Source organism: Ranitomeya imitator, chromosome 8, assembly GCF_032444005.1.
Source record: "Ranitomeya imitator isolate aRanImi1 chromosome 8, aRanImi1.pri, whole genome shotgun sequence".
Classification (NCBI taxonomy): Eukaryota; Metazoa; Chordata; class Amphibia; order Anura; family Dendrobatidae; genus Ranitomeya; species Ranitomeya imitator.
In genome coordinates, this window is record NC_091289.1 from 179,716,255 (window position 1) to 179,767,493 (window position 51,239).

Genomic DNA, 51,239 nt, shown 5'->3' on the forward strand with positions numbered 1-51,239 from the left:
CAGCAGACAGTATCACACAGGATAAGATTAGATACATAGCTCAGCAGTCAGTATCACACAGGACTAGATACACGACTCAGCAGACAGTATCACACAGGATAGGAATAGATACACAGCTCAGCAGACAGTATCAGATGTTGCAGGCTTAGATACATCAGCTCACTGTTCCTGGGGTGTTATACGGTGATTAGTGAGGAGCAGATATAACCTCACATCAGTAGACGCTCTGCAGTTGGAGCATGCTCAGTACCGTCTGCCCACACTTCTTCTGGCTTCCTTGCCCACAGGAAGTAAACCTGTGTGTGACTTCCTGTTTATGACCTTTGCACTGCAGCAGTTCCGTAAAGCAGGCGGTGGAGGTGAGTGTCAGTGTCAGTGCGGTGTTGCTTGTAGCTGTAATGTGTGGGCCCCTCCAGGTCCTGAGTACACAGCACACAGTCTGTCTCCGGTCTGCAGGGCGCATGTCTCGGGGCCATTCAGGGGTCTCAGTATCTGGTCCTGGGCTGGGGAATGAGGCCATCTATAATGACAGAGCGGCGACCAGTGCCCAGCCCCCCACAGTCCAGGCTCATTTCCCAATAATCAGCAAGTCGAAACTATTGAGCTCAGCGGGCGACATTTCTAGGTGCCTAAACGTCATTATTGTCGGCAGCACATTGTACACGTGCTGCCGAGAACAGTGGCAGCCTATGCGCATTGAGCGCTCTTTTACCGTTCCGTCATTCTGCCGATCGGCCAATGTGTTCATTTAATGGCGTCATCATCAATCTGATAATATAAGGGGTTCTCCACATCTGGGGACACTGCCATACTTTTTTTTTTTTAAAAGCATATTTTGGGCTAGAAATCATTTTTTGCCATTAGTGCAAAACTGATGACACCTATTTGCCTCCGTGCTGCACTGTACACCGCTGCCTGCAGAATGAGTTATCTGAGAACCTGTCAGTGAGCTTCCTCCGGCCGCAGACATTCAGCACAGTGATGGCAATGAGTTATCTGAGAACCTGTCAGTGAGCTTCCTCCGGCCGCAGACATTCAGCACAGTGATGGCAATGAGTTATCTGAGAACCTGTCAGTGAGCTTCCTCCGGCCGCAGACATTCAGCACAGTGATGGCAATGAGTTATCTGAGAACCTGTCAGTGAGCTTCCTCCGGCCGCAGACATTCAGCACAGTGATGGCAATGAGTTATCTGAGAACCTGTCAGTGAGCTTCCTCCGGCCGCAGACATTCAGCACAGTGATGGCAATGAGTTATCTGAGAACCTGTCAGTGAGCTTCCTCCGGCCGCAGACATTCAGCACAGTGATGGGAATGAGTTATCTGAGAACCTGTCAGTGAGCTTCCTCAGGCCGCAGACATTCAGCACAGTGATGGCAATGAGTTATCTGAGAACCTGTCAGTGAGCTTCCTCCGGCCGCAGACATTCAGCACAGTGATGACAATGAGTTATCTGAGAATCTGTCAGTGAGCTTCCTCAGGCCGCAGACATTCAGCACAGTGATGGCAATGAGTTATCTGAGAATCTGTCAGTGAGCTTCCTCAGGCCGCAGACATTCAGCACAGTGATGGGCACTGACACAACTCATCTGCTCGGGACAGGAGCTGTAATCAGCCTTCTGCTCCGCCGGGAACTACAAGACACAGGCTACTTCCAGTCTGCACTTCTTTGGAGAAGGCGCACGCAGGGGATGTGGCGCGGTGCAGTGATGCGGTCGCGTCATCAAGCATTCACTGCGGCACTTCATGAGGCATAGAAGAGGAGACTGTGGACTGGAGCCTGGATTAGGTGAATAGAAGCTGCTTTTTTAATTATATTACTTGTCCATAGAATGAGGGTCTCTGCTCGGTGGGCAGCAAAGTATAGGGGAAACTGTGATGGTCATACTGTTTGGGAGTGCTGTTTGTGGGCCATATTATATGGGGTGCTCTGGGGGTCATCATAGTATGCATGGGGGACAATGGTGGGCATACTATTTATGGGGGGGTCATCATACTATACACAGTACCTTGTGAAAGTATTCGGCCCCCTGGAACTTTTCAACCTTTTCCCACATATCATGCTTCAAACATAAAAACACCAAATGTAAGTTTTTGGTGAAGAAGCAACAAGTGGAACACAATTGTGAAGTTGAACAAAATTTATTGGTTATTTTAAATTTTTGCGGAAATTCAAAAACTGAAAAGTGGGGCGTGCAATATTATTCAGCCCCTTTAACTTAATACTTTGTTGCGCCACCTTTTGCTGCGATTACAAGTCGCTTGTCTCTATCAGTTTTATACATCGAGAGACTGAAATTCTCGCCCGTTCTTCCTTGGCAAACAGCTCGAGCTCAGTGAGGTTTGATGGAGATCGTTTGTGAACAGCAGTTTTCATCTCTTTCCACAGATTCTCGATTGGATTGAGGTCTGGACTCTGACTTGGCCATTCTAACACCTGGATACGTTTCTTTGTGAACCATTCCATTGTGGATTTTGCTTTATGTTTGGGATCATTGTCTTTTTGGAAGATAAATCTCCGTCCCAGTCTCAGGTCTTTTGCAGACTCCAACAGGTTTTCTTCAAGAATGGTCCTGTATTTGGCTCCATCCATCTTCCCATCAATTTTAACCATCTTCCCTGTCCCTGCTGAAGAAAAGCAGGCCCAAACCATGATGCTGCCACCACCATGTTTGACAGTGGGGATGGTGTGTTCAGGGTGATGAGCTGTGTTGCCTTTACCCCAAACATATTGCTTGGCATTGTTGCCAAAAAGTTTGATTTTGGTTTCATCTGACCAGAGCACCTTCTTCCACATGTTTGGTGTCTCCCAGGTGGCTTGTTGCAAACTTTAAACAACACTTTTTATGGATATCTTTGAGAATTGGCTTTCTTCTCCCCACTCTTTCATAAAGGCCAGATCTGTGCAGTGTACGACTGATTGTTGTCCTATGGACAGACTGTCCCACCTCAGCTGTAGATCTCTGCAGTTCATCCAGAGTGATCATGGGCCTCTTGGCTGCATCTCTGATCAGTCTTCTCCTTGTTTGAGATGAAAGTTTAGAGGGACGGCCGGGTCTTGGTAGATTTGCAGTGGTATGACACTCCTTCCATTTCAATATGATCGCTTGCACAGTGCTCCTTGGGATGTTTAAAGTTTTGGAAATCATTTTGTATCTAAATCCAGCTTTAAACTTCTCCACAACAGTATCACAGACCTGCCTGTTGTGTTTCTTGGTCTTCATGATGCTCTCTGTGCTTCACACAGAACCCTGAGACTATCACAGAGCAGGTGCATTTATACGGAGACTTGATTACACACAGGTGGATTATATTTATCACCATTAGGCATTTAGGACAACATTGGATCATTCAGAGATCCACAATGAACTTCTGGAGTGAGTTTGCTGCACTGAAAGTAAAGGGGACGAATAATATTGCACGCCCCACTTTTCAGTTTTTGAATTTCCACAAAAATTTAAAATGACCAATAAATTTCGGTCCACTTAATTGTGTTTACTTGTTGTTGATTCTTCACCAAAAATTTACATTTGGTATCTTTACCATGATATGTGGGAAAAGGGGTGTGAAGGTAGGGAAATAAATCAAAATAGAGCAGGATAGGGAATTACCACACATACAAACGAAGCAAGTCACTAATAACTCCTCCAACACTCCTTCTCATAAGAACTCCTCTCCCTCCATTAGCCATGCAGCAAATGCTAGCTCTGACAAAGATTTGTAACAGAGCCCAGATTATAAAGGGAAAAGGAGTAGGTAATGAGCTCAGCTGTGAGCACAGATATTTCCAACATGGCTGATTAACCCCTATTCTGCCAGAAGGAATAAACACACTTAAAATGAAGGAGAAGTGCTTCATCTGATCACTGGAGTAGGAGCAGACGCTGCGGTCTTCTGGCTCCACATTGTCGCAGTAACCCCTTGACAGTATTTCTCGTATGACTGATGCAAAAACCATCAGACATATCCCTATATTATAATGGAGGTCTGTTTATTTTCGGTTGGGGTATCAGCCACATGCTGGACACCTTTATTGAAACCAAATCGGCCCCTCTATTAGTTTCCATAACTATCCTTGGGTTTGACATTTAAAATATAGGACTTCAGGGATGAATATTGCTATTTTTTCCACTGAATTGTGCAAATGGTCTGCAAAAATGTGTATAACTTTGAATTTACATTCTATGTTAAAAGAAAAAAAGGTGTTTGGTACCCCGTGTTTAGCCGGTTGAACCATGCCTCTTTTTTGTGCATATATTTGTGTTTCTCCAGAAACTTTGTTATACCGTGCCTGAGGAAGGGACCTAAGAAGTCCCGAAAGCTGCTCTGTAACATCCATTAAAAGGTATAACTACAAGATTATCTTGTTTTTCACACTGAGAGCATTATTACTCTGTTAAGTCACATCCCTGAAGTACACCGCTTTTTACTTTTGCGGATGTTTTTGTGAAGAAGTGGACGTGTTCACCAGAGCTTGTTACCTAACCCATCAGAGGGGGAGGAAGCAGGTGCATTAAGGGTCCGGTTACCTTAGGGTACCGTCACACAGTGGCATTTTGATCGCTACGACGGCACGATTCGTGACGTTCCAGCGATCTCGCTGTGTCTGACACGCTCCTGCGATCAGGGACCCCGCTGAGAATCGTACGTCGTAGCAGATCGTTTGAAACTTTCTTTCGTCGTCTAGTGTCCCGCTGTGGCGGCATGATCGCATGGTGTAACAAAGGTGTGCACGATATTGTATACGATGTGCGCATAGTAACCAACGGCTTCTACATCGCACATGCGTCATGAAATTATCGCTCCAGCGTCGTACATTGCAAAGTGTGACAGCAGTCTACAACGCTGGAGCGATATTGTTACGATGCTGGAGCGTCACGGATCGTGCCGTCGTAGCGATCAAAATGCCACTGTGTGACGGTACCCTTAGTCTCTGACCCATTCCTCAGCTTTGGGGTGGGGGAAGGGCGCCAATGGTTTTATCTACCTAGGGCACCAAAATACCTTGTCCCGACCCTGCACAAACACAAAGTTGCAGAGAATCAAAATGCCTGTAAAAAGCCAAACTCTGCAACATTTGAAACCCTATTGCAAAAATTATTTTTAGCTTGAAAAATATGCATTAAGTAAAAAAAAAAATTGTTAGGCAATCCCTGCATGTGTTGAGGCTGTCAAACATATTTTTCGAGCATGCCGAAGACACTCTGCTAGCACCCGGGCATGCTCAGATAACACCTCATCCCATTACGTTCGCTCAACACTAAGGCTAAGTACCATTTCCGTTGCGCCATTCGTCCTATCTTTATGACGAATACTAGTAACATCACTTATAGTCCTTTCTGATACAGAGGCGCACATAACCATCCTCGTTTTTTTATAAATTATTAGATCGCCTGAGGCGGCCATCCAGAGGGAATTGGTTTTATAGGACATAAAAGTATGCAGTAATTGTGGGAATGCTGAAAGCATCTTGCATGTCTCGTATATAACAATATAATAATACCCACCGAACACTTAGTGTCCCTTTCTACCTGAGGTTGAATAGAGCATTGGTTTGTATTGCACAAATGATAATATGGAAAAACAATCTATAATCTACTTCCCCTAATAGGGTGCATGTTCAAACATGCCGGAACGCCCAGTCATATCGAATTTACCCACATTTTGACTAAGGACATAATCCAAAACGCAAAACCACATATCAGGAATTTCTTTAAATAAAACATGTTTACGATAGATGTTCATTAAGACCTTAGGGGGATAGAGATTGGAGGGTATCCTAAAATACCCGGATTTGTGGTCACTCCAGCTTTTAATTTTGTCTTTTCTTCATTGTCAGGTGTCGGATCTGCACAATGCTGCGTCTGGGTGGAAAGTGTTGGCCATCGGTCCAGCAGGTACAATGAACTCAGCGTTCATCGAAATAAAAACACACTGAGAGGGATATAACCAAAGAGGAGGCGCTGCCGTTACTCACAAGCTTTAATAATAAGATCACCTTTTAGGATTTTCTTTGACTGATATTTCCTTCAGTGTAGGTCCAGGACAGGGGAGAAGTTTTATGCTGTTACTATGATTAGACCCAGTACTAGACTAATACATTGTTACGTATCATCAGCTGTGTCAGTAAGAATAGGTCATGATTAGTGTTGAGCGAACGTAATGGGATAAGGTGTTATCTGAGCATGCTCGGGTGCTAGCAGAGTGTCTTCGGCATGCTCAAAAAATGTTTGGCAGCCGCAACACATGCAGGGATTGCCTAACAAATAGTTAATCCTGACATGTGTTGCGGCTGTCGAACAGCCCCGAGATATGCAGCTGCGGCGACTTGAACATAGTATTCCAGCACGCCAAAGACACTCGGTTAACACCCGAGTAGAAGAGCAGCGCTGATATCGTCGTGTCCCGTGCACAATTGGCAGGTATCACACACGTCCTTCGGTGCTGTAATTCTGATACTGAAAGTTTGTTGTTTTTTTTTTTGTTTTTTTTTTATAGTTTTGTAAAATGTCTGGACCAGGCTGCAGACAAACATCGCACGCGTCCATTACCTGGCGGTCGTTTAGGATCCTAGCCTCGCCTAATGCCGCCCTCCACACTCTGCAGCGCTCGGCTCCTCTCCACTGCTGTGGATTACACACCTCCAGCTCGCTCCACAAGAGAAGACAAAACGCCCAAGAAGAGGAGTTCGACCAGATGATGAAGAATTACAAGGACGAGCTGAGAAAGACGCCAAGGTCGGCTGTGTACCTGAGCGTGGCTGGACTGGTCCCGGTGGTAGTTGCTCCTCTCACCATGAATTTTGGGGGTTATTATTACCCAGAAATGGCGTTCCTTCAGCTCGCCAGTGCCAGCTGCCTGTTATCGTTTTATGGTGGAATTCGTTGGGGTATTTCGGTTCCTGAAAACAGCCCATTCCGGCCAGACTCACTGAACTTCATACTCGGCGCGTTTCTTCCGTTTGTTGCATGGACAGCTTTGGTAGTGTCAGATGATATTATCGTAGCAGCAGTGACAGTGATTGGTGGATTGGTCGTGGGGGCATTGGGAGGGTTCGGGATGCTTCCTCCTTTTCCATTTTGGCTTAGTTTTCTGAGAAATATTTGTTTCCTGTTGACCTTCTCCTGTATTCTGGCCACTATGTGGTTCTTCGCCATCTACCCAGAAAAATCACTGAAAAATCAAAGTCAAAAATAAAAACTGAGTATCTGCGGTTGATCTTTATACCAGAAGTTTTATCACCGATCAGACACTGAGAACAAAACTACAAGTAGCAACAAAGGTTAAATCCATGTTGGTTTACTCATGGTGTAGTGCCCCTGCGTTATATCTCATCGTTCCCCCGCACCAAGGGTCTTGTTGGGGGATCATGATATACATCCTCCGCACTGGTGACTGTACCCTACAGCAGATTCTGAGACCACCCCGGGGGTTCTGAGCACTAGACCCTCATCACTGCTTTGCAAAGTCCCAATTTGTAGATAATCCAGGATGTGATGAATGAATGACCTCAGACTGAGACATTGTAAAAAGTGCTTTATTATAACAAATTCAATATTCAGCAGATGCCCGCTCTGCAAAACATATTGACATAAAGTGAAAGGTTTTCAGCAACGGACCTGAAGTAGGTGAGATGATCATTTTTTTTTGTCCTGCAGAAGTGATGCCTGCTATTCCAGATCCCTTAAAAAGGAACCCGTCACCAGTTTTGGCCGATAAGAGATACAGTCATCACCTTTCAGGGCTGATATACAGCATTCTATTGCAGGAGGGCAGCATTGCAAGAAGAGCGACCCCCCCCTCAGACCAGACCGCCCCGCAGGTGAGTATAATAAAAGGTCTTTTTCGTCTCTTACAGGTCGGGTTGGGGGCACATAGACAGCATTATAGAATGCCGTATATCAGCCCTGAAAGGCGGCTGCATCTCATATCGGCCAAAACTGGTGACAGGTTCCCATTAATCAGCAGTTCACTTTTAGCTGTGCAGGGGAAAAATTCTAAAAGTTTATTGCTCCCAGATATCAGCCATTTCAGGCTAAGAAAGTAGAGATAATCCCGGTGTCACTCATCCCGGTGATGAACCCTGCACTCTCCTATGGATGAAATTGCTGATAACAGGGAGCAATAGATTGCTTGTATGATGGATAAAAACAACCGTTTCTCATCTATCTGTACTGCTGAGAATCATCAATACGTGTGACAGACCTGAGACGCTCTTCTTATAACACACTCCGGCACTGGAATAACCTCCAGAGACATTTACATCCCATAACTTCATCCCATCCCTCATACCAGAAGGAGGCGGCAACCTCCTTCCAAAACGCGTTGTATGAATAAACACCCTAGTAACTTAATTCACTGGCAGCGCCGGGGTCTACCGCTCCTTTGTTCCTTCATATTTAGATCCCTATGTAACTGATATAAACCAGTGCTCATATAACGCTCTGCACTACTAGTACCAGCGGACCCTTGTGTCCAGCAGCCTTTCATTACTTTTCCCATAGCCTATGTTGGTGACTGCCCCAAACTGGCAACAGGTTCTAGTGGGTCATAGAGCTGGCAAAACCCCCAAACCACTGAAAGAGTCCATGGATGCCACTCAGACACTGCTCCCAACTATTGGTCACTTGACTGACATAAGAAGAACCTTCTTACCCCCACCAGACCCTCAGCACCCGATGTACCTAGCTCCATCATCAGACCCTCAGCACCCAGTGTGCCAGACAGCACCATCACACCCTCAACACCAGTGTACCAGGCTGCACCATCACATCCACAGCACCCGCTGTACCACACAGCACAATCAGACCCTCAGCATCCGGTGTACCTAGCTCAACCATCACACCCTAAGCACCCAGTGTACCAGGCTGCACCATCACATCCACAGCACCCGCTGTACCAGGCAGCACAATCAGACCCTCAGCATCCAGTGTACCTAGCTCAACCATCACACCCTAAGCACCCGGTGTACCAGGCTGCACCATCACACCCTCAGCACCCGGTGTACCAGGCTGCACCATCACATCCACAGCACCCGCTGTACCAGGCAGCACAATCAGACCCTCAGCATCCGGTGTACTTAGCTCAGCTCAACCATCACACCCTCAGCACCCAGTGTACCAGGCTGCACCATCACATCCACAGCACCCGCTGTACCAGGCAGTACAATCAGACCCTCAGCATCCGGTGTACCTAGCTCAACCATCACACCCTAAGCACCCAGTGTACCAGGCTGCACCATCACATCCACAGCACCCGCTGTACCAGGCAGCACAATCAGACCCTCAGCATCCAGTGTACCTAGCTCAACCATCACACCCTAAGCACCCGGTGTACCAGGCTGCACCATCACACCCTCAGCACCCGGTGTACCACGCTGCACCATCACATCCACAGCACCCGCTGTACCACGCAGCACAATCAGACCCTCCGCATCCGGTGTACCTAGCTCAACCATCACACCCTAAGCACCCAGTGTACCAGGCTGCACCATCACATCCACAGCACCCACTGTACCAGGCAGCACAATCAGACCCTCAGCATCCGGTGTACTTAGCTCAGCTCAACCATCACACCCTCAGCACCCGGTGTACCAGGCTGCACCATCACATCCACAGCACCCGCTGTACCACGCAGCACAATCAGACCCTCCGCATCCGGTGTACCTAGCTCAACCATCACACCCTAAGCACCCAGTGTACCAGGCTGCACCATCACATCCACAGCACCCACTGTACCAGGCAGCACAATCAGACCCTCAGCATCCGGTGTACTTAGCTCAGCTCAACCATCACACCCTCAGCACCCAGTGTACCAGGCTGCACCATCACATCCACAGCACCCGCTGTACCAGGCAGTACAATCAGACCCTCAGCATCCGGTGTACCTAGCTCAACCATCACACCCTCAGCACCTGGTGTACCTAGCTCAACCATCACACCCTCAGCACCCGGTGTACCTAGCTGCATGATCACACCCTCAGCTCCCGGTGTACCCAGCTGCACCATGACACCCGATGTACCAGGCTGCACCATCACACCCTCAGCTCCTGATGTACCCAGCTGCACCATCATACCCTCTGCACCCGGTGTACCCAGCTGCACCATGACACCCGATGTACCAGGCTGCACCATCACACCCTCAGCACCCGGTGTACCGCCAGACACGCTGCACCATCAGCCAGCACTGCAGTATTTGGGTCAGAGGACGGCCAGGCTCCCCTCACAGCGGCTCGTTATCATGCTGCCAATCTCCGTCCAGGAGTCTGTATGTGGGTTATAGACCTCTACAGAGTCAGAAGTCACAGGGGCTGAATGATTCTGCATGCTGGATCTTCCCCCGGTGGCGTACAGGAGCCCATTCACGCTGACCACAGAGACGCCCGCTCTGGGGACCCTCATTGGTGCCACATCCACCCACTTATCCTGCAAAGAAAAGAAGGAATGAAAAAGTTAGAAAAACTCTTCTGGCAGCTCAAGTCTTTATTATGTCCTGACAGTTTGTTACAATGTATCAGTGCAGGTTAAATGTATCAGTCCACAGTGGATGGATTACACGGACTACAACTGTAACAAGCCCTCAGCTATGAAGTTTTCAGCCTGCAGGTAAAATTTGACATTCATTGATAGCAAGCAGAAATCTTGAAAATAGTAACATTTCTGAGAATAAAATCTATTAATTGTAAAGTTTTGTCTAAACACAAGACCCCTCCACCGTCCTCTCATTATTATTATTATTATTATTATTATTATTATTATTATTATTATTATTACCTCCACAAAAGAAAACTTCTCCACCGTGTTTAAAAAATCCTGAGTCTCGTTCCAGCCGCCCACCGCATACAAGCAGTCGTTTAAAAAGGCTACGCCCAGGTACGCCCTGCGGGTCCCCATACGGGGGAGCGACATCCAGCGCTTGGTAATGGGATCAAATACTTCAGCTGAAGAAAGTTCTATCCCCTCCTGACCAATTCCACCGACCACATAGATCATCCCTAAAAAAGAATAAAACTCCAGCATCACAAAAGAATAGTGAGTGCAGCTCTGGGGTAGAATATAGGATGTAATGTAACTCATGATCAGTACAGGATATGTAATGTATGTACACAGTGACTGCACCAGCAGAATAGTGAGTGCAGCTCTGGAGTATAATACAGGATGTAACTCAGGATCAGGAATGTAATGTATGTACACAGTGACTGCACCAGCAGAATAGTGAGTGCAGCTCTGGGGTATAATACAGGATGTAACTCAGGATCAGTAATGTATGTACACAGTGGCTGCACCAGCAGAATAGTGAGTGCAGCTCTGGAGTATAATACAGGATGTAACTCAGGATCAGTAATGTATGTACACAGTGACTGCACCAGCAGAATAGTGAGTGCAGCTCTGGAGTATAATACAGGATGTAACTCAGGATCAGTAATGTATGTACACAGTGACTGCACCAGCAGAATAGTGAGTGCAGCTCTGGAGTATAATACAGGATGTAACTCAGGATCAGGAATGTAATGTATGTACACAGTGACTGCACCAGCAGAATAGTGAGTGCAGTTCTGGAGTATAATACAGGATGTAACTCAGGATCAGTAATGTAATGTATGTACACAGCGACTGCACCAGCAGAATAGTGAGTGCAGCTCTGGAGTATAATACAGGATGTAACTCAGGATCAGGAATGTAATGTATGTACACAGTGACTGCACCAGCAGAATAGTGAGTGCAGCTCTGGGGTATAATACAGGATGTAACTCAGGATCAGGAATGTATAGTGACTTAGGTTTGTTTCTATACATATATAAAGTTGTTCATTTGGTTCTGTGTTAGGTAGACCATCTCTCTATGAGGCTGGGGTCACATGGAGCTTTTGTCTCATACCCATCATCCAGACAGTTGATGCATTCTGAATGCATAGTCATCCCAATAATTGGCCACATGAGGGCGCTATTACATTACACTATGCCATCTGATGTATCAGAGCTGTTATATGGGCACTAGAAATGACAAATTTCTTTGAGGACTAAATATTAAAAGAAAAAAAAAAGTGCACTGCTCACCTTGGCTCTCGCAGCAAGCAAAATTATATCTCGGCACAGACATCTGTCCCACCACCTGCCAGGCATTGTCCTCTGGTGAAAATCGCTCAATATCATTTCCAATCTCTGCTCCAACCCAGCCGCCTGTGGTGACAAATGAGGATAATTCTGCTCTCTACTCTCGGTCTGCGACACAGATACAAGTCTCAGTCATCAATCATAGGAGCGGCGCTCACCCATTGCGTAGATTGCGCCGTGGCAGGAACACACTCCCAGACTGCAACGTGGCTGGTTCATGGAGGGAACCGCTGTCCACTGCTTAGTCACAGGGTCGTAGCACTCCACACAGTCGAAGATCATGGAGTCCTTTTCCCCTGCAGACAAGTTTTACAAACTGCAAACATTAAAAGCATTTTATACAAACTGCCTGATCCATATTGGGGGATCAGGAGACCCCTGTATACATCAGATGGGGGGACGATCCTCTCCAGGTTTGGGTGTCTGAAATCTTATGTGTATGTCGGCCTTTAGACCAAATAAATCCCTTTCCTGTCATCAGATGCTCATTCCTCGGTCTCCTTCATACGTCCTTGAAGCACAGACTGCTCTGACTGCAGTATCCAGAGGGGCCGGTGGGACCCCTGACCGGACCTGAGCAATGGGCCTCATAAAGTGCTGCACACACCGATGAGAGGAGCATTGGTACGATGGAAGTGCATAGACGGCGGCTTTACATTTAGGGTATGTGCACACGTTGCAGATTTCCTGCAAATCTACAGCGTTTTTTTCCGCGCAGAAATGATGCAGATCCGCAAGTGATTTACAGTACAATGTAAATCATTGGCAAAAAAAAAAATGCTGTGATGATGGTGAGGAAAAATCTGCATGGAAGATGCAGAAGATTCAAAAAAGGACCATGTCAATTCTTTGTGCAGAACTGCTGCGTTTCTGCACCCATTCCATAATAGAAATCTGCAGGGGTAAAAAAAGGAAGAAATCCGCACAAAAATCTGCAACGTGTGCACATACCAAAAAAAGGTGCAGATTCTGACCTGCGTTTTCTGCAAAGAAATACAGAATCTGCACAGAAAATTCCACAGTCAAATCTGCAACGTGTGCACATAGCCTTACATGTGATGGAACGGAACGTGTGATATTTGGGGGGTCTCACCTCCAACTACGTAGATCTTCCCGTCCAGGACGGCGGCGCTCATCCCGCTCCGTGCCTGGTGCAGGGAGGACACCGTACTCCAGTACTGACTGAACGTATCAAACCTCTCCACGCAGCTCAGCGCTCTGCTGTCACTCCACCGTCCACCCTGCAGACGGATGTATCCTCCTGTATGGAGGGAGGTCTGTGTGTCAGGAGGGGGAGCTTGGCATAACCCCGTCGCACACCTTTCGGGATAGCCTTACCTATTGCATAGAGGAATTTGCGCGCTTTCCTGCGAGGCCGAACACGTGAGGTCTGGAGGAAGTTGCAGAGCTTCTTATCTTTAGGGGACAGGCTGGGTTCAAAGTATTCCCTTAGAAGTGTATGCAGCGCCACCCGCAGGCTGAAGTCTGTTACTTCTGTAACAAGGAGAGAAAGGCTATGAGATGTCCCGATCAGTGGTGCAGTAAACGGCGACAGCTCTGATCACTGGCGGACACAGACGGTAAAGGGCCCCTGTGCAAGAATAATATATGGGCCCTTTGCAGCCCAAGAGCTCCTAAAAATGCAAAACTGCACGTGCTGTGGAGGTAGAAATGGGCCCTCTTACCTCTTGGGCCCCTGTGCAGGCTGCACCAATGATATGTCCGCCCCTGGTTCTTACCTTCGATATTCTTCTGAAGACGTTGTGGAGGGAGCAGTGAGAAGCGCACGGGCTCCAGCACCTCGACGACATGTCTCTTCCGAGTCGCAGTGTCTTTCTGAAGCCAAGACATTGCGGCAGAGAATACCTGATGCTCCTCTTCGATGCACAGCTCTTCACTGCGCAGGAGACGGATCAGCTGCTCCTTTGTCAGCATCAGAAATTCGTCCCCCTGCTGCGCCGCCGGGAAATGAGCGTGGATGTAGCTTTCGGTGAATTCTAACAACGGCTGACAGGCCAGCTGCTCGGAGAACTGGAAGAAGCCAATGCAATTGCCCGGCTCTATCTGCTCCTTTAAGAAATCGCAGCACAGCGCCACCACGTGGTTCAGCTGCAACATGTCGGCCGCTGTCATCAATTCCTGCACGTTCTCCGAGCTGATGAGGACCGAGCCTGGGACAGAAAACAGAAAATATCACAGGGAATATAAGTCCCTTTCTGTTTCTGGGAAAGATGGATGACCCCCCCCCCCCCCCAATATGGCTGCAAATCCATCTCCCAGGGAACTACCCCACCTCATACATTCCTGCCTAATTATGGGCTCACATAAGGGAAGAAGGAACTTTCAGAATAACCGTATTGCTTCTCACCCAGATTTCCTAGATGTTCTTTGCTCCCCTATTACTACATAATTAGGAAGTTTGCCTTTTCAGGAGCCTAGAAAAGCGCCAATAACCCTTGCGAGAGCTATAATGACGTTTTTGCTTTTATTCAACTTTACCACCTATGGATATGACTAGAAAAACCTGAATACGTTTTTTTTTTTTTTTTAAAACATGATGAGACGTTACTGATGTAGCAGAACTGACTTTGTATTTCTACTATTTCTTCTGTAAATTGCAATATTTCACCTGCAGCTTTATGAAAACCACAGACGCCGCAGCGCATGAGGCAAACTTTGCCAGCAATGCCAGATGGCCAGTCCGGCCCTGAGTCTAAGTGTATAGTAAATCTCCCCCGCACACTCAGCTCTGCTACATCTGTAAATATAAAAGTCATTCCGACTGCAGGCACAAGAGATGGGGAGATAATTATCGCATCCACTTACCAGTGTAGATAAAATCCAGCAGCAGCTGAAAGATGTCGGCTTCCACCTCCTGAATCCGGACCACATCGCCGGCCGACTCCTTCATGCCACCTGACAGCAGAGCTGCAAAGTAAGGACTGCTGGCGGCCAGCACCAGTTTATGCACCCCGAAAACCACCTGGCCGATGTGGACGTGCAGGTCGCAGAACTCCAGCTGTTGCCTCATCTTATTCATCTGCTGCAGAACCAGCTGTGCGTGCTCTCCTACTGAGTGCAAGGAGGCGGCCATGCTCGTGGTGGACGCCAGCGCCATGATTGCAACAGAAAATAAGCTGGAAAAACAAAAAGGATCACAGAACGGGGGTTGAGTACATATTCAAGTGGGACAAATCTAATATGATGTTTTTAGCCTTAAAGAGAACAGCATGAAGTACGGCAGAGACCCTGATTCCAGTCATGTGTCACTTACTATTGCTGTTTTAAAAGCAGGAGAGTATCACTACAGGACTTGGTGTCTGGTGCCTCCAGGACAACTTATTCTGGGTAACCCACCCACCAATGACTGGCAGTTTTCTGCCTATGCACAGTGTACATAGGAATCTGCCAATCAGTGGTGTGGACAGGGTTATACACAGCTCGGCATTCTGAGCACTGCTACATCTATAACAGAAAAAAATAGTGATTGTATCAAAATGACGGCATGCAGACCAATAAGTGACACATCGCTGGAATCGGGGTCTTTGCCCCTACATCATGCTGCTCTCAGATTATGTAACAAAAACCTGGTGATAAACCCTAGCTCTTGTCCCAAAGAACTGAATGCTGCAGAAATGTTTGCCGGCCAAGAAAAGTCGTGGCAAAAAGCAACTTTCTGCTCTTGACATGTTGGATCAATAACAGGCGAGTGACGTCGACTAACGTAAGGGCTTATTCAGACATCGGTTTTTCTCGTACATGGTTCTATCAGCGTTTTTCCAGGATAGAGCACCCCATTATAGTGTATGGGGCTGTTCAGATGTCCGTGGATTTTTATGGACAATGATAAACTCTAAATTACTGAGAAATGTCAGTTTGCAGAGTGCAAGAGAAGGGGGCGACCTGCGACCGCCAGGACCCAAAAACCCAACCTGGGGGATGTCAGTACCCGGCCATGTCAGCCCTGTAAGGATTACCAGGGGCCACCACCAGCTCCAAAGCAGGAGAACTGTGCATTATGAGGACTTCTAGGACTGTAATGGGCCCGTATAGTGTTCATATACAGGGGTCTCTCCTGTCTGTGTCCCAGGTGTGAGGGGCACAGCTGTAACACTGTATCCCTGCTGAGGGGTCGCACTGGGCTACAATGTACCGGGGGGGTGAGGAGGCAGCACCGTCTGCACAGCCGCACTCACTTACCTGCTCTCCAGCTTTGTTGTGATGACGTCATGCCGTTTACGTTCTCTCTGAGATCCGGCCAGTGCGGGCGGCCATGTTGGAGGTGGCGGGAGGAATTCCGGTAGAGCCGGGGTCCACATGTGCGGTCTGTGGTGCTGTCAGGGTGCTCTGTAAGGCGTGTACGGACTCTGACTACTGCAGTGCTCGGGGCGGCCATTCCCTACCGTATAGAGAGGGGATAACAAATGCTGATAATATACTCAGTGCCGCATGCAGCCATGGCCTCGGCGCTCTTCACCTCTGAAATCCTCTGTGCTGCTCTGAGAGCCTGCTGCTTCCACTGTGTAATTATCAGTTACTGCTAAGCTCAGCACATCTCCTGAAATCCTCTGTGCTGCTGTCAGTGACTACCTATATGGTCACAGCATTTCTCTCCTGTAATCCTCTGTGCTGCTGTAAGACCCTGCTCCCTCCACTATGTGAGTGTTCGTCTCACATCTGATCGGATCAGTGTTGTGGTGTAGGCTCTGGCAGCGGAGAGATGACGAGTGCCGGATTCAGCAGTGATGGGGCCGATGTCATCCAGCGGGAGCTGATCCCTCCAGACCCTGATGATCCTGTGATCGCCGACGAATCGCTGGAGGAGACCTATGACATTCTCCGAACCATTGATTTCATCAAGGAAAAAGCAGCAAAAAAGGTGTGACCACTCTGCCCCGCGTCCCCCGTCCCCCTGCCCCGCGTCCCCCTGCCCCGCGTCCCCCGTCCCCCTGCCCCGCGTCCCTCTGCCCCGCGTCCCTCTGCCCCGCGTCCCTCTGCCCCGCGTCCCTCTGCCCCGCGTCCCTCTGCCCCGCGTCCCTCTGCCCCGCGTCCCTCTGCCCCGCGTCCCTCTGCCCCGCGTCCCTCTGCCCCGCGTCCCTCTGCCCCGCGTCCCCCGTCCCTCTGCCCCCCGTCCCTCTGCCCCGCGTCCCCCTGCCCCGCGTCCCCCTGCCCCGCGTCCCCCTGCCCCGCGTCCCCCCGTCCCCCCGTCCCTCTGCCCCGCGTCCCCCCGTCCCTCTGCCCCGCGTCCCCCCGTCCCTCTGCCCCGCGTCCCTCTGCCCCGCGCCCCTCTGCCCCGCGCCCCCCTGCCCCGCGCCCCCCTGCCCCGCGCCCCCCTGCCCCGCGCCCCTCTGCCCCGCGCCCCCCTGCCCCGCGCCCCTCTGCCCCGCGCCCCTCTGCCCCGCGCCCCTCTGCCCCGCGCCCCTCTGCCCCGCGCCCCTCTGCCCCGCGCCCCTCTGCCCCGCGCCCCTCTGCCCCGCGCCCCTCTGCCCCGCGCCCCTCTGCCCCGCGCCCCTCTGCCCCGCGCCCCTCTGCCCCGCGCCCCTCTGCCCCGCGCCCCTCTGCCCCGCGTCCCCCCGTCCCTCTGCCCCCCGTCCCTCTGCCCCGCGTCCCTCTGCCCCCCGTCCCTCTGCCCCGCGTCCCTCTGCCCCGCGTCCCCCGTCCCTCTGCCCCCCGTCCCTCTGCCCCGCGTCCCCCTGCCCCGCGTCCCCCTGCCCCGCGTCCCCCCGTCCCGCGTCCCCCCGTCCCTCTGCCCCGCGTCCCCCCGTCCCTCTGCCCCGCGTCCCTCTGCCCCGCGTCCCTCTGCCCCGCGCCCCTCTGCCCCGCGCCCCCCTGCCCCGCGCCCCTCTGCCCCGCGCCCCCCTGCCCCGCGCCCCTCTGCCCCGCGCCCCTCTGCCCCGCGCCCCTCTGCCCCGCGCCCCTCTGCCCCGCGCCCCTCTGCCCCGCGCCCCTCTGCCCCGCGCCCCTCTGCCCCGCGCCCCTCTGCCCCGCGTCCCCCCGTCCCTCTGCCCCCCGTCCCTCTGCCCCCCGTCCCTCTGCCCCCCGTCCCTCTGCCCCCCGTCCCTCTGCCCCCCGTCCCTCTGCCCCCCGTCCCTCTGCCCCGCGTCCCTCTGCCCCGCGTCCCCCCGTCCCTCTGCCCCGCGTCCCTCTGCCCCGCGTCCCTCTGCCCCGCGTCCCTCTGCCCCGCGTCCCCCGTCCCTCTGCCCCCCGTCCCTCTGCCCCGCGTCCCTCTGCCCCGCGTCCCTCTGCCCCGCGTCCCTCTGCCCCGCGTCCCTCTGCCCCGCGTCCCTCTGCCCCGCGTCCCTCTGCCCCGCGTCCCTCTGCCCCCCGTCCCTCTGCCCCCCGTCCCCCCGTCCCGCTGCCCCCCGTCCCTCTGCCCCGCGTCCCTCTGCCCCGCGCCCCTCTGCCCCCCGTCCCTCTGCCCCGCGTCCCTCTGCCCCGCGCCCCTCTGCCCCGCGCCCCTCTGCCCCGCGCCCCTCTGCCCCGCGCCCCTCTTCCCTCTGCCCCACACCCCCCTGCCCTGCTTCACAGCACTGATCTCTCTCCTCCTATCCTGGATCTGACTTTACACTGATACGTTGTAAAACCCCCTCAGCTGTTGACTTTATATCGCCTAGAGGTGAGAATTAAAAAAAAAAAGAAAAAAAGTTTATTAGAAAGTTGCAGAACTTTTTTTTGTACAAGGATTATGTTTCAGTCTGTATCGGCTAATTCCATCCTCCTGTCTCCCAGGTGGCCCTGCAGTTCCCCGATGATCTCCTCGGCTGCTCCGTCACTATTGCCAAAAAACTGGAGGACGCTACCGGAGCCAAAATCTACATCTTGGGGGACACGTCTTATGGCAGGTGAGGGGCGTCAAGTCTTATGCAAGGGTGGTATGAGGTCACTTTTTAACTATCATGTCCACCTTTTCATCTCCCATAGGGATAACACCCAGCTTTCCTAAAGTCCTGATTGTAAGGTTGTAGTCAGATGTCGTCTCTGGTTCATTCATTCAGGACGGCTGATTAACCCCTTCCCACCCCGTGTTATAATAGTACATCAATGTCTGTGCCAGAAGCGCATAAACTGGTAATGATGAAGTGATTGCTACGTCAAGTCCCCTAGGGGATGTGTCCAAAAACAAAAAAAAAAGCAATGCAGCTCAATAAAGTGCAATTAAATAAAATTCTCAGATTAGATAAATAAATATTACTTTACATTTCAAAAAAACAAAACGTTTCCTACCTCTGCCACTGTAACCGGCGAGCGTTAAAGTAAAGTCATCATTTCTATCGCACAGAACAGAGGGGACAAAATGCAATGGTGCAATTACTTTTTTCCATCCTCCCACCATAGAAAAATAAACGCAGAGCAAAATTGTAGCAACAAAACTACAATAAACACCATGAAAACTTGTCCTGCAAATAAACGGTTGTATGGTCAGAGAATTTAGCTCTACATCTTTAAATAATAGAAAATGGGCCATTTCTGAAGGGGTTAAAGCCCCCACGGGATCTGTCCCCCTGGACCCGGGCCGTACTGCGGTCGGTCTCGTATTCCTCCTATTAATGCTTTCTTCCATTAGCTGCTGTGTGGACGAGGTGGCGGCGGAGCACGTCGGAGCTGAGGCTTTGGTACACTATGGTCGGGCCTGTCTGAGCCCGTGTCGGCGGCTTCCTGTCTTCTATGTGTTTGGCCGTAAGGCTGTGAACGTGGATCTCTGTTCTGAGGCTTTTCGGGATCTGTTCCCTGCACGAGACGCTCCGGTCGTGGTTTTCGGAGATGTCGTCTACGATCACATTCTAGGTATGTGCATGCTGCAACCTCCACCTGCATCAGCCATAATAAGAATTTAAAAGACTAAATATACTTTGTTTTTATTTTTTATTTTTCCCAGCATGGAAAGTTATGAAACTTTGCAAATCACTTTATTAGATTTTGTCTTTATTCTTGTAAAAAAAAAAAAAAAAACCCTTGCAAGTGGAGATCAAAATTCATCTTTTCCCCTAGTCTATCGCTCTGTCTTCAGCTGAGGCAAATATACTGGGGAAAAGCGGGGGATCAGACAAAATCCCCCAATAAAGTAATTGACAAAGTTTTATAACTTTCCATCCTGGACAAAGTTTTGAAACTTTGTTTATGACCCTTGTATGTGCTGATGCTCTACCGCTGTCCGCCTGCAGGTGTCGCTCTTGTTAATGCTTCTATACTTTCCTCATTGATGTCACCTTGCCAGGAAAGCGACTTATAAATGTTGCTGATCATGGAGCTTTTGGTAAAGAATAAGTGGCCTGGTCCATTACTCTCCCTCTTTTGTCCGCAGGGGAGCTGGAGACACGTTTTGCAGCCGTTTATCCACGGGTCGTCTTTTGTAAAGTGTCTTGGCTGGAAGAGGCGCCCTCTGGTGGTGAGGTCTGTAAGTTTGGCAGGAGGTTCTGTCCTGACCCCGGACTGTGGCCGGACGGCTACAGCGTCTTCTACGTGGGAGGAGAAGGTGCGACGCTCAGTAATCTCCTGCTGACCTGGCCACGTTGCTCCTTCTTCAGTTTCAACCCAGTGACCAACGAGTCCAGGAGGGAAGGAGTCCACGTCAACCGGGCGCTCATGAAGCGCTTCTACCTGATAGAGAAGGCACGGGACGCCCAGGTGGTGGGGATCCTGGTGGGCACCCTGGGGGTCTCTGACTACCTGTCGGCTCTGTCTCACCTGAAGAGCATCATCCATCGGGCCGGTAAGAAGAGCTACATGCTGTCTATGGGGAAGCTGAACCCCGCCAAGCTGGCCAACTTCCCGGAGGTGGACATCTTCGTGCTGGTGGCCTGTCCCGAAAACTCACTTTTGGACTCTTCGGATTTCTACCGGCCAATCGTCACCCCGGATGAGATGGAGGTGGCCTGTAACCCGGCGCGGGAATGGGGCGGCCGCTGCATCACCGACTTCCGGGAATTACTTCCAGGTAAGTAGAGGGACAATGAAGGACGTGGACAATGGCGGTAGGAAGGAGTCACAGATCGTGGATGTGTTCCAGTGGAGCAGAGCTGCAGTGCAAAGCACAAGGGAGGTAAATAAGCTGAGGTTTATCTTACACTCGTGTGTCTTTTCCTGTGTGATTTGGCATAGGTGGTCCAGCTCATGTGGAGTTTCCAGAGATTGACCCTGAAGACGCAGAACGGGCAGATGTTTCTCTGATTACGGGGGAGATGAGATCTCTTCGATTCTCATCTGCGGTGGCGCAAGCATCAGAAGAGGCAGAACGTGCGAGCCTCGTACCCCGGAACAGTAACACCGCAGTGGCAGAGCTGGGACCTGCAGGTAACGGGCGGCCATCATTGTCATCTGACCCAAGCACAAAACTGCTATTAGCAGAGTGTCCTGTGACGCCCCCTACAGCCCCACGGGGAATTTACACGTTATTGCCCGCAGTTTAATTTTTTTTACTGTACTCTTGTCAGTCATGCCCAGAGCTGCACTCACAATTCTTCAGTTTCATTTTTTACTATGCTCTAGTCTCGCCCAGATCTTAACTTGTTCTCCTAACATATACTTTAGTCACACCCAGAGCTGCACTCACAATTCTGCAGTTTCATTTTTTACTATGCTCTAGTCTCGCCCAGATCTGCGCGTGTTCTCCTATCATATACTTTAGTCACATCCAGAGCTGCACTCACAATTCTGCAGTTTCATATTTTTTACTATGCTCTAGTCTCGCCCAGATCTGCGCGTGTTCTCCTATCATATACTTTAGTCACATCCAGAGCTGCACTCACAATTCTGCAGTTTCATTTTTTACTATGCTCTAGTCTCGCCCAGATCTGCGCGTGTTCTCCTATCATATACTTTAGTCACATCCAGAGCTGCACTCACAATTCTGCAGTTTCATTTTTTACTATGTTCTAGTCTCGCCCAGATCTGCACTTGTTCTCCTATCATATACTTTAGTCACACCCAGAGCTGCACTCACAATTCTGCAGTTTCATTTTTTACTATGCTCTAGTCTCGCCCAGATCTTAACTTGTTCTCCTATCATATACTTTAGTCATATCCAGAACTGCACTCACAATTCTGCAGTTTCATTTTTTACTATGTTCTAGTCTCGCCCAGATCTGCGCGTGTTCTCCTATCATATACTTTAGTCACACCCAGAGCTGCACTCACAATACTACAGTTTCATTTTTTTACCATGCTCTAGTCTCGCCCAGATCTGCACTTGTTCTTCTATCATATACTTTAGTCACATCCAGAGCTGCACTCACAATTCTGGAATTTCATTATATATTATACACTAGTCACAGACAGACCTGCACTTACAATGCTATGGTTTTACTATGTCGTATTCTCTAGTTACATCCAGTGCTGCATCCACAGTTTTGCAATTTCTTTTTTGCTCTTACTCCGGCTCTTTCCTTCATTCCTTCCTTTCTTCCTCAGCGTCCTTCCTGTCCTCCCGGAGTTGGCAGGGACTGGACAAGGCTCTGGGAGAGACGCCAGTTGTAAAAGCCACGGAGGGACGTAGAGGGATCGCGATAGCCTATGAGGATGAAGTAAACGGCTGATGTCAGGGGTCTCCGGTGACCAGTGCCCTTCCGCTGTGACGGAGGCTCCTCGATGCTTATCCTCCACGGCGTCTCCCTGCAGTAAATGGCGCTGTCCCCGATCCTGCGCTGCGCCGGACGCTCGTGTCACCCATGCGGGGGGCGGTCGCTGGTCTCGCTGCCTCCTGACTGTCGGGACCTCAGTGATGGACGATGAGGATCTGCTCGCTCTGCTGCAGACACTACAGAACCATCATCTCCCGGTGAGCGGCTCCTAGCTGTCCATATCTCCTCGTTGCTCCGGGCCGCTGGTTCCCGCTGAACGCTGCGCCGGGTTCATCATTGCTTTTAGCAACCGATCCAACAAAAAAATGGAGTTTCTGACCAATTACAGGACCATTTCCATAGATAAAATGTAATCTATGAATATAAAAAAAAGTTGTACAAAGTTTTATTTTGCATTTTTTAAAGCTATCTGCTTGGAGTCGGGGACTAAGGGGCATTTTTGTTTATGTCCTGGACACCAGTCATTGTGCAACTAAGCCGGTACTGTTTATCATTGCTGCACCTTTAAGGAGCAGAAGTGCAGGGTAAAGCATGGAGGATAGACCTGAGATTCTAATGAGACAGGTGTGGATTTCAGACTATGCAGCTAAGCTGGCGTTATTGATGTTAGCCCAGACGGAGATAAAATAGTTAAAGGGACTCACCGGGGAAGATATGTTATCACCTGTCCATAGGATAGGTGATAGCTTGGGAGATCGGTGCCAGCGCCAGGCAGTCCAATAGGGAATGATTGCAGCAGCCGTCCATTGTAATGGGGAGAAAGTGCCCTGTTCTGCTGATCGGTGCCGATCCCAGCAGTCCCATAGGTAATTACTTATCTGCATCCCTTTAAGGATTAAAAGGGGCATTTGCCTTAAATAACAGCAGAGCTCATTCACTTTTTCTTACATAATTAGAGAAGGATAAATATTTTGTAGAATTGGAAATTCGTCTACCGCACACCATTGGGGTGACTGCTTTCCTGCCATTTGCTACATGGCCACTAGATGGCGACTTTATTGCAGGATTGTTTATGAAGTCTTCAAGCTGAACTGGATCTGGCGCTGGTACCGGAGGGCAGAATTCAGTACCAGGCAGAGAATGTGAGCAGCAGGAGCCAGCTGTTGGCTGCGCTGTCCTGGCACAGCCGTACGATGTGATACCAGGCCTGTGAATAATGGCCGGTACTGCGATTAGTGTGCAGAGAAGACGTTAGAGCTGCAGCCGCCGGGAAGGGGGGGACCAGTCAACAATGTTATTTAGCAGCGATTTCTGCAGATAAATTGATGTAGGAAAATGAAAGATAATTTATCATGATGTTTAAAATCATTGGCAATCTGGCACGGAGGCTGTGCTCCGGGAGCCGCGCGTCCTGGGGGGGTGGAGGGCGCATTCACAGCGTCCAGGCAGAGCACAAGGTAATTTTTTTTCCCATCTGATGATTTACGAGATGTTTTGGTCTTGACCTTAGTTTATTTTTTTAATTTTTTTTTTATGTTCTATACAGCGAAAGTAAATGGAAGGAAAATATAATTAGTGGCACCTCCACGCCGCGGCCAATCATCTGCCGGCTCCGGATCATTCTGAGCAGAACGGTTCTTAGGCTTCTGCTGATTCTACTTGGAATCTTGTCTGGTTTTTATAAACATTTCTAGTGGAAAAGTTGTCAATTCCTTATACTTCATAAAACATCTGCTTGCTGTCATTGAATGGGAGGCTTTTTTTTTTTAACACACTCGTAAACATGAAAACCCACCTGCCGGGAACATTATGAGAGATGCTTTAACAAGCCATGCAGCTGGGCAGGTTTACCGTCTCTGGTTTTAAATAAAGTTTCACTGACAGCAAGCAGAGATCTTAAATTGTGGAAAATTCATAGCAGCATTGGTGAAGGTGATCCCATCTCCGTGCCAGCCTTACTGCCATATAATATGTGCATCTCCTGGTCCCTGAGGGTTAGTGGTGCCTTTCTGAAGCCCCGGGGAGTTAATGGTGCCTCTCTGAAGCCCTGGGGGGTTAGTGGTGCCTCTCTGAAGCACCGGGGGGTTAGTGGTCTCTCTCTGAAGCCCTGGGGGGTTAGTGGTCTCTCTCTGAAGCCCTGGGGGGTTAGTGGTGCCTCTCTGAAGCCCTGATGGTTAGTGGTGCCTCTCTGAAGCCCTGGGGGGTTAGTGGTGCCTCTCTGAAGCCCTGGGGGGTTAGTGGTGCCTCTCTGAAGCATCGGGGGGTTAGTGGTCTCTCTCTGAAGCCCTGGGGGGTTAGTGGTCTCTCTCTGAAGCCCTGGGGGGTTAGTGGTCTCTCTCTGAAGCACCGGAGGGTTAGTGGTCTCTCTCTGAATCCCTCAGGGGGTTAGTGGTCTCTCTCTGAAGCCCTGGGGGGTTAGTGGTCTCTCTCTGAAGCCCTGGGGGGTTAGTGGTCTCCCTCTGAAGCACCGGAGGGTTAGTGGTCTCTCTCTGAATCCCTCAGGGGGTTAGTGGTGCCTCTCTGAATCCCTGGGGGGTTAGTGGTGCCTCTCTGAATCCCTGGGGGGTTAGTGGTGCCTCTCTGAATCCCTGGGGGGTTAGTGGTGCCTCTCTGAATCCCTGGGGGGTTAGTGGTGCCTCTCTGAATCCCTCAGGGGGTTAGTGGTGCCTCTCTGAAGCCCTGGGGGGTTAGTGGAGCCTCTCTTAAGCCCTGGGGGGTTAGTGGTGGCTCTCTTAAGCCCTGGGGGGTTAGTGGTCTCTCTCTGAAGCCCTGGGGGGTTAGTGGTCTCTCTCAAGCCCTGGGGGGGTGAGTGGTGCCTCTCTGAAGCCCTGGGGGTGGGTGAGTGGTGCCTCTCTGAAGCCCTGGGGGGGGTGAGTGGTGCCTCTCTGAAGCCCTGGGGGGGGTGAGTGGTGCCTCTCTGAAGCCCTGGGGGGGTGAGTGATGCCTCTCTGAAGCCCTGGGGGGTTAGTGGTCTCTCTCTGAAGCCCTGGGGGGTTAGTGGTCTCTCTCTGAAGCCCTGGGGGGTTAGTGGTCTCTCTGAAGCCCTGGGGGGTTAGTGGTCTCTCTCAAGCACTGGGGGGGTGAGTGGTGCCTCTCTGAAGCCCTGGGGGGTTAGTGGTCTCTCTCTGAAGCCCTGGGGGGTTAGTGGTCTCTCTCTGAAGCCCTGGGGGGTTAGTGGTCTCTCTCTGAAGCCCTGGGGGGTTAGTGGTCTCTCTCAAGCACTGGGGGGTTAGTGGTGCCTCTCTGAAGCACTGGAGGGGTGAGTGGTGCCTCTCTGAAGCCCTCGGGGGTTAGTGTTGTGTTGCCTTATTTGTGGTTATGGAGGCATGGCTGCCCGGGTGGTGAGTGGCAGTAATGAACCTGTACTTGATAATGTTCTTTCTCGCTGTAATCAGCAATCTTACATTTCCAGGCACAATATGTATTTTAATGAGTTTAATTAGGTATTTTTTGCGGCTCCAGGGGCTTTCAGCGCGCTCCTCTCATCACCATGTCCGTGCCGACGCTTCGCTTTGTGCCGGTCATTATATAACCTGATTAAATTCAAATAGAAAGTGAAAAACAACTTGAAAGGAACTAAAAATCTCTGACAAACCTTCCTTCCATCCGGCTGAAGTGTAATAATACAGCCGCAGCATAACCAGCACCGCAATGTCATGTACCAGATGTACGGCCCAAAAGAAGCCACATGGGGGCGCTATAAGGTTCAAGGGCAAACACGGCTGTAAAGGAGGGGTTCCAGATTCCTCCCTCAGACTGTAGTAATAATCCTGGTGGGCGCCATAGGTTAGAATTGGAATAAATAAGACTGGTTTCCTCCTGAAACAGCGCCATCCCGGTCCATAGGTTCTGTCTGGTATTGCAGCTTACATCCATGGAAGTGAATGAGGGTGAGCTACAATATCACATACAACTTGTGGACTACGGTGGTGCTGTTTTCTGTGTTTTTATCATCCTGGGCAACCCCATTATCTCCTAATATTCCTGAGGGTTTACATTCTTTAACCATTTCATTATATATATTCAGTGCAGATACAAAGCTCCTGATCCAATGCGTAGACAATGACAAGATAAGATTCTCATCTCCTAATCTCGTTCACACAACGCCCTGTATACAGGGAGCTCCCCCTAGTGGTGACTGCAGACAGGATCTTATGTATCTCTGTATACAGGGAGCTCCCCCTAGTGGTGGCTGCAGACAGGATTTTATGTATCTCTGTATACAGGGAGCTCCCCCTAGTGGTGACTGCAGACAGGATCTTATCATGTATCTCTGTATACAGGGAGCTCCCCCTAGTGGTGGCTGCAGACAGGATCTTATCATGTATCTCTGTATACAGGGAGCTCCCCCTAGTGGTGGCTGCAGACAGGATCTTATGTATCTCTGTATACAGGGAGCTCCACCTAGTGGTGACTGCAGACAGGATCTTATCATGTATCTCTGTATACAGGGAGCTCCCCCTAGTGGTGGCTGCAGACAGGATCTTATCATGTATCTCTGTATACAGGGAGCTCCCCCTAGTGGTGGCTGCAGACAGGATCTTATCATGTATCTCTATATACAGGGAGCTCCCCCTAGTGGTGACTGCAGACAGGATCTTATCATGTATCTCTGTATACAGGGAGCTCCCCCTAGTGGTGGCTGCAGACAGGATCTTATCATGTATCTCTGTATACAGGGAGCTCCCCCTAGTGGTGGCTGCAGACAGGATCTTATCATGTATCTCTGTATACAGGGAGCTCCCTCTAATGGTGGCTGCAGACAGGATCTTATGTATCTCTGTATACAGGGAGCTCCCCCTAGTGGTGGCTGCAGACAGGATCTTATCATGTATCTCTGTATACAGGGAGCTCCCCCTAGTGGTGGCTGCAGACAGGATCTTATCATGTATCTCTGTATACAGGGAGCTCCCCCTAGTGGTGGCTGCAGACAGGATCTTATGATGTTTCTCTGTATACAGGGAGCTCCCCCTAGTGGTGGCTGCAGACAGGATCTTATCATGTATCTCTGTATACAGGGAGCTCCCCCTAGTGGTGGCTGCAGACAGGATCTTATCATGTATCTCTGTATACAGGGAGCTCCCCCTAGTGGTGGCTGCAGACAGGATCTTATCATGTATCTCTGTATACAGGGAGCTCCCCCTAGTGGTGGCTGCAGACAGGATCTTATCATGTATCTCTGTATACAGGAAGCTCCCCCTAGTGGTGGCTGCAGACAGGATCTTATCATGTATCTCTGTATACAGGGAGCTCCCCCTAGTGGTGGCTGCAGACAGGATCTTATCATGTATCTCTGTATACAGGGAGCTCCCCCTAGTGGTGACTGCAGACAGGATCTTATCATGTATCTCTGTATACAGGGAGCTCCCCCTAGTGGTGACTGCAGACAGGATCTTATCATGTATCTCTGTATACAGGGAGCTCCCCCTAGTGGTGGCTGCAGACAGGATCTTATCATGTATCTCTGTATACAGGGAGCTCCCCCTAGTGGTGGCTGCAGACAGGATCTTATCATGTATCTCTGTATACAGGGAGCTCCCCCTAGTGGTGGCTGCAGACAGGATCTTATCATGTATCTCTGTATACAGGGAGCTCCCCCTAGTGGTGACTGCAGACAGAATGTTATCATGTTTCTCTGTATACAGGGAGCTCCCCCTAGTGGTGACTGCAGACAGGATCTTATCATGTATCTCTGTATACAGGGAGCTCCCCCTAGTGGTGGCTGCAGACAGGATCTTATCATGTATCTCTGTATACAGGGAGCTCCCCCTAGTGGTGGCTGCAGACAGGATCTTATCATGTATCTCTGTATACAGGGAGCTCCCCCTAGTGGTGGCTGCAGACAGGATCTTATCATGTATCTCTGTATACAGGGAGCTCCCCCTAGTGGTGGCTGCAGACAGGATCTTATCATGTATCTCTGTATACAGGGAGCTCCCCCTAGTGGTGGCTGCAGACAGGATCTTATCATGTATCTCTGTATACAGGGAGCTCCCCCTAGTGGTGGCTGCAGATAGAATTCTGTCTGCAGCTGCCGAAAAAAGGGCTCTTTGTATAGGAAAATACATGACAAGATTCTGTCTGTCTACAATGCAGTCATCACTGAAGCAATTTTTCTCCATAGAGATACGTAAGATTCTATTGGAAATCCTTGCTCCACTATCCATGGGACCGGGGTTTGATGTGTTGCTTGTATGTATTTATGTGCTTCGGTTTGAGGTGAGGAAGGTTGGATGATGAGGACATCGTGCGGATCGGCTGGGTCTGAAGATTTGCTTTGTTCTCCGCTCTCACAGTTTCGTACTTCACCGATTCTATTGACTTTTCTTCCTTTCATCCTCTTCATCTCTCCTCCTTTTACTTCCTTCCTTCCCTCCAGTCCTCTTGAGCATCTCTCAGACTCCGTCACTAATAATGTGAGGAGCTTTCAGAGCTACGAGAGGTATTTTATCGAGAATTCCACCAACTAAGTCCTTGGCTGCGTCATCCGCCGGGGCCCGGGCCGCCTGGACCCGAAGTATCGCAGCCATTGGGGACTTCTCACCTTCAATAAGCAAATAAATAGCGATTCTGTGGTCGTGTAATAATGGAACGGGGCGATATCTACATTCTGGCTCTTTGTGATATTCCCCTTCGGTGGTGACAGGTATAATGCCTCCTCATAGTCACATTGTGCAATGGGGAAACAGCAAAGTTACAAATTCCTCTTCCCCCTCTTGTCTACGATCCACGGAGACTGAAAAGCATCTGTTATCAGAAACGTGGCCGCTCCCTACAGCCGTGTTCACACATAACATTAGTGCTGCATTTTTTTCTACTGCTTTTTATCTGCACCATAATATGTAATAACAATCTTCTCTGATTATTGTGTTTTATATATTTTTCCCCTTTATTTGATTAGTTTTTGCTGAAGATTTGTAGCAGCTTGTTTTATGTTTTTTTTTTGTTTGTTTGGTTTTTTGGTACAGAAAAGCACTTAAAAATACAACCGCATTTTTTTGCAGCTGCGTTTTTTTTGCAAGGATTATTTCCAGGCTCCATATAGAAGCCTATAGGGGAAAAATATACCCAAAAAAACGCACAGTTCACCTTGTAAGCAGGAGTTTTCTTAAACTCCCATCCTCTTGAACTCACAACCGCCGTCATCGCCGGTTTCCAGCGAGGCTCCACTCCTCTTCCAGATGACATGACTTTGGATCAGGCTCGACGGATAACACAAGGCTTGGTGCAGTGTGGATCGGAAGTCGCTTTCCATAGAATGTCATTGTGAGAGCAACTTCTGATCCCTGTATGATCCGGCTAATCCGATTTGAAATCGGGTGATCCATAAGAGGAGCGGAGCGACGCGGGAAGACGGCAATAGGTAACAGGTAAATATTAATGCACCTACTACCAGATACGTACATAAAGAAGGATTATTGGATACATTTTACTCACTTGTCCTACTTTACTACAGTCATCCTGAAATGGCAGATAACAGGGAGTAATAGATTATACTCTCCGGTGGTATAGTCAGCCTCTCCCCAGTCTTGTATGGCAATGATTGCATTTATCTGCGTAGAATTAGGGGGCAGACGGCAGACTTGGTGCCCCTGCTTCCCCCTGTATTGCTGACAAATACAACTTTCACACTCCTTATCTATGAACTGTTCCAATATTTATGGCCACAGCTGTTTATCCCTCTCCCATAATGACAGTCCTGCTTCACATCACTTGTCTTATCTATTGCCTTATTCCTCTGTCCTCCTGTGTATAAATATGTGACTCTTCAGAATTTGTGTTAGTCTTTGCCTGATGAAGAGACCTGTGTAGTCTCGAAAGCTGCAATTTGTTACCATCTTTTCAGTTGGCCATTAAAAGGTATCAACCACTGAGGACTCTCAATTCTAAATATTTTTCTATCTACTGGATAATACGGTACAACGATCTATAACTTTTGTGTATTGGTTCAGCACTGTGGACAGCTCCAGGCCCTCTATATTCTTCATACTATGCTATATTGTTACTACAGGGGGTGTCCAGGACTTTTGCATTAAGAGAGGTCATCAATATCGGACCGGATGCAGCAACTATACAGTTAACGGATCTGTGCTGTGCAGCTCCGCAGCCGGCACTGAGAACAATGATTGGCGGGTTTGCCGGGTGTCGCACCTCCACCGATCAGATATTTATTACCTATCCCAAGGACAGGCCATCAGTGTAAACGTCCTGGACAATCCCTTGAAGGTTTAATACATTGAGCCCCAAATTCAGGCTTTGCCTCCAGGTTTCCCGACACCTGCGTCATCTGCATCATCTGCCGCACCGCCGGCAGCCATTACGTTCAGTATCGCGTCCTGTCATTTCTATCTCTCCTTTGTCAGGTATGGGCAGTAATTGTATGTACAGAGGGGCAGGTTCTGATCCGCTGTTACTTGTTCCCCAGCATTTTGTGTCCATTACGGCGCACGCAGTACCAGTGACTGCTCATTACATTATTACACTGGCACAAAGGCTTCATCTGCTGCCTGCAGCGCCCGTCCCCGGAGCTGAAAGCCTCCATCACAGAAAAAGGAATATTCTATTTTCACAAAGCAAGCGAACCCGGAAAATGGCTGCGAAACTTCCCCCACACTTTAGGCGAGAATGTTACAAAACCATAGAGGGTGCACCCAGATCTTGTACCTTAGGGGAACCAAAGGCACCTGTGACATAGCGGGTGGGGGTCTGCTACAGATTGGAACCTGTCGAGCTGTACAATCAGTCCGGTCTGCGGGCAGCACGGCGTAGAGAAGGAGAAGCTGAGCGGAACGATATATGGGTGTGTGGGAAAGGATTCCATAGCACTTGCATCTTAATCATTGAGATCTCTGCTGCTTCTATGTATGAGTCCAGTGGGCGGGATGAGCCCAGGATGGGGGACATAAAGCAACATGCGGGATATATGTGTGGCACAAAAAAACGAAGAAAGAAAACAGCACCGCTGAGATGCACTCACCCCTCGTGTGTGAAGCTTGTCAGAAGAGCCGAGACTCCAACCTTTAAAGTAGTCGGTCCTATAAGGGTGCTGCATCCAGAGAGTATCAGTATCGCCAATTCAAGAGAAGAAGATGGAGCGCACACCTTGGTCCGGACGGAGAAAGTAAACTTTATTGGAACATCTTACAGAAAAAAGCGGGCGGGAGAAAACGTGTTGGGAAATGAAGGACTACAGCTGTTTCACGCAGCAGGCGCTTCTACAGGTCCTAATGACGGACGGAAATGGGGAGGAGGGATTTAACCCCTTAGTGACAGAGCCAATTTGGTACTTAATGACCAGGCCAATTTTTGCAATTCTGACCACTGTCACTTTATGAGGTTATAACTCTGGAACGCTTCAACGGATCCCGCTGATTCTGAGATTGTTTTTTCGTGACATATTGTACTTCATGTTAGTGGTAACATTTCTTCGATATTACTTGCGATTATTTATGAAAAAAACGGAAATATGGCGAAAATTTTTAAAATTTTGCAATTTTCAAACTTTGTATTTTTATGCCCTTAAATCAGAGAGATATGTCATGAAAAATAGTTAATAAATAACATTTCCCACATGTCTACTTTACATCAGCACAATTTTGGAAACAAAATTTTTTTTTGTTAGGGAGTTATAAGGGTTAAAAGTTGACCAGCAATTTCTCATTTTTACAACACCATTTTTTTTTAGGGACCACATCACATTTGAAGACATTTTGAGAGGTCTATATGATAGAAAATAATGAAGTGTGACACCATTCTAAAAACTACACCCCTCAAGGTTCTCAAAACCACATTCAAGAAGTTTATTAACCCTTTACGTGCTTCACAGGAACTGAAACAATGTGGAAGGAAAAAATGAACATTTAACTTTTTTTTGCAAACATCTTAATTCAGAACCATTTTTTTTATTTTCACAAGTGTAAAAACAGAAATGTAACCATAAATTTTGTTATGCAATTTCTCCTGAATACGCCAATACCCCATATGTGGGGGTAAACCACTGTTAGGGCGCACCGCAGAACTTAGAAGTGAAGGAGCGCCGTTTGACTTTTTCAATGCAGAATTGGCTGGAATTGAGATCGGACGCCATGTCACATTTAGAGAGCCCCTGATGTACCTAAACAGTGGAAACTCCCCACAAGTGACACCATTTTGGAAACTAGACCCCTTAAGGAACTTATCTAGAATGTGTGGTGAGCACTTTGAACCCCCAAGTGCTTCACAGAAGTTTATAACGTAGAGCCGTGAAAATAAAAAATCGCTTTTGTTTACACAAAAATGATCTTTTTGCCCACAAATTCTTATTTTCACAAGGGTAACAGGAGAAATTAGACCACAAAAGTTGTTGTGCAATTTCTCCTGAGTACGCTGATACCCAATATGTGGGGGTAAACAACTGTTAGGGCGCACCGCAGAGCTTGGAAGAGAAGGAGTGCCGTTTTACTTTTTCAATGTAGAATTGGCTGGAATTGAGATTGGACGCCATGTCGCGTTTGGAGAGCCCCTGATGTGCCTAAACAGTGGAAACCCCCCACAAGTGACACCATTTTAGAAACTAGACCCCTTAAGGAACTTATCTAGATGTGTGGCGAGCACTTTGAACCCCCATGTGCTTCACAGAAGTTTATAACGTAGAGCCGTGAAAAAAAAAAATTGCATTTTTTCTACAAAAATGATCTTTTTGCCCACAAATTTTTATTTTCACAAGGGTAACAGGAGAAATTAGACAACAAAAGTTGTTGTGCAATTTCTCCTGAGTACGTCGATACCCAATATGTGGGGGTAAACCACTGTTTGGGCGCACCGCAGAGCTTGGAAGATAAAGAGTGCCGTTTTACTTTTTCAATGTAGAATTGGCTGGAATTGAGATCGGACGCCATGTCGCGTTTGGAGAGCCCCTGATGTGCCTAAACAGTAGAAATCCCCCACAAGTGACCCCATTTTGGAAACTAGACCCCCCATGGAACTTATCTAGATGTGTGGTGAGAACCTTGAATGCCCAAGTGCTTCACAGAAGTTTATAATGCAGAGCCGTGAAAATAAAAAATATTTTTTTTTTCCACAAAAAAGATTTTTTAGCCACCAAATTTTTATTTTCACAAGGGTAACAAGAGAAACTGGACCCCAAAAGTTGTTGTCCAATTTGTCCTGAGTATGCTGGTACCCCATATGTGGGGGTAAACCACTGTTTGGGCGCACGGCAGAGCTTGGAAGGAAGGAGCGCCGTTTTGGAATGCAGACTTTGATAGAATGGTCTGCGGGTATTATGTTGCGTTTGCAGAGCCCCTGATGTACCTAACCAGTAGAAACCCTCCACAAGTGACCCCATTTTGGAAACTAGACCCCCCAAGGAACTTATCTAGATGTGTGGTGAGAACTTTGAATGCCCAAGTGCTTCACAGAAGTTTAGAATGCAGAGTCGTGAAAATAAAAAATATTTTTTTTTCCACAAAAAAGATATTGTAGCCCCCAAGTTTTTATTTTCACAAGGGTAACAGGAGAAATTGGACTGCAATAGTTGTTGTCCAATTTATCCCGAGTACGCTGATGCGCCATATGTGGCGGTAAACCACTGTTTGGGCGCACGGCAGAGCTCGGAAGGGAAGGAGCGCCTTTTTGGAATGCAGACTTTGATAGAATGGTCTGTGGGCATTATGTTGCGATTGCAGAGCCCCTGATGTACCTAAACTGTAGTAACCCCCCACAAGTGACCCCATTTTGGAAACTAGACCCCCCAAGGAACTTATCTAGATGTGTGGTGAGAACTTTGAATGCCCAAGTGCTTCACAGAAGTTTAGAATGCAGAGTCGTGAAAATAAAAAATATTTTTTTTTTCACAAAAAAGATTTTGTAGCCCCCAAGTTTTTATTTTCACAAGGGTAACAAGAGAAATTGGACCCCAGAAGTTGTTGTCCAATTTATCCCGAGTACGCTGATGCCCCATATGTGGGGGTAACCCACTGTTTGGGCGCACGGCAGAGCTCAGAAGGGAGGGAGCACCATTTGACTTTTTGAGCGCAAAATTGGCTGTCGTGTTTGGAGACCCCCTGATGTACCTAAACAGTGGAAACCCCCCAATTCTAGCTCCAACCCCTAACCCTAATCCCAACCTGATCCATAATCCTAATCACTAACCCTAACCATAATCACAACCCTTACCCCAAAACAACCCTAATGTCAACCCTAACCATAACCCTAATCAAAACCCTAAATCCAACACACCCCTAATCCTAATCTCAACCCTAACCTCAAACCTAACCCTAATCCCAATACACCCCTAATCACAACCCTAACCTTAACCCTAATCCCAAACCTAACCCTAATCCCAAGCGTAACCCTAATGCCAACCCTAACCCTAATACCAACCCTAATCCAAACCCTAAACCTAATCCCAGCTCTAACCCTAACTTTAGCCCCAACCCTAGCCCTAACTTTAGCCCCAACCCTAACCCTAGCCCTAAGGCTACTCTCACACTTGCGTCGTTTGGCATTCCATCGCAATCCGTCGTTTTGGACAAGAAACGGATCCTGCAAATGTGCCCGCAGGATGCGTTTTTTGCCCATAGACTTGTATTGCCGACGGATCGTGACGGATGGCCACACGACGCGTCCGTCGTGCACTGGATCAGTTGTGTTTTGGCGGAGCGTCGGCACAAAAAAACGTTCAATGAAACGTTTTTTTGTACGTCGCATCCGCCATTTCTGACCGCGCATGCGTGGCCGTAACTCCGCCCCCTCCTCCCCAGGACATAGATTGGGCAGCGGATGTGTTGAAAAACTACAGCTGCTGCCCACGTTGTGCACAATTTTCACAACGTGCGTCGGTATGTCGGGCCGACGCATTGCAACGGCCCCGTACCGACGTAAGTGTGAAAGAAGCCTAACCCTAAGTTTAGCCCCAACCCTAACCCTAAATTTAGCCCCAACCCTAGCCCTACCCCTAACCTAACCCTACCCCTAACCTAACCCTACCCCTAACCCTACCCCTAACCTAACCCTACCCCTAACCCTACCCCTAACCCTACCCCTAACCCTACCCCTAACCCTAACCTAACCCTACCCCTACCCCTAACCTAACCCTACCCCTAACCTAACCCTACCCCTAACCTAACCCTACCCCTAACCTAACCCTACCCCTAACCCTACCCCTAACCCTACCCCTAACCTAACCCTACCCCTAACCTAACCCTAACCTAACCCTACCCCTAACCTAACCCTACCCCTAACCCTAACCCTACCCCTAATTTTAGCCCCAACTGCTGTTCTCCTGCCGGCCGGCAGATGGAGACAGATGGCGGGCGCACTGGGCATGCGTCCGCCATGTTCTGCTGCCGGCGGCCAGGAGGAGCAGCAAGAGGATCCAGGGACCTAGGTGAGTATGCTAGGGTCCCCGAATCCCCCTATTTCTCTGTCCTCTGATGTGCGATCACATCAGAGGACAGAGAATTACTTTACTTTTTTTTTTCTTTTTTTTTTTTTGCGGTCGCCGGTAAACAGTTAATTACCGGCGATCGCAAAACAGGGGTCGGTAATACCGACCCCGATCGTGCTCTTTGGGGTCTCGGCTACCCCCGGCAGCCGAGACCCCAAAGATTCTCCCGGTGCCGGCCGGCGGGCGCACTGCGCATGCGCCCGCCATTTTGATCGGGGGAGCTAGGTGAGTATTGGGGGGCCTCCTGGGACCCCTTTTCTCTGTCCTCCGATGTGCGATCACATCGGAGGACAGAGAAATTAAAAAGAGATGGTTTTTTTTTTTTTTTTGCGATCGCCGGTAAACGGTTAATTACCGGCGATCGCAAATGCGGGGTGGGTTAAAAACCCCCCGAATCATGTTCTCTGGGGTCTCGGCTACCCCCGGCAGCCGAGACCCCGGAGAAAATCGGCCTCTGGGGGGCGCTATGGACTTTTTCCACAGCGCCGTTAATTAACGGCGCTGTGGTTTAAGTACCCTTAGCGGCCGCCGTTAAAAGGCGTATCGGCGGTCGCTAAGGGGTTAAAGTCTTACCCAAGTGAAGTTACCTCCCCCCATTTTCCGTGCACAATGAGTGATACAATACAAATGTTAAAAAAACAACACTATAAAGAGTACTTGTTACACAATAAAAACAATGCTTTAAAAACGACGTGATATGTGCTTAATGAAATCATAATAAGCAAAAGCAGGAGAGAAGGCACAAAAACTTAACACAACACAAATTTCAAGAAAACTGACATGTCGATACGTTCATTTAGCCCCATTGGACCAGTGGCGTTAGTACGCATTATCCAACGGGCTTCACATCTTAGAAGGAGTTGATGCAAATTCCCACCTTGTGGCGGTGGATGCGCCCGTGCAATGCCAGCAAATCGTAGTGTATTGGTGTTACCTGCATGACTTAGTCTGACGTGGTTAACATGCGGGATATATGTGTTTATACCAGGATGGGGCCCTGGTAAGGGACATATATACCCGGATGGGGGATATATATACCAAGATGGGGGACATATATACTAGGATGGGGGCCAAGATAAAGGACATATATACCAGGATGGGGGATATATACCAGGATGGGGCCCTGGATAAGGGACATATATACCAGGATGGGGAACATATATACCAGGATGGCGTATATATACACTAGGATGGGGCCCTGGATAAGGGATATGTATACCAGGATGGGGCCCTGGATAAGGGACATACATACTAGGATGGGGGATATATACACTAGGAAGGGGCCCTGGATAAGGGATATGTATACCAGGATGGGGCCCTGGATAAGGGACATACATACCAGGATGGCGTATATATACACTAGGATGGGGCCCTGGATAAGGGACATATATACCTGGATGGGGGATATATACACTAGGAAGGGGCCCTGGATAAGGGATATGTATACCAGGATGGGGCCCTGGATAAGGGACATATATACCTGGATGGGGGATATATACACTAGGAAGGGGCCCTGGATAAGGGACATATATACCTATATACCAGGATGGGGGACATATATACACTAGGAAGGGGCCCAGGATGAGGGGCATATATACCAGGATGGGGGATATACGCTAGGATGGGGCCATTTATATTGCGATATCAGACTGCAGTGCACGGACTGGCCGGCGGCTCTCCCGACATAAAGCTGTGGTGTAAATAGAGTCTGATGGGCCCGGTGTAAGATTTGGGCCGTATTTCTCTGCAGCTGTCTGGTTCAGGTAGGGAGAGCCGCCGGCCAGTCCGCGCACTACGGTCCGATCTCGCTCCGATTTATACGTCCGTGTGACTGCGCCCTTACAGGGACGGCAGCTTTCATCCTCAGGGTGTAGCTTTGCTCCCGCTATTAACTAGTAAAGTGCACAATATTCCGTCATCTTCCCCCTATTGCCCGGGGGATGGGCAGAAAAACAAGATTTTGAGAACATTTAATAGAAAGTATCGTCTTCTTTTCTGCGCAGCTCTGGGGAGCCGTTATGTGAAAACACTCTGTGAAATGTCACCCCGGCTCATTATCACATCAAGCCTGGCGCACTCCGCTGGGGCAGGTGCGCGCCGCCATCACTAAATATGTATGCTGCAGGAATCGTGCGCCGCTCATGGCTTAGTGTTCACAGCTCTGCCTGCACAATAATGGGGCACAGACATCGGGGGCTGCAGCTAATCCCTTCACCCTGCCTCAGTCGTGCTCCCCACCTGCTGCCTCCTGTCTTTATGACATATTGTTGTTTCTCTGTCTACATTCATCATGATCAGCATCCTCTCCCTCCCCCAATATCACATCATGTGCAGGTTCTGTTTTCAGTCCTACCACGTACTCCTCATTTCAAGCCAATTTCTTGTGTCTTTCTACCTTTCCACTGTGTTCTTCCAAAGCTTCCTAGTACATGAATAAAATACCATATCTGCAGTGAAGACTGACACATATGAGCTTAGAATTTGGCTCTGTGCCCCTCTTGCATCTTTTGTGTAAGGGGATGATCTGTACCCAGAGCCATCATTCTGCGCTTGCGTCAGCCCTGGCAGGATATAATCGGATCCTTGATTCCTTCTTCCAGCTTTTCACCGTTTGCTTATCTTTAATATTGCATAAAAATGTAATCAGACTCCAGCAGAGCAATAATATCACATTTCAAGATGCATTTAATGATCAGAGAGCAAGTAGTAGTGAGTAATGGGCAGGGGACGCCTGTAACAGCAAACCCCATCCATGGCGCAGAAGCGATTCTACTAACAATGTGGAACAAAAACTCGTAGGGGTCAGATGTAGCATCAGCTAATACACTAGGAGATGATGGGGAGAGGGGTGATGCCCCCATCACTGACCTCTGACCCCATTATGACCCTCCGCTCCATTACAGGGGAGATTCCGCAGACCTAGGAGCCATCACCGTCAATCACACCTTAAAATGGATCAGTCTGCCTCCCCTCTGTGCCTGGGTATTCAGAACAGTTCTGCAGATTAGTTTTTAATTCTTCTCGTTTGCTGTTTCTCCTTTGTTGCTCCAGTTATTCAGATTATTTTCTAATATTTCTTTTGTGCTGTTTCTCCATTCTTCCTCCAGTTCTTCAGATTATTTACTAAACTTATCCTGTGTTTTTCCTCCCTTCCTTCTCGAGTTCTGCAGATTTACAAACACTTCTCTTGTGCTTTTTCTCCAGTTCTGTAGATTATTTACTAATGCTTCTCTTGGGCCTTTCCTCCATTCCTCCTCCAGTTCTGCAGATACTAAGGCTGTGTGCACACGTTGCTGATTTTTCACGTTTTTTCTTTTTTTTTCGGGATAAAAATGCTATAAAACCACAAAAAAACCATACAATATGCATCCCATCATTTAGAATGAATGCCACAATTTTTGTGCACACGATGCGTTTTTTTCCACGGAAAAAACACATCGCGGTAAAACGCAGCATGTTCATTAATTTTTTTTATTTTTTTTTTTGCGGATTTCCCACTATAAAATGCATTGGGAAATGTCCGGAAAAAACGCGGTAAAAATGCACCAAAAACGCGCAAAAAACGCATGCAGATTTCTTGCGGAAAATTTCAGGTTTTTCTCAGGAATTTTCTGCAAGAAATGCTGAACGTGTGCACATAGCCTAATTCTTCTCTTGTGCTTTTCCTCCAGTTCTGCAGCTTATTTGCTAATGTTTCTCTTTTCCTCCATTATTCCTCCAGTTCTGCAGATTTACTAATTCTTATCTTGTGCTTTTCCTCCATGGTTGCTCCAGTTCTGCAGAATATTTACTTCTCTTGTGCTTTTCCTCTAGTTCTGCAGATTTACCAATACTTATCTTGAGCTGTTTCTCCAGTTCTGCAGCGTATTTATTAATACTTCTCTTGTGCCTTTCCTCCAGTTCTGCAGCTTATTTACTAATACTTCTCTTGTGCTTTTTCTCCAGTTCTGCAGCTTATTTATTAATACTTCTCTTGTGCTTTTTCTCCAGTTCTGCAGCGTATTTATTAATACTTATCTTGTGCTTTTCCTCCAGTTCTGCAGCGTATTTATTAATACTTCTCTTGTGCTTTTTCTCCAGTTCTGCAGCGTATTTATTAATACTTATCTTGAGCTGTTTCTCCAGTTCTGCAGCGTATTTATTAATACTTCTCTTGTGCTTTTCCTCCAGTTCTGCAGCTTATTTACTAATACTTCTCTTGTGTTTTTCCTCCAGTTCTGCAGATTTACCAATACTTATCTTGAGCTGTTTCTCAAGTTCTGCAGCGTATTTATTAATACTTCTCTTGTGCCTTTCCTCCAGTTCTGCAGCTTATTTACTAATACTTCTCTTGTGCTTTTCCTCCAGTTCTGCAGCTTATTTATTAATACTTCTCTTGTGCTTTTTCTCCAGTTCTGCAGCGTATTTATTAATACTTCTCTTGTGCCTTTCCTCCAGTTCTGCAGCTTATTTACTAATACTTCTCTTGTGCTTTTTCTCCAGTTCTGCAGCTTATTTATTAATACTTCTCTTGTGCTTTTTCTCCAGTTCTGCAGCTTATTTATTAATACTTCTCTTGTGTTTTTCCTCCAGTTCTGCAGCGTATTTATTAATACTTCTCTTGTGCCTTTCCTCCAGTTCTGCAGCTTATTTATTAATACTTCTCTTGTGCTTTTTCTCCAGTTCTGCAGCGTATTTATTAATACTTCTCTTGTGTTTTTCCTCCAGTTCTGCAGCTTATTTACTAATACTTCTCTTGTGCTTTTTCTCCAGTTCTGCAGCTTATTTATTAATACTTCTCTTGTGTTTTTCCTCCAGTTCTGCAGCTTATTTATTAATACTTCTCTTGTGCTTTTCCTCCAGTTCTGCAGCTTATTTACTAATACTTCTATTGTCCTGTTCCCGTAGTTCTGCAGATACTAATATTTCCATTGTGCTGTTCCTCCATTGTGCCTCTTGGACAGTTAAAATACTGTAATTCAACACCTAAGATTTCTCATTGCACTGATTAGATGCTGTCATTGTATAAGTAGACATCAAAGCTGTAAAAAAAAATATTCATAAACTTTCAGGAGGAATAGCAGAGGGACTAATCCTTAAGGGTCTGTGTCCACGGGACGGATTACATCCGGATTAGCTGCGGATTGAACGCTGCGTACAGCCGCAACGTTCAACCTGCAGCATCCAGATGTTCCAGCATAGCGGAGGGGATTTTATTAAATCCCGTCTCCACTATGCGTGCAAACACGAATCCTGTGGCCCTGCGTTTACGGACATGCGGCGCGTCTTTTTAGAACGCAGCATGTCTGTTTACCTTGCGGCGACGCTCCATCACCGCAAGGTAAATCACAGGGTCCTATGTTTGAGGTGCGGCAATTCCGGATGTGTGCAATGAACACATCTGGAATCACCGCAGGAACAGAAGGGGGCGGCGCTTTGGGCGGAGCGGGTTTTCCGTGGACACATGCCCTTATTCTGGAGTCTACAATAAACAAAAAACACAATAAATAAGACACACGAGGCTGAACACAAACTCACCCATAATTATTGCCAGCAATTCCTCGCCCCAATAACGTGCCGATCACATGACCCGCATTTTCCTGCCCCAGGGATTTTGCAGCCTTAGCGCTGGCACTTTAATTAACCCTGGCAGTGAAGCCTGAAATAAGACATAGGATTCGCAGATCATCCCACGAGGACGCAGCAACTGCAAGAAATCCAGAGATGCCACATTGGCGGAGCAAGGGTTCACGGCTGCAGATTAGCAATGGAGCATTAACCTCTTTCCATGCTTTATAAATATTGGCATTGATAATATCACCCTGTATGGAGGTAAGAGCTATCAGCCCGGAGTCCACGGCAGGACACGGATTTATAAAAGGATGTTACGACACTGATATATTGTCAAGAGCCATCGACTGTGAGCAGGCAGAAAACGGTTCATCAAAATTATACATTTTGTCCATCTTTAGACACTTTTACACTCCCTGACAATTCTTGGATCGCTCTCTTTAGACTATTTTTTTCTGCTGCACTGGCGCTTTTGTTGGGTGGGTGATAAAGGTGTTGTGACAGGGTCACTGGCACGCTATAAGAGGGGAGATATATGTCACTGCCAGTAATGGCGTCAGTGATGTGAAACCAGAGTATTTTCCTCCAGCACACTACTTGTTCAAGCTAAAGTTGCATACATGGGCTGGTTTCATGTGGCTGGAGTAGAGAGGCAGTCTGTGTGTTTTGGATTGCAGAGGAAAGACCCCAAACAGTGGCTCCAGGTGGAGCTGAAGACACATGGTCGTCCGAGTGGCCAAATCCCTCAGACATATGGACTTTGCTTTATGTTATCTTTTTGTTTTGCCATTATGCCAGAAAGGCCAAGAATATAACTACTATAATAATTCCGCTATGTACAAGAATATAACTACTATAATACTCCTCCCTATGTACAAGAATATAACTATTATAATACTGCTCCTATGTACAAGAATATAACTACTATAATACTGCTCCTATGTACAAGAATATAACTACTATAATACTGTCCCCTATGTACAAGAATATAACTACTATAATACTGCCCCTATGTACAAGAACATAATTACTATAATACTGCTCCATGTACAAGAATATAACTACTATAATACTGCTCCTATGTACAAGAATATAACTACTATAATACTGCCCCTATGTACAAGAACATAATTACTATAAAACTGCTCCATGTACAAGAATATAACTACTATAATACTGCCCCTATGTACAAGAATATAACTACTATAATACTGCTCCCTATGTACAAGAATATAACTATTATAATACTGCTCCTATGTACAAGAATATAACTACTATAATACTGCTCCTATGTACAAGAATATAACTACTATAATACTGTCCCCTATGTACAAGAATATAACTACTATAATACTGCCCCTATGTACAAGAACATAATTACTATAATACTGCTCCATGTACAAGAATATAGCTACTATAATACTGCTCCTATGTACAAGAATATAACTACTATAATACTGCTCCTATGTACAAGAACATAACTACTATAATACTGCTCCTATGTACAAGAATATAGCTACTATAATACTCCTATGTACAAGAATATAACTACTATAATACTGCTCCTATGTACAAGAACATAACTACTATAATACTGCTCCTATGTACAAGAATATAGCTACTATAATACTCCTATGTACAAGAACATAACTACTATAATACTGCTCCTATGTACAAGAATATAGCTACTATAATACTCCTATGTACAAGAATATAACTACTATAATACTGCCCTCTATGTACAAGAATATAACTACTATAATACTGCTCCTATGTACAAGAACATAATTACTATAATACTGCTCCATGTACAAGAATATAGCTACTATAATACTGCTCCTATGTACAAGAATATAGCTACTATAATACTGCTCCTATGTACAAGAATATAACTACTATAATACTGCTCCTATGTACAAGAACATAACTACTATAATACTGCTCCTATGTACAAGAATATAGCTACTATAATACTGCTCCTATGTACAAGAATATAACTACTATAATACTGCTCCATATGTACAAGAATATAACTACTAGAATACTGCTCCATATGCACAAAAATATAACTACTATAATACTGCTCCATATGTACAAGAATATAACTACTATAATACTGCTCCTATGTACAAGAACATAACTACTATAATACTGCTCCTATGTACAAGAATATAGCTACTATAATACTCCTATGTACAAGAATATAACTACTATAATACTGCTCCTATGTACAAGAATATAGCTACTATAATACTGCTCCTATGTACAAGAATATAACTACTATAATACTGCTCCATATGTACAAGAATATAACTACTATAATACTGCCCTCTATGTACAAGAATATAACTACTATAATACTGCTCCTATGTACAAGAACATAATTACTATAATACTGCTCCATGTACAAGAATATAGCTACTATAATACTGCTCCTATGTACAAGAATATAACTACTATAATACTGCTCCTATGTACAAGAACATAACTACTATAATACTGCTCCTATGTACAAGAATATAGCTACTATAATACTGCTCCTATGTACAAGAATATAACTACTATAATACTGCTCCTATGTACAAGAATATAGCTACTATAATACTGCTCCTATGTACAAGAACATAACTACTATAATACTGCTCCTATGTACAAGAATATAGCTACTATAATACTCCTATGTACAAGAATATAACTACTATAATACTGCTCCTATGTACAAGAACATAACTACTATAATACTGCTCCTATGTACAAGAATATAGCTACTATAATACTCCTATGTACAAGAATATAACTACTATAATACTGCTCCTATGTACAAGAACATAACTACTATAATACTGCTCCTATGTACAAGAATATAACTACTATAATACTGCCCTCTATGTACAAGAATATAACTACTATAATACTGCTCCTATGTACAAGAATATAACTACTATAATACTGCTCCTATGTACAAGAATATAGCTACTATAATACTCCTATGTACAAGAATATAACTACTATAATACTGCTCCTATGTACAAGAACATAACTACTATAATACTGCTCCTATGTACAAGAATATAACTACTATAATACTGCCCTCTATGTACAAGAATATAACTACTATAATACTGCTCCTATGTACAAGAACATAATTACTATAATACTGCTCCATGTACAAGAATATAGCTACTATAATACTGCTCCTATGTACAAGAATATAACTACTATAATACTGCTCCTATGTACAAGAACATAACTACTATAATACTGCTCCTATGTACAAGAATATAGCTACTATAATACTGCTCCTATGTACAAGAATATAACTACTATAATACTGCTCCTATGTACAAGAATATAGCTACTATAATACTGCTCCTATGTACAAGAACATAACTACTATAATACTGCTCCTATGTACAAGAATATAGCTACTATAATACTCCTATGTACAAGAATATAACTACTATAATACTGCTCCTATGTACAAGAACATAACTACTATAATACTGCTCCTATGTACAAGAATATAGCTACTATAATACTCCTATGTACAAGAATATAACTACTATAATACTGCTCCTATGTACAAGAACATAACTACTATAATACTGCTCCTATGTACAAGAATATAACTACTATAATACTGCCCTCTATGTACAAGAATATAACTACTATAATACTGCTCCTATGTACAAGAATATAACTACTATAATACTGCCCCTATGTACAAGAATATAACTACTATAATACTGCCCCCTATGTACAAGAATATAACTACTATAATACTGCTCCTATGTACAAGAATATAACTACTATAATACTGCTCCATATGTACAAGAATATAACTACTATAATACTGCCCTCTATGTACAAGAATATAACTACTATAATACTGCTCCATATGTACAAAAATATAACTACTATAATACTGCTCCATATGTACAAGAATATAACTACTATAATACTGCTCCATATGCACAAGAATATAACTACTATAATACTGCCTCCTATGTACAAGAATATAACTACTATAATACTGCCCTCTATGTACAAGAATATAACTACTATAATACTGCTCCTATGTACAAAAATATAACTACTATAATACTGCTCCATATGTACAAGAATATAACTACTATAATACTGCCCTCTATGTACAAGAATATAACTACTAGAATACTGCTCCATATGTACAAGAATATAACTACTATAATACTGCCCCTATGTACAAAAATATAACTACTATAATACTGTCCCCTATGTACAAGAATATAACTACTATAATACTGCTCCATATGTACAAAAATATAACTACTATAATACTGCTCCATATGTACAAGAATATAACTACTATAATACTGCTCCATATGTACAAGAATATAACTACTGTAATACTGCTCCATATGTACAAAAATATAACTACTATAATACTGCTCCATATGTACAAGAATATAACTACTATAATACTGCCCCCTATGTACAAGAATATAACTACTATAATACTCCTCCATATGTACAAGAATATAACTACTATAATACTGCTCCATATGTACAAGAATATAACTACTATAATACTGCCCTCTATGTACAAGAATATAACTACTATAATACTGCTCCATATGTACAAAAATATAACTACTATAATACTGCTCCATATGTACAAGAATATAACTACTATAATACTGCTCCTATGTACAAGAATATAACTACTATAATACTGCTCCTATGTACAAGAATATAACTACTATAATACTGCCCCTATGTACAAGAATATAACTACTATAATACTCCTCCATATGTACAAGAATATAACTACTATAATACTGCTCCATATGTACAAGAATATAACTACTATAATGCTGCCCTCTATGTACAAGAATATAACTACTATAATACTGCTCCTATGTACAAGAATATAACTACTGTAATACTGCTCCCTATGTACAAGAATATAACTACTGTAATACTGCCCCCTATGTACAAGAATATAACTACTATAATACTGCCCCCTATGTACAAGAATATAACTACTATAATACTGCTCCCTATGTACAAGAATATAACTACTATAATACTGCTCCCTATGTACAAGAATATAACTACTATAATACTGCCCCTATGTACAAGAATATAACTACTATAATACTGCCCCCTATGTACAAGAATATAACTACTATAATACTGCTCCCTATTTACAAGAATATAACTACTATAATACTGCTCCCTATGTACAAGAATATAACTACTATAATACTGCCCCTATGTACAAGAATATAACTACTATAATACTGCCCCCTATGTACAAGAATATAACTACTATAATACTGCTCCCTATGTACAAGAATATAAGTACTATAATACTGCTCCTATGTACAAGAATATAACTACTATAATACTGCCCCCTATGTACAAGAATATAACTACTATAATACTGCTCCCTATTTACAAGAATATAACTACTATAATACTGCTCCCTATGTACAAGAATATAACTACTATAATACTGCCCCTATGTACAAGAATATAACTACTATAATACTGCCCCCTATGTACAAGAATATAACTACTATAATACTGCCCCCTATGTACAAGAATATAACTACTATAATACTGCTCCCTATTTACAAGAATATAACTACTATAATACTGCTCCCTATGTACAAGAATATAACTACTATAATACTGCACCTATGTACAAGAATATAACTACTATAATACTGCCCCCTATGTACAAGAATATAACTACTATAATACTGCTCCCTATGTACAAGAATATAAGTACTATAATACTGCTCCTATGTACAAGAATATAACTACTATAATACTGTCCCTATGTACAAGAATATAACTACTATAATACTGCTCCTATGTACAAGAATATAACTACTATAATACTGCTCCTATGTACAAGAATATAACTACTATAATACTGCTCCTATGTACAAGAATATAACTACTATAATACTGCTCCTATGTACAAGAATATAACTACTATAATACTGCCCCTATGTACAAGAATATAACTACTATAATACTGCACCTATGTACAAGAATATAACTACTATAATACTGCCCCTATGTACAGTATTATGACCACTATTATGCTTCCACTCATGAGTCAGTATTTAGACCTGATTCTGTGTATTTTTCCATTATGTGATGTTTCTCTTTTCCTCCCAGTATGTAGTTTGCTGTGGGATTACTTACAATGGTTCAGTTGTGGCTTCTGATTTTCCTCCCACCGGAGCCTGCACTTTCTTTGGTCTTGGTTGCCATCTACAGACTTTACATTTAGCATGTGGCTGATAACAGTGAGAGTTGGCAGTAATGAATGCCAGGCTGTGAGCGCTGTCCCTCTGCCTGAAAGTAAGAGATAAGAATTGTATTTAATTGGGAGCACGTTAACTATCAGGGGTCTTGACCTTGAACGAAAATTGTGCAGGGACGGGTGCGTGACATGACTCATGGCGATTGTCTTTGGAGCGGAGAGGTTTTTTTCTGCTGCCGTTGCTTAGCAATAATAATCGGAGCACGGATTCCTAAAAGACTGATAAGTCCTCTTGGCGCAAAATTCAATTGTCTCTTCAAACAAGAAGCTTTGAGTGATCTGGAAAGTTCAGTTCTTCTTGTACAAATTATTTATTTCCTCTTTGTGTATCCCCAGTTAAGATGTGCAGCGGAGGTTGTCACAGCTCTGCCCACTGTTAATTACATCACTATATATAATATACAGTTGTGGTCAAAAGTTTTGAGACTGACACAAATTCTGTTTTTCTCAAACTTTGCTGCTTCAATGTTTTTATAGCCTTCACTATACCGTGTATGTAGATTTACCTACATCTGCATGCTGCCATTCCTGAGCAAGCTATGTGCTGGTGTTGAACTCCTCACATACCGGGCTCCTCATTTGGAGATGATCCTGACACTTGCTGGATTTTCTTGGCTGAGCAGAAGACTTCTTCAAAGCAATTTAACCCTTCCCTTTGACATTTTTGATAATCTGAAAAAAATGGTTGATTTAGGGGCAATCAGCAATGTCCTTGCCTATAAAGCCCTTCTGATGCAAAGCAATGATGACTGCAAGTGTTAGGAGCGTGATTACAATAGGTGCAGGGGTTGTGATTGCACCCAGGCCCTGGATCCTAGATTTTTAATGACCTAAACAAATATTGAAAGACTATAGTAAACACATGGCAAGAAGAGCATAGAGGAAAGTTCATAGAAAACGTATTAAGGTATGGCTATACTATATATGGTCAATATTAAACGATATAATAATTAAATGGTTGCATAAAAAGTCATAGCATTGAGACACCTAGATTGGTGTATCAATATATTCTATCAAATATGTTGAACTAACAACCATAGTATAACATGAATGACTTATCACAACATTCAATGCAAATGTCTAATAGAAACATATCATAAAGTGCAAAAATAGAGAAACTTGACCACACAAACAGGGCCCCTGAATTCCAACGTACGTTTTGCCTTAGCTTCCTCAAGGATAATGTGACCGACCATACAATGACCATTCAGTGACCATATAATGACCATACAGTGACCATATAATGACCATACAGTGACCATATAATGACCATACAGTGACCATACAGTGACCATATAATGACCATACTGTGACCATATAATGACCATACAGTGACCATATAATGACCATACAGTGACCATATAATGACCATACTGTGACCATATAATGGTATTATCAATTCTATACCAGTTCTCCGCAGACAGTATACAGCTCTTATCATAGCAACAAAAATCCCTTTCCGTAACCCCGGGCACAAAAGAACTGATTAACGGTAAATACCCACAAGAAAGAATCCAGTATACTGTGCCAAGTAAAAGATACAATTTTTATTGGAGTAAACTAAGCAAAGTTTAGACATAAATAATTCAAAATAAATCCAAAAAAAAAATCAGTCAATATCACAATTCAGGTCACTACTTAACCTAAAGTGGGGAAATATTCCAACACCAACCTGACCAACACCCTATGTATGCAGTGCTTAGTATACTCTTGTCACATGATCCCATAGACTATCCTATCTCAGCTGTGAACTACGTGCTCATGAGACCATATTAAAGTCTATTAACCAATAACACTTACATTTGTGGTGGTCTATTGTGTGTAGTTATCCCCTAGCGCCCCAACGCGCGTTTCGTCCTTTCGTCAGGGGGCGAACTGTATACAGCTCTGGCAAAAATTAAGAGACCACCACATCAAAACCCTGTCATGGGCAGCCCAATCTCCAGACCTGAACTGTTATGAAAGGTAATTCAGTACCACAATGGACATAGAGGTCAGCGCACATACAGTGACCTGGCAATAACCCAAAAAACAAGAACGAGCTCTGAGACGTGGGAACTCTGTTGACCGCAATCCCTAATCCTCTCCAACCACACTAAAGGCAGCCGTGGATTGCGCCTAACGCTCCCTATGCAACTCGGCACGGCCTGAGAAACTAGCTAGCCTGAAGATAGAAAATAAGCCTACCTTGCCTCAGAGAAATACCCCAAAGGAAAAGGCAGCCCCCACATATCACGACTGTGAGTTAAGATGAAAAGACAAACGTAGAGATGAAATAGATTTAGCAAAGTGAGGCCCAACTTTCTGAACAGAGCGAGGATAGGAAAGGTAACTTTGCGGTCAACACAAAACCCTACAAAAACCACACAAAGGGGGCAAAAAGACCCTCCGTACCGAACTAACGGCACGGAGGTACACCCTCTGCGTCCCAGAGCTTCCAGCAAGCAGAAAAAAAAACAAATAGACAAGCTGGACAGAAAAAAACAGCAAACAAATAGCAAAGAGTAACTTAGCTATGCAGAGCAGCAGGCCACAGGAACGATCCAGGAGGAAACAGGTCCAATACTAGAACATTAACTGGAGGCCAGGATCAAAGCACTAGGTGGAGTTAAATAGAGCAGCACCTAACGACTTCACCACATCACCTGAGGAAGGAAACTCAGAAGCCGCAGTACCACTTTCCTCCACCAACGGAAGCTCACAGAGAGAACCAGCCGAAGTACCACTTGTGACCACAGGAGGGAGCTCTGCCACAGAATTCACAACAGTACCCCCCCCCCCCTTGAGGAGGGGTCACCGAACCCTCACCAGAGCTCCCAGGACGACCAGGATGAGCCATATGAAAGGCACGAACAAGATCGGGAGCATGGACATCAGAGGCAAAGACCCAGGAATTATCTTCCTGAGCATAACCCTTCCACTTAACCAGATACTGGAGTTTCCGCCTTGAAACACGAGAATCCAAAATCTTCTCCACAATATACTCCAACTCCCCCTCCACCAAAACCGGGGCAGGAGGATCAACAGATGGAACCATAGGTGCCACGTATCTCCGCAACAATGACCTATGGAATACGTTATGTATGGAAAAATAATCTGGAAGGGTCAGACGAAAAGACACAGGATTAAGAACCTCAGAAATCCTATACGGACCAATAAAACGAGGTTTAAACTTAGGAGAGGAAACCTTCATAGGAATATGACGAGAAGATAACCAAACCAAGTCCCCAACCCGAAGTCGGGGACCCACACAGCATCTGGGATTAGCGAAACGTTGAACCTTCTCCTGGGACAAAGTCAAATTGTCC

The 51,239-nt window shown here is 46.1% G+C and overlaps 3 protein-coding genes across 7 annotated transcripts; 2 read left to right on the forward strand and 1 right to left on the reverse strand.

The window, feature by feature from the left end:
- The first annotated feature begins 304 nt into the window (after window positions 1–304).
- On the forward strand, window positions 305–7,222 carry TMEM69 (transmembrane protein 69). Of its 4 annotated transcripts, none has more exons than XM_069738029.1 (4): window positions 320–359; window positions 4,271–4,343; window positions 5,838–5,895; window positions 6,497–7,222. In XM_069738029.1, the coding sequence occupies exons 3-4, from the start codon at window positions 5,854–5,856 to the stop codon at window positions 7,193–7,195; spliced, it is 741 nt and encodes a 246-aa protein (XP_069594130.1). In that variant the 5' UTR covers window positions 320–359; window positions 4,271–4,343; window positions 5,838–5,853; the 3' UTR covers window positions 7,196–7,222. The 4 variants fall into 4 exon arrangements, with proteins under 4 accessions (XP_069594129.1, XP_069594130.1, XP_069594132.1 ...); XM_069738030.1 differs by lacking the exon at window positions 320–359 and adding an exon at window positions 390–1,787; XM_069738028.1 differs by lacking the exon at window positions 4,271–4,343 and having other exon boundaries at window positions 305–359.
- A 297-nt stretch (window positions 7,223–7,519) lies between these two features.
- On the reverse strand, window positions 7,520–16,489 carry IPP (intracisternal A particle-promoted polypeptide). 2 transcript variants are annotated; one of them, XR_011315097.1, is made up of 10 exons: window positions 16,311–16,489; window positions 14,937–15,247; window positions 13,850–14,281; window positions 13,449–13,604; window positions 13,204–13,371; window positions 12,269–12,406; window positions 12,054–12,176; window positions 10,771–10,991; window positions 9,993–10,422; window positions 7,520–9,956 (listed from the first exon to the last, which is right to left on the reverse strand). XR_011315097.1 is itself a non-coding variant. In XM_069738025.1 (9 exons), exons 1-9 carry the CDS (start codon window positions 16,427–16,429, stop codon window positions 10,198–10,200), a joined length of 1,893 nt encoding a protein of 630 aa, XP_069594126.1. In that variant the 5' UTR covers window positions 16,430–16,489; the 3' UTR covers window positions 7,520–10,197. The 2 variants fall into 2 exon arrangements, 1 of the variants encoding a protein (XP_069594126.1); XM_069738025.1 differs by having other exon boundaries at window positions 7,520–10,422.
- DPH2 (diphthamide biosynthesis 2) lies at window positions 16,367–23,070 on the forward strand. Its single transcript, XM_069738026.1, has 6 exons — window positions 16,367–16,989; window positions 18,840–18,952; window positions 19,675–19,895; window positions 20,413–21,045; window positions 21,210–21,401; window positions 22,518–23,070. The coding sequence occupies exons 1-6, from the start codon at window positions 16,831–16,833 to the stop codon at window positions 22,640–22,642; spliced, it is 1,443 nt and encodes a 480-aa protein (XP_069594127.1). The 5' UTR covers window positions 16,367–16,830; the 3' UTR covers window positions 22,643–23,070.
- The last annotated feature ends 28,169 nt before the right edge of the window (window positions 23,071–51,239 follow it).

Excerpts from the sequence above, each read along its gene's own strand:
- TMEM69 (XM_069738028.1), top strand. The coding sequence starts at position 5,854 with ATGCTGCGTCTGGGTGGAAAGTGTTGGCCATCGGTCCAGCAG. Across the intron at positions 5,896-6,496 it reads GTTGGCCATCGGTCCAGCAG|TTTTGTAAAATGTCTGGACC; the intron begins GTACAATGAACT and ends TTTTTTTTATAG.
- IPP (XM_069738025.1), bottom strand. The coding sequence starts at position 16,429 with ATGTGGACCCCGGCTCTACCGGAATTCCTCCCGCCACCTCCAACATGG. Across the intron at positions 13,372-13,448 it reads CAAATTCCTCTATGCAATAG|GAGGATACATCCGTCTGCAG; the intron begins GTAAGGCTATCC and ends CCCTCCATACAG. Across the intron at positions 12,177-12,268 it reads CGGCGCAATCTACGCAATGG|GCGGCTGGGTTGGAGCAGAG; the intron begins GTGAGCGCCGCT and ends TTGTCACCACAG.
- DPH2 (XM_069738026.1), top strand. The coding sequence starts at position 16,831 with ATGACGAGTGCCGGATTCAGCAGTGATGGGGCCGATGTCATCCAGCGG. Across the intron at positions 19,896-20,412 it reads CGTCTACGATCACATTCTAG|GGGAGCTGGAGACACGTTTT; the intron begins GTATGTGCATGC and ends TTTTGTCCGCAG. Across the intron at positions 21,046-21,209 it reads CTTCCGGGAATTACTTCCAG|GTGGTCCAGCTCATGTGGAG; the intron begins GTAAGTAGAGGG and ends GATTTGGCATAG.